General features: G+C 43.7%; 7 protein-coding genes across 7 annotated transcripts in view; 1 reads left to right on the forward strand and 6 right to left on the reverse strand.

Moving 5' to 3' along the window:
* The window catches only part of LOC122200458 (olfactory receptor 52D1), a 1,414-nt gene extending 981 nt beyond the window's left edge, over nucleotides 1–433 (forward strand). The window contains exon 1 of the mRNA XM_042906081.1: nucleotides 1–433. This exon is cut by the window's left edge and continues 981 nt beyond it. Coding sequence (XP_042762015.1) covers nucleotides 1–19 — 19 coding nt within the window. The 3' untranslated portion in view covers nucleotides 20–433.
* A 3,339-nt stretch (nucleotides 434–3,772) lies between these two features.
* On the reverse strand, nucleotides 3,773–5,685 carry LOC122200457 (ubiquilin-3-like). The gene is made up of 2 exons (XM_042906080.1): nucleotides 5,600–5,685; nucleotides 3,773–5,518 (listed from the first exon to the last, which is right to left on the reverse strand). Exon 2 carries the CDS (start codon nucleotides 5,487–5,489, stop codon nucleotides 3,870–3,872), a length of 1,620 nt encoding a protein of 539 aa, XP_042762014.1. The 5' UTR covers nucleotides 5,490–5,518; nucleotides 5,600–5,685; the 3' UTR covers nucleotides 3,773–3,869.
* Nucleotides 5,686–16,909: 11,224 nt separating this feature from the next.
* LOC122201008 (ubiquilin-3-like) lies at nucleotides 16,910–19,577 on the reverse strand. Its single transcript, XM_042906837.1, has 2 exons — nucleotides 19,466–19,577; nucleotides 16,910–19,204 (listed from the first exon to the last, which is right to left on the reverse strand). The coding sequence occupies exon 2, from the start codon at nucleotides 19,165–19,167 to the stop codon at nucleotides 17,200–17,202; it is 1,968 nt and encodes a 655-aa protein (XP_042762771.1). The 5' UTR covers nucleotides 19,168–19,204; nucleotides 19,466–19,577; the 3' UTR covers nucleotides 16,910–17,199.
* A 3,245-nt stretch (nucleotides 19,578–22,822) lies between these two features.
* On the reverse strand, nucleotides 22,823–25,070 carry UBQLNL (ubiquilin like). The gene has a single exon (XM_042905180.1). It carries the CDS (start codon nucleotides 24,816–24,818, stop codon nucleotides 22,974–22,976), a length of 1,845 nt encoding a protein of 614 aa, XP_042761114.1. The 5' UTR covers nucleotides 24,819–25,070; the 3' UTR covers nucleotides 22,823–22,973.
* Nucleotides 25,071–27,241: 2,171 nt separating this feature from the next.
* LOC122201230 (olfactomedin-4-like) lies at nucleotides 27,242–47,821 on the reverse strand. The gene is made up of 5 exons (XM_042907147.1): nucleotides 47,685–47,821; nucleotides 46,411–46,554; nucleotides 36,709–36,871; nucleotides 36,151–36,310; nucleotides 27,242–27,965 (listed from the first exon to the last, which is right to left on the reverse strand). The coding sequence occupies exons 1-5, from the start codon at nucleotides 47,751–47,753 to the stop codon at nucleotides 27,242–27,244; spliced, it is 1,260 nt and encodes a 419-aa protein (XP_042763081.1). The 5' UTR covers nucleotides 47,754–47,821.
* Nucleotides 47,822–49,897: 2,076 nt separating this feature from the next.
* Nucleotides 49,898–50,917, reverse strand: LOC122201231 (olfactory receptor 52D1-like). The gene has a single exon (XM_042907148.1). It carries the CDS (start codon nucleotides 50,915–50,917, stop codon nucleotides 49,898–49,900), a length of 1,020 nt encoding a protein of 339 aa, XP_042763082.1.
* Nucleotides 50,918–61,790: 10,873 nt separating this feature from the next.
* LOC122199820 (olfactory receptor 52H1-like) lies at nucleotides 61,791–62,836 on the reverse strand. Its single transcript, XM_042905159.1, has one exon. It carries the CDS (start codon nucleotides 62,751–62,753, stop codon nucleotides 61,791–61,793), a length of 963 nt encoding a protein of 320 aa, XP_042761093.1. The 5' UTR covers nucleotides 62,754–62,836.
* Between the last annotated feature and the right edge of the window lie 8,172 nt (nucleotides 62,837–71,008).

The raw sequence follows: 71,008 nt of genomic DNA on the forward strand, positions 1-71,008 counted from the left end.
GGGGAAAATTTCAACATGAAATTTGAGTACAGGCTAGGGATAAGGAAAGTAAATGGGTTCTGAGCTTTCTAGGTACATTTACATGGATGGAGACCTCTAATATGACATAAGCGTGTTTTTAGGAGAGGAAGTAGTGGAAGCAAAGAGAGGGTCAGACGAATTGGAAATACCAAAAATCACATTGAACACACCACATTCTTGAGGCTCTTTGGGCAACGCTGAATAACTCAGAGAGATGATAATATTTTTACTCTTGGGGAAATTTTACAATTAGGAATAAGCACACCTTGGAGATATCTCAGTAGCTATGATAGTGCCAGTGCAGAATGCTCCTGATTTTTTTTTCTTTTCCTGCAAATGTTTCCATGACTTACTAAAGATCAAGTCAATTCTTTTTCTTAAATGAGTCTGTGTTTCATAGTGGAAATATGCTTCTGTGAGTCCAAGTTTAAAAAAATGATCATTTTAGGTAAATTTGTCTGATTTCAATGTTTTGGATAGTGATGAAGAGCAAAAAGTCTAAGGTCAGAGTTTCTGGGTGTGAATCCTGGTTCCTCTGCTTACTGTTTTTGTGGTCTTGAGCCTGATGCTAAATCTCTCTATGCCTTGGTTTGTCCAACTGTCAAATGAGTAAATGTTAATATCTAACTGTTAATGCTGTGGTGAGGAATAAGTAAGTTAATGAATGCAGAAAACTTAAGACAGTGCCTGACATGTAAAATGGTCAACCAATAAATATGAGAACGTTATGTACACTCTGAACTTTATTAGTAAACTTATAACTTATTTAGGATGGTTTTATATTATATCATTTTACAGGATTATTATGATACCTATATCAAATAACAACTCTAAAATATTTAGACAGGTCTTGGGATATGAATAGTGCCTGTTAAAACTGTATTTTCTCCCATTCCTCCTCTGGTCTTCTGTTTTGAAATCCCTTTCCTTTTAGCCATAAAATTATCCCTCATTAAGAATTCAGAGAGGCCTTCTCAAAATCCAAGTGCCTTTTTTAATAACCCTCCTTTGCCCTAGTAACCTCAGTTCTAAAATACACAAATAAATCACCGGTTGCTCCTTCCCATAATTCAAAACATGGTTACTATCAGCATCTTTCATTAAGAGCCTATGATTCAGAGAAGCTAAAAGTGCCAAGATTATGCATCTATATGGACAGTATCTCATACCTTCTTCAGTATGAGTTACATGTGAGGATGCCAAGCTGCACAAACACATAGTAGTGGAAGTGAAGACCTGTTATCTTTTGAGGCAGTAAATGGTAAAGAGACCCAGTGATGTAATGATCTCAGGAACAGAGAACAATATATACAAAGGAGCGGAAGGTGGGAATGTGGAGGGGAAGTGCTGTTCTGTTCCTGAAATGCTCCTTTGTGGGCCATATGCCTGCTCCCCTAAGATGCTGGCTTCATCTGATCAAAAGGTCTACCTCACAAGGTAACGCTCACCATCACGCTAATTACCTGCCGTGAACCTCACATTTTTCCTGGAAGAGAAAGAGAGTCAGTAACCCAGGAAGTTACTATCAAAGCCAGGGCCAGGATTCAGGACTTTGGACTCCCATAGTAATATTGAAAATGCATCCATCTGGGGGCTAGACTTACAGTACCACAGAGCTACAGGAGACTGAGGTATTGGTAAGTAAATTTAAGTTCAGGAGTGGACAAATGATGTGTCCGACATAGTTTGCAGGCTAGTGTTTACTCGTCTCCCCCAACAAATTCGTCAACAATTCTCCCCTTCCATGTCTGAGGCCTCAAGGAAGCTTCGAGGAGAAAGCTTACAGGGGTAGAGTGGAAAATAGAAGAGGAGGGGGAATGCAGGATCACCCAGCTGCTAACACCTTGGTACCGCGGTCGGTCTCGCTACAGCCTATACTCTGGATGGATACCCTGTGGCTACAGAACTGGGCGCGTCTTCCCCAGGGTTTCCCATTACTGACTGAAGTCCAAGTTTCACACACGATAGATAATAGACAGATGGAGGATTCTACAGCCCTGGCAGCAAGCTCCACTCCTTAAAGTTCTGTTTTTGGCCCTTTTATCATCCTGAAGCTAAAATGTAATAGTTCCCTAGATGGGGAAGGGGATTTGTAGAAGTCCATAGGCTTCTATAAAACTGGAGGTAGCAGGGTCCAGTCCACAGGAAGACTATTAACATTATTGTCAAGATTTCCCAGCTCACTCAGGTGTCTGACCATGGGACTCCACATGATAAAAGAGGAAACATGCTTCCAGAAGCTCGGGATACTGCCTTGCCCATCACTCACACTTCACCCCAGACTCTCACTCTTCCCTGGGACCAAATGTGCATCCCTGATCTCAGAAATTCAGACTAACATCCTGGTGCCACAGGAAAGTGAAGTGAAGTGAAGTGAGGAATAGAGTGAAGTGTATCAGGACCGTTGGTGGGTCATGTGGTCCCAAAAGTATTTTATCCACAGTCCCTGATGGCCACAACCTTCAGATCTCTAGGTTCATGGGGTGTCACAAAACAATGAAGTCACAGTGTGTAGCTCAGAGATGTCCCTCCTCTCTAGCCCCCAGGAAGCACGAGATTCAGCTGTTTTTTAGCCCAGGGTCAGTTGACCCCTGGAGCTGGCTCTGAATCTATAGTCCCTGGTTTCCCCAAAGTAATGCTTCTAATATGCTTCCTACCTCTCTTTCATCAGCTGTTATCCTGCTGCATGGCTACATATGACCCCTGGCCTTCTGGTCATGCTTCATGTGCCTACACTATGAATCTCCTCACTGACAGATGACAGTTTACAAAGAGAATGAGTGGATTAGGAAAGTATTGGTGACTTTCACTAAGACACAGGGACCCCAGAATTGAGAGTAGGAATGGGGCCCAGGGAAGGATGCTGAGCTCTTTCTGACCATGCCAGCCAGAGGTTCCTCTGTGATACCCAGGGGTAGGCTGGTAAGCTAAGGAAAGTACAAATGGACTAAAATATTAAGGAACCACGAACATGGAAGTAAGAGCCACAGCAAAGGACATGGTCAAATTCTCTGAATGGTGAATGGAGAATCAATCAGTGTAGCATACTCACAGGAATCACCACTCAAAAACAAAAAAAGGATAAGAAACTAGAGTAAATAAAGCAGCTATATGGGTCAGCATATAAGACTCCATACAAAAAAAAATAATGGGAAGAGGAGAAATGACTCACTGGGGGTAAGTGTCTGATTGCAGAGGATGGGGAAACGTGGGCATTGAAAGAGGAGGACTTTCAAGAAATTCAGAGACAAAAGGAGAGAGAAGTTCAGTGTCTGGTAAGGCAGCAGAGTCAAGTATTTTATGACATAAAGGGAAGAAACCTGCCTGCGGTGGGGGGGAGGGAGGGGTTCACCTCCTAAAGCAGGATTCTGACACAGGCAGGAAAGAGCCAGAGCTGAGAGGGAGGTTGAACAGGTTTTCTGTAATACGTATGAAAATAAGATGAAAAGAGAGGGGGCTTCCCGTGGTGGAGTGGGGGGGGAGGGGAGGGGGCAGAGCCGGGATTCATTCAGAGTCACTCTGGCGTTGGACGAAAGGTGGCTTGTGACGATGATGGTAATGTTGATGGGGAACTAGGTTGCTGGAAACACTCAGGATTTCTCCACCTCACGTTCAAATTTAGAAAAAGCTCTGAGATTAGGGGTATGAGAGTAGGTGCAGCCCAGACCCAAGACCCGATAGCATGATCAATCTCTCCCTCAAACAATATTTTCTTTGCCTACATACCCCCAAATTGACACCACACATGAGATCCAAGCAATGTTTTTAATGTAGAACAGGCTTGGGCAGTGAGGGAGGGGAGTTGTTCAAGTGTGCACACGATCTAAGTAGGAAGAATTCAAAATAGGCTACTTCCTCTCCCCTCCCTTCCCCCTTCCCTTCCCTCCCTCTCCATGAGGTGGTGCGCTGGGGGCATCAGCTGGAGGCACCTGGGCTTCCGGTACCCCCAGCATCCTGTCAATGGCAGCATGACTATCTCCGCCTGTGGCCATAAGGGCCTGTAGATTGGCATCCCGATTAGTAAAACCCATGGCCCTCAGATGTTCCAGTTCTCGCTGGTAGAGGCCTTGAGTGAGGGGGGATGAGGGTAGTGAGGATTGAGTGGACTGGAAGCAGGCATTGTCCAGTGTGTGGAGAAGCTGAAGAACAGCCAAGGTGGGTTGTATGGAGTCTGCTCTCTGGCCCTGCCCTCCAGCCCTAGCTTCAGGGCACTGTCTAGTCCCGTGTGGCCTACCCTGGCCCCATAAGTAAGGTCCCAGCCCAGCCACCTCCTTGGACAGTATCTGCAGGCCCTTTTCTATCTGTATCAATGCCTGCAGTGCTCGTGGATTGGTCAGGATGGAGAGCAGTGGCATGTGATGTCTCAGGGGGCTTCCAGTTGCCAACTGGTGGAGAAGAGCTGGATTCTGCTGCAGGACATGCAAGGTTCTATGCAAGGCAGAGGGTGAGGGTCTAAGCTGACCGGTTAAAGTGGTTTTCCCTGTGGGCTGCTGACCATCCTGAAAGAGAAGATCCTGGCCCAAACTTACATCTGGCATACCAGTCCCGTATCCTGAATTGGCCTGATTTGAGGCCACGCTCCTGGCCTGGGTAACCTCTTCTGCACTGACCTTTTGTGCAAATGACCTGGCAGGTGCTGAGGCTGTGGGGATGTTGGTAGTAGTGTCAGCACTGCTGTGAGCATTGGCTTCCTCTTTATAAAGCTCTGAACTTAGGTTGTGGCCTTTGGAGGCAAGTAATGGGGCCAGAGTGAAGAGCATGAGCTGCTGGATATCAGAGCAGACTGGATGCATAGCATTGTCACCACCTGGCACTGCCTTCAAGGCCTCTAGCCCCCGCTTGTCTGCCTGCAGGAGCTGCTGTTGCCGGGCTGGGTTCTGCAAGGTTTCCAGAGCCTTAAGAGCTGGCTCAGATTTCTGTACTGGCCTTGAGGATTCAGGAGCATGGCTGGCATTGGTTGCTTTCTCATTTGCCAGGCCTTGGACCATAGGGTCTTCCGAGAAGACCATTAAGAGTTGAGCCATCTGGCCAAGAAAGTCAGCCAGATCAGGGGACCTCCGGGCCAGCCGGCCCAGCCTGGCCAGCATCCCAGCACTGTCCGAGGTGGACGGTCCAGAGCGATGCACACAGTGGCCAGTGGGGCCTAGCAGAGTTCCAGGACCAGGCGGAGTTCCCTTCAGATGGGTCCTCACCACCAAGTGGACCATAGTGCCATCAAGGATGCCACGCTGGCTCAGTATGTCTTGATCCCGGAGGATCTTTCCAGTGAAAATGAGCACCAACTGGTCAGTGTTATAGTGAAGGCGTTTAGAGATCTGTTTCTTAAAGTGGTGGACACTGCTATTTTCTGCCAGCATAAATTCCTGGCAGTCCTGTGGGGTCTTGACAGACACTCTGATGATGCGTGATGACGGCTCCCTACAAGATACCAGCTGGCTGTCCCCTGCTTCTTCCCTAGCCCGGGCCATATGTCCTCAAGCGTGGAATGCAGGGCCACCTGCGGACATGTAGAAGCCCAGATGCAGCACTAAGCACACCTGGATGCAGGGACCATAGGTGTTCAGGGACGTCCACTCACCCACGAACTCCGGACACCACTTCCTAATGCAGCCCTGCAGCCACCTGGGTCCCATAGGGTGTCAGCAGCCCTTCGCCAGGGCCAGCCTCAGGGAATATGATGTCAGTGATGAGGTCACAGTTGAGAAGTAGACCAGAATGGGGGGAAGGGCAGAGGTCTCTTCTCCCTGTGTGAGGTTGGCTCTGTTTACAATTTGACTTAAATAGCAATAGAAAAAAATTAAACGTTTCTGTCTAGAAACATGTTTTGCACCAGCCTATTTCGCTGTTGAAAATCATACCGCCTGAGTTTTTGGTAAACGAATGTAACTGAGCAGAAAAGGCACTGGCTTAAGAATCTGGCTCAGGAAGTGCTGATTCTAGTCACCTATCATTCACTAAATTACTGTACTGGGACCATGGCCCAGTCAAGGCCATAGGTTCCCTTGTTTCTAAATGAACAGAGTGAAGATAAGTATAACCAGTCCATTTGGCCTCATCCGAGGCTTGTAGGAAGCTTGTATCTCTGAGGCCTACCATGCTGAGTGACTTATTGACATGGTTCTAAGAAAAACAGCATCATGTTCCCCAAGAACTTGTGAACTCAGTTGTTCTTAGAGAGATCAAGTCGGATCTCAACTCTTGAGGATCAGAGCTGAGACAAAATAAATTATGAGAAAGTAATTCTACTCTAGGTCTTGATGACTTAATAATGATTAGATTTAAGATACATTTGAAAAGGAAATTGTCACTTGGGAGGGGACATATTTCAGCTGAAAAAGCAGAAAATGGTGACTCTCTAAGGCACTGTTTTGACCACTCCAGGCAGGTGAGACCCCAGGTAAAGTTGGTCAGATCTCGGAGGTAATTGTATTTTAACTGTGAAGATGTCAGGCTGTCAGTCTTTTGCCATTATATACTTGACCCCTTTTCTGATTCTGTAATTTCCAAGGACTATAAATTTAGAACTTAGCTGTCTACAAGACCACCTTCAGATGGTTCTGCTCGACGTGGGGAACATGAGCATCTAGATCCCTCTACAACTAAATTGTTTATTGGGACACTGATATATGCTCTTAAACTTGGGATAATTGAAAATTTTTAATGTTTATTTATTTATTTTTGAGAGAGAGAGAGAGAGAGTGAGTGAGACTGAGTGGGAGAGGGGCAGAGAGAGAGATGGGGAGAGGGAATCCCAAACTGTCAGTGTGGAGCCCAACGTGGGGCTCGAAACCACAAACCACGAGATCATGACCTGGGCCGAAGTCGGATGCTTAAACGACTGAAGCCACCCAGGGGCCCCAAACGTGGACTAGTTTGAATCAGCATCTTCTGTATTAAACTAATAGCAGGACTCTGATAACTTGTAATTTCTGAGTTTAAAAGAGCTCCTCAGTCCTGGGGAACTTCATACAGTGAGCCTCATGGCTGGCTGGTAGCAAGCAGTCTAGTGGGCCTTTCCTAGGAATGCCCAGACCTCAGAACAACTTCTATCGTATGAATATTATTCGCAAACAATTCCTTGTGGGAATTTTGTTTGAGTTTCATCCAGCAGAATTGGATAGTCAAATTAACTTTTCTGGCTTTTCATTAACTAATAAATTAATCTGTAACAGGAATTAAAGAACATTCCAGGTAACAATTCTCCAGAATTTCCTTCGCTTATCTCATGTTTCCAGGGATTTTTCCTCCCATGTAGCCTGTGAGGTGAACCATTGCCTTGTCTCCTCTCTCACAGGTTCTCTTGTCAGGTGGGTGCTCGGGAAGGAGACATCTCAGATCCTGACAATAGAACCTGTAAGAGAGGAGACAAAGGGACCATTCATACACTTGTGTCTCAATGAGGATGCCTTTCCCACATTGTCCGCTGAGTTATTTAGCACAGCAATCTCACTTCATCCTTCCTGAGAATCTGACACCATTTGAATATTTTACAGTGTACCTATATTCATTTTATCATTAGAAAATAAAACAATCAACTTTCTATTTTATTTAATCAATTAAAACTTACTACCCAGGGGGAAAATGGGGAACATGGGCTCTCTAGAGTAAAGTAGTCCTGGTTTAAATCCCACTCCTACTACTTTATAACCGTCAATAAGTCATTTATCCTCTTTGGAAGCCAGAGTTTTATCGTCTATAAATGGGTAGTTTTTCACAGATTTGTTTCAGAGATTCAAGGAGATAATGCATACAAAGTGCCATCCAAAGTAACTGGCACAGAGAAGACACTTGTCAAATTGAGTATGACTTCAATACGACAGTCAATGCCAAGCTTTGGCACATCCTGCAGTCAGGTCTGTAACTAGACTGGGAGACAAGGAGAATAGGTATGTCTGTTAGAGTTGACCAAGTGTCCAGAGGTATATTCAGCTGCAGATGATGGAAGCAACTCCAAATGGACTGGTGAGGGAAGTGTGGTCTCCTCTTAGGAGTCCAACCAGTTCAATAAAGCACTGACTTTATGCACCTGCCTTAAAGTTTACTGTATCAAGATCTAATTTCCAGAAAACATATTACATTCCCATATTCTTCACAGAGATTGGTTAAGGTTTTTCCATCTCAATAATAGCTTTATCAAATTCTATGAAAAGCTTGTTATTAAATGCAATTTCAGTGTTTTTGTCAGCAATTTGCTCCAGAAAAATCAAATGAGAGTTTAACTTTTTTTTTTAACCAAAAATTGTCACCTGGGAGAAGATGGCTCCCGGATGGCCATGCTAACTGGACATGGACTGCTGTAAGGTGTAAGGATTTCCCTTAAATGAAAAATGCCTAATTCTGACATGCTAGTGAGCTATTTTCCTTTCTATACTCCACTGAGTTTGAGCCAAGTGTGATTTATGATAATCTTATAAATTTAACTAAACCCCAGAAGGGATTACTCCCCTGATGGGAGTAGCAAAGACTACCTCCGTATCACCTTTGCAATAAAATCCAAAGCCTTTGTCTAGCTACAAAGCCTTCCCTGGTTAGACTCCTGCTTATCACCTTGACTTCCTGATGGTGATTTCTCCTTCCTTATGAAACCTGGCCACACTGGCCTCCCTCTTACGTCTGAAACAGGCCAAGTGCCTCCCCATACTTAAAGCCATTGCGATTGCTGTTCCCTAAACCTTTAATGCTTGTCCACCTAATCTTTACAGGTTCATCCTTCTTACCTTTCAAATCATCTCTTCACAAAGCCCTTTCCAACCATTCTGTATCTTATCAGTCTATTTTAATTATCTGCACAGAATTTATTATGTCATATTTCTTCTTTACTATTCATTTTATGTTTCCATTCCCCTTCACTAGAATATAAGCTCCATGAGAACAAGGACCTTATCTTATTTGCTACTGTAGCCCCATTGCCAGCAGGCCCTTAATAAAATACAGGTAGGAAGGAAGAAAGGAAAGGTGGGAGGGAAAGAGGAAGGGAAGGAGGCAGAAAGAGAAATTGAATTAAGGACACAGACAATGATTTATCGTCATGGAAGTTTGTGACGTTTTGCTCACCTAAATAAAATCCAACAACAGAATGAATGTGGAGCAAACATATACAAGAATCCTTTGTTGTCGTGATAAATGGAATCATATAAAACAGTGAATGAATTCTTGACTCTCTCTCCGCAAACTTGTTTCTCCCATAGTCTTCCCTATCCCGGCTAGTTTGACAAACAAGACAGCTAATGTCATAACAGAATCTCAAGTTACTGCTCCCCCTGGCCTCTTCTCCCTTTTCAAAAGATCATCATTCATTTAGTTGTTCAGGCCCGAAACACAGGAATCACCCCTGAGTCCTTTTTTTTCACATTTAATTTATCAGCAAGTATTAGGGCCTTTTTCTTTGACATAAATCCTGACTCTGATCACCTCGACACTTCCAACACTGCCACAGCCTCCTAGCTGGTTTCCCTACTTCCTCTCTTGGCCCATTTGAGTCACTACTTCCCACAGTAGCAGATATAGGTCAATTAACCTCACTTCTGTCTGTTTTTAAAATTTTTATTTTTGAGAGAGTGAGAGAGAGAGACAGAGTGCAAGCGGGGGAAGGGCAGAGAGAGAGGGAGACACAGAATCCGGAGCAGGCTGCAGGCTCTGAGCTGTCAGCACACAGCCCAGTGCAGGGCTTGAACTCATGATCTGTGAGATCATGACTTGAGCCAAAGTCTGACACTTAACTGATTGAGCCACCCAGTTCCCCTTATTTATTTTTGAGAAAGAGAGAGCATGAGTGGGGGAGGAGGAGAGAGAGGGGGATAGAGGATCCTAAGTAGGCTCTATGCTGACAGCAGAGAGCCTGATGTAGGACTTGAACTCACAAATCATGAAATCATGACCTGAGCCAAAGTCAGACACTTAACCGACTGAGGCACCCAGGCGCCCCAAACCTCACCTCTTTATGCAAAACTACCAAAGCTTTTCCTATTCTACTTGGATTAATCTAAATGCCTTACCAAGACTAAAATGCTCTGACAATTTGGCCCCGGGCTGACCGCCTGACTCATCTCCTGAGCACCCTACCCCAGTCACAGTGGCCTTCTTGTATTCCTGGAACATACCCAGCTCATGCCTGCTTTTTAACTGACATCCCATTTGTGTGGGAACTCTTGCTCCTAACTTTCACTTGCTCACTCACATTATTGATCATATCTCTGCTTAAATGCTGTCTTTGGTGATGTTCTTGGTAATTACAAGCTCAAAAAGTCCACCTGTCAATCTCGGTCTCCTTGTTCTGTATTTCTTAGCCTCTTCTTTTGCTTGAAATTACATTACACAGTTAGTCGATGTCTGCCTCCTCTCTGTTGGCTCCATGAAGGCAGGGCTTTGTGATCTAGAACACTTAACATCTCCAGCACCCAGCACAGAACCTGACAGAGATAGAGTGTTCAATTAGTGTTAGCTGAATAAATGAATCTCTAATTCCTCCTTTTCTTTAATCTTGCACTTCCAGTCTTATCAGCACATCAAAAGGGTTTTTTCAATTCCATTTCCAAAATTCTTCAGTTGTCCACTTCTTGCCATATGCCCTTGTAGAGAACCTTAATCTAAGGGCAACACCATCCCTCACCTGGATGATGGCAGGATCTTCTCTCTTGACTTGGTTTCCACCCCTGCCACCTTCTCATTCATGCTCCACAGAGAGGACAATGAAATCCACACTCCATGTGGGGTAACAAAGCCCTGTGCCAACCTGCTCATTGTCTCTCCCACCTCACTTTGAAGTGCTCTCCCTCCTTTTCTCAGTACTCCAGACACACTGGCTTTCATTCCTTTTTCTTCAAACGTGTTGAATTCTATTTTTTTTAATGTGTTTAACTTGGGGGTGGGGGAGAGAGAGAGAGAGAGAGAGAGAGAGAGAGAGAGAGAGAGAGAGAGAATGAATGGGGTAGGGGCAGAGAGAGAGGGAGAGACAGAGAGAGTCCGAAGCAGGTTCTGCACTGTCAGCTCAGGACCCCACATGGGGCTCACAAACCCTGAGATCCTTACTTAAGTGGAAATCAAGAGTCAGACGCTTAACTGACTGAGCCACCCAGGTGCCCTGAACTCTAATTTAACTCAGGGAGCTCCTTTACACTTTCCCCTCTACCTGGAACGCTCTTCCCCCAGCTCTTTGAATGTCTGACTTCCTCTTACCCTTCAAGTCTCTACATAAATACTCCCTCCAGAGAGACACACTCACACCACTCTTCTAAAAATATATTTCTCCTCTCTCTAAATGCAATATATGCATGTATTACATGCAATAGAATAGAGACTAAGAGTGTGGCCTCTGGGGGCATCTGGGTGGCTCAGTGGGTTGAGAATCTGACTTCATTTTCAGCTCAGGTCATGATCTCACGGTTCTGGGGTTCACTGGTTCTGGGGTTCGAGCCCCACATTGGGTTTTGTTCTAACAGTGTGGAGCCTGCTTTGGATACTCTGTCCCCCTCTCACTGCCCCCCTTCCCAAAAATGAATAAACATTTAAAAAAAAAAGTGTGACCTCTACAAACGCTGTTTCAAATCCCAGCTCCTACTCCACTACTTACTAGCTGTGCAACCTTGGATTAGACACTTAACATTTCTATGTCTTTCTTTATCTGTAAAATTGGCTAATGATAGTACCTACATTTTGGGGTTGTTGTAAGAATTAAATGTTAATATGCATAACGCTTATGGAACAATGCCTAGTTTTCAGTGAGTGTTCTGTTAGCTATTCTATTTCTGGTTTGTTTGAAGTGTCTTATCTCCACTATATTGTAAGCTTTATAGGGCAAAAACTTTATCAGTCTTGTTCACCATTGAATTCCTAGCACCAAACACAGTTTCTTGCATTAATAAGCCTTCAGGAAACATTGGTTAAAGTATGAGTTGCAAAAGCTACTTGGCAACTCGGAAAAAATCTTCGTGATATATTATCAAGTTAAAAAGACAGGTTATAAAACATTATGTATAATAGAATCACAGTTTTGTAAAATATGTGGAAGGACAAACATCATGGTAACAGCATCTCTGGTTTTTATATTCTTACTTTGCTTATCTGTATTATCTGATATAGACAGTTAACCCTTGAACAATGCCGAGGTTAGGGGCACTGATCCCATGCAATAAAAAATCTTCTGCATATAACTTTTGATTCCCTAAAAACTGAACTTGATTCCCCAAAAACTTAACTACTACTAGCCTTCTGTTGACCAGAAGCCTTACTGATAATATAAACAGTAGATTAATACATATTTTGTGTATGAATTATATACTGTACTCTTACAATAAAGTAATCTAGAGAAAAGAAAGTGTTATTAAGAAAATCAGAAGAGAAAACAGTATTGTATGTATATTTATTGGAAAATCTGTCTGTAAGTGGTTGGTCACGTAGGGCTGGGGCAGGGGAGGGAGCCATGGGCCTGGCCCGGAGACGGCAGTGTTCTGCAGTGGCCCCTGGGGTGACTGTGGACAGAAACAACAGCCTGGAGCTGTGCCGCCCACCTCTGGCCATCCGCACCTGCCGCTGCAAGTGAGTGTGCTGGCCTTTCTGCGGGGGGAGGGGGGGGTAGGGGACATGGGGTGCAGGACTCCCTGCACAGTGCCATCCCTGCCCTCTGGGCGTCTTCCGCCACTTCGGCCCAGCCTCATGCCCATGAGGCACCTTGGGCACATGGGGTGACCCGCAGCCCAGCCTGGTCCTGGCCTTTGGGGGCCACCCAAGGTACTCAGAGGGCAGCCGTTACGACCTCTGTGCCAGTTGCCTTGTACTGGGTCTCAAAGAGACCAGGGCAGGCAGTTGTAAATAAATGGTTCGTGGCTTTTGCTCTCAACACATAACAAAACTTTAAATTCCACATAGAAGTAGACCCTCATGGTTTGTACCCGTGTTGTTCAAGGATCAACTGTACTTCTATGTTGTTTTTAAACTGAGAAAACAAGTTAAATTACATTTTAGAAAAGAGGCTTAACAGAACCGTAGAGGCTTTATAACTGTTTTTCAAGGATGCATATATTTGTTTGCATGGGAATCAGCAAAAAATCTGTGTAAAATAAGGATTCATAATGTAACCAGTGGCAGCAGTTTCATCAGAACAATATCCATCCTGGAAATATAATGGAAAAAATTTCACTCAAAATAATCAGAAACATATAACATTTAAATAAACCCAAATGTGTGGGACTTACATAAAGAAACTGTAGTTCTTTTGTTACTGTTGTTGAAGTATAATCGACACACAATATCCTCTTAGTTTCTGGTGCACATTACAGTGCTTTGGTATTTTTATACATTATGTCACGAAATGCTATTACAATATGACTACGTTCCCTATGCTGTATATTACATTCTCATGATTTATTTATTCTATGGCTGGAGGTTTATATCCCCCTTAATCCTGTTCATCCATTTTGTCTGCTCCCAACCGCTCCTCCTCAGTTAACCAGCACTTAGAAAAACTACCCTTCTTTATAGAGAAACAAAGGAAACTTGAATGGACACATTCCCTATTCTAAAAGGAAAGAGCGCTATTGTAAAACTCTCAATTCCCTCTAATTCATAATGTAGCGGAAAGCCAATCAAGATCTCATTTGGCCTTTTCTGAAATTTGACATCTACTCGAAGTGTATGAAGAAAAAGAGACAAAAATAGACAATGGTATTTTGCAAAGGAATAAGGAGTCAAGCATTGAAAATTTTGTCATCAAATATTTCAAACTTAAGGGGCACCTGGGTGGCTCAGTTGGTTAAGTGTCCGACTTTGGCTCAAGTCATGATCTCATGGGCCGTGAGTTCAAGCCCTGTGTCAGCCTCTGTGCTGACAGCTCAGAGCCTCGACCCTGCTTTGGATTCTGTGTCTCCCTCTCTCTTTGCCCCTCCCTGGTTGGTACTCTGTCTCTCTCTCAAAAATAACCACTAAAATTTTTTTTAAAAATATTTCAAAGTTAAAACAATTTAAGAACAGTGGCACTAGTAGATTGTTTTAAAAACACCATAAATACACATGTATAAGCATATATAAGATACGGCAAAGGAAATATTCAGTCCAGTGTAGTTATTTGCAGGGAGGCAAAAATTCCAATTAAATACAACAAATCCCTGCCCTTTGCAATTTTTTGGGTAGGGATTAAAGCATGAATTAACTTGACTGAGTACAGTGGACTCTGGAATAGACTAATTTCAAATCCTGCCTCGGCTACGCAGGAGCTACCCAACTTTAAGCAGTGTAATTTCCCCTCTCCCTAAGTCTCAGTTTTTCTCCTCTGAAAGATGGGAATAGTAACACCACCTGCATTAGAGGACTGTTGTGTGGATTCAGATAGGAAGAACTCAGAACAGGGCTGGCATTTGGAAAGCCTCAATAAACATTAACTTTTAAAATTAAGTAGTGAAACCCTAAAATATCTAGAAAAAAATGTGTGCGTATATTTATGACAGAGGTATAAGGGGAGTATCTAAAGGAAAAAAAAAGAACAGGTGCATAAAAACACTTTCTGTTGTTTGAAGAACACCTTCCTTTTAAATTGCTGTCCACCTACCTGGCTGGCTATTTGTGATGCAGCGTTACAGGCTTCAATGCTGTTTTTTTGTTGTTGTTTTGGGGGGGGTTTGGGGTGTTTGTTCTTTTTTATTTCTAGCAAATCACTTGGTCTTGGACTTCTACTAACAGAGGAATCAGAGCAGGGAGAAAGTGGGACATCTCAGGAGGGCTGCCCTTTCAGTAACATCAGCCTGTTGGGATTCCCTCTTCCCAAACTCCAATGGCTGCCATTTTCCCAAGCCCCATCCCGTGGCACCCTCTTTTGATCCCTGTATGCCTCATTTCCCTAAACTCTTTCTCATTTTCTTGCTCATTTCCTCACTCATCACTCTCATTAATTTATTCAATGTTTTTGATTGCTTCCCATGTGCCAGACCCTACATTAGGTGGAGTCCTAGGTGGCTGACAAGGACCTTCCCTGCCCCAGGAACCCCTTTCCTCCTGGACACCACCATGGATCTGGACATGTGTCCATGAGTTCAGTCTCTGATGAGGCTACAGCAAAGACTCCAAACACCCAATCCACTGTCAAGGGTTCTCCTAAGATATGGCCAGGAAACAGTCTATTAAATGAATACTCTCCTCCTTAGCCAGAACTTTTAGACCCAGACTGTCATCCGCTATCTGCCCTGAGACCTACTCCAAATGAGCTCTCGTGCCTCCTTTGGCCCAATGAAAGACAAATGAAAGGCATATATCTTTCCCAGAGGCTTTTTGTCTTACCTATCTAGCCTTCTGGGGATTCCACTTAGAGACTGCCTTGTACACCTTTCCAGGTCAGAAGCAGTCCACAGCACCCACCTTGTTAGTTACAGGGAACAGACAGGCAAAGACTGTCTCCTGCCTACCCCCTAGTACCACTATAAGTAGTAGTTCCTTTGATCAGGACAACTCCTGCCCAACTGAGGGGGAGGGAAGAGGAGGTAGAAAGGAGGCTTGAAGCCTCCTGCTTCACCTAGAGATTGAACCCAAAACCAGGGGGAGGAAGTTGCAAAGTTCATTTCACCGCTGACACCTGCTGGCCGCTAAAAGGTAAGACAGGTTGGTTAGTACAAGCATCCTGGGTCCCAGGCAGAGGTTCTGTTTCTCCAAGTTCCTAAAGAACCCCCAATGCCAGGTCTCTGATGTTAGAGTACATATCACGGCCACTTTTACCCTAGTGGTCCCCTCTGTTAAAGACCCTTTTCCTGCCTTGACAAGAAGGTCACATTAATGTTTGTGTTTACACCTTCATTCTGTGATGAAACTTTAGCAGACTGTTCTGCATGTACGTGTGAGCACATGTACACAGATGTGGCCATGTAGTGATGGATTTAAGTGTGAACACGCACTGTATGTTGGTGCATTTCTCCAGAATGTTCACTCATGTGGGGGAGGTATGGTTTGCTTGTTTGATTCATGAACTGTATCACTCTTCCCCTGGAAGGACACGGGTAATGGGCAGCATTTCTGAGTGCAAACAAGAATTTAGTGTGAGATGCCGAGGGCACCTCCTGTGTGTTGTGCACAGCTCGCCTCAGTACCTTTGTCCACAATGGCTCTGTTGCTGGAATGCTCTCCCTTTTCCCATCACATTTTGGCCTACTTCATTCTTACCACTTTTAAGATGTCAGCTTAGAGCACATACTCATGGAGCCTTCCCTGTCTCCCTATACAAGATCAAACCTGTTTGCTGTTTAACAGCTTCTGGTCCTTACAGCACCTATCATAGTTTGTACTATATATAATAAGTATTCTTCAACTACAGTTTGAACACTCCATGCCACCAGACGATAACCTCGTGAAAGAGGATCGTGACTCTCACGTTGAATTTCAAACTTCGAGCAGAATGCTGAGCGCCGGGTGAATCCTCCATTTCTGAGTTGCCAGGTGCAAGAAAGACAACATCCGGGGTGCCCACCAGGGACAGTACTTTGTGATCTTGGTGGGATTAGGGAATCTTGGAACTTAGCCTGAAATCCTGGGGCTCCCTATCTACTCAGGAATCAGCATCAAATCCAGAAAGTGAGAGCCACCTGTGGGATGCTCTTCAGGGGTGATAGAAATAAGAAACTGTGCCCACTTCCTGGTCAGGCTGGTGGCAGGAATGCTCTAAAGAACAAAGTACATGGTGGCAGCTTCTACAGGACACAAAGTCTGGGGGACCTCTGGAAGGACACCAGGAAAGCTGAAGGCCTCATCTCACGCTCCTTTGTTCTCTATGCCTCTGAATCTTTGAACTTCAAACTTTTGATCTTCCCCTCCAAGCCCCGTTCCCCCCATGCAGAGACAGCTCCTATTACCACCTTTCATCCCATATCCCCCCCTATACCCATAACCCACAAAGAATCAGACTCAGGCAACTGCAGACACTGGAGATTGGATGTAATTGCATCTCCAGATAGGCATAAGCAGAGTGCAGACTGGGGCCCCAAGATGGTACAGTGGCGGGCGTGGTTGGGTCACTCATAGCACCCCCACCCTGTTTCTGGCTCCAATTCTTCCTCATTGACTCTGGAACAACATTGTCTCCACAGTAAAGGGCATCATAGTGGATTTGGTTCATACTGCAGCTGCATTCAAAATCGGGGGAGTTAGGGTAGTGGCATACGGGAAAAGGGCACAGAGGAAAAGACATGGTCTGAACAACCAGGTCTCCTATGCCTGCCTCAGCTTCTCCACAGCAGCGTCCACATCACCCCCAGTGGCTATGAGGGCCTGGAGATTGGCTTCGGGATTCAGGAAACCCATTGCTCGCAGCTGCTCTAGCTGCACCCGGAAGTGAATCTCGGGCTGCATCTGCTGGGGATTGGCACCACTTAGAGCCTGCCACATCTGGAGGAAAGGGGTGGAATGGGGGCCCAGCTCCACAGAGCCCTGTGCTGGGGGTACCTCAGGAGCTGGAGCTAGAGGGGGATCCTCAGGCATAAGGGCACCCCCTCTAGGCTCTGTACCGCCTACCATACTTCCCAGCCCTGTTAGGCAAGGCATGAACCACAGTAGGAGGCGAGGTGCTTCAGTGGCCAGGATCTGCAGACCCTGCTCAATCTGTAGGAGCGCGTGCATGGCACGAGGGTTGGCCATGGCTGCCTGAAGGTGCAGCAGCAGGGGCAGCTGCCGGCGCATCTCGTCCTGCAGCTGTGGGACCTGGTTCACGCTGGTGGGCCTCAGAGATCTTGGATAAACTACCGGTGGCAGCCGGGCATGCTCGGGGATCCCAGGGGTAGCTGGCATAGGGGAAGCTGATGAAGGGACGAATGGGGCCCTATTGGCAGAATGCCCCAGCCCTAAGACAAGATCAGGCATGTTGGTGCCATGGCCAGTGGAGCCATTCCCTGTGCCACCTTGACCTCTATCTTGTCCAGTACTGCTCTCTGGGGGATATCTCAGGAACGATGGGCAAGAGGACTTTCCCTTGATGGCTCCTGATTCCTTAGGGAGAGGCTGGCCCGACTCACGTTCCTGGGAGGAGGATGAAGTTGGGGGGACTCGGTTTCCTGGTGGTGGTGGTTCTTGGGTCGGATTGAGAGTGGATGTAGTCCCTTGCAGATAGGTTCCCAAGGACTGGGGGGTCTCATGTAATTGCTGAAGATAGTCATAGAGCCTTATATTACCCAGAATGGTGGGAACCCTATTTCTAGTCTCGGATACATCCTGGTCCCCAGGATGCCTGCCTCGCCTGCCAACAGAGCTCCCATATGTGGAAGCCCATGGGTTGGGGAGAGGGTCACAATTCTCTGTCCTCGAAGGTTGGCTGCTGCTGCTGGTGGCATTCGCAGTAGTGGCAGTGGCAAAGGGATTGCCACCAAACTGCTCCTGTACTGCATTAAGCATCGGGTCCATAATATCCGTGTACATAGTACGAAGCACATTGTAGCCACCAGGGATGCTTTCCAGGTTACTGAGTGCCCGGTCCTGGCTACGCATCATCTCTTGCATCATGGCTGGGTTGCGGAGAAACTCCAATGTCTGCCGCATGATTTCGGGGTTGTTGAGAATATGCCCGATCTCAGGGTTGTGCTGGATCAGCTGCTGCATATGGGGGTTATCGAGAACCAGCTGGCGCATCAGGCCTGTGTTGGACAGCAGACCTTGGATGAAAGGGTCATCAATGATCTGAGCCACAAACTCAGGCACAGAGACATGCTGCCACATCAGTGAGCTTGGCTGGTCGGGGAAACTACCGGAGGTCAGGCCTAGCCCATTGAGGCCTGTGAGAACACCTAAGCTAAAGGCGGGTGGCCCATCTGCTGGGTATATGGAGCTTGGTTGAGGGAATGATCTAAGGCTGGGGGCTGGGGCAGGGACTGAAGCAGCTGGGCACTCAGTGCCCATGGTGCGGCGTTGCATCTTGATGACCAGGTGGACAGTGAGGCCATCTCGCACTCCACACTGTGCCAGTGAGTCAGGGTCCTTGAGGATTTTGCCAGCAAAGATTAGGACCAGCTGATCAGGGTGGGCCTTAAAGCGCTGAGATATCTCTTCCTTCAGCTGCTGGATGGTGCAAGTATCTGTAACTGAGAAATCCTCCTTGTCCTTGGGTGTCTTCACTGTCACCTTGATGAGGTGGTGGTCCGGGATCGGCGCTGGGTTGCCCTGTGGCAGGGCCTCTCCGCTTTTGGCCATGGTAGGCAGCAGGAGGCCCAGGTCTGTGGGGACACAGCTGGGGGGTGGGGATGGGGTACCAACATCATCCTTTCAAGCAGTGGTGAAAGTAGGAAAGGTGAGCAGGAAGAGGGCTTGGAGTCTCAGGGTAAAAGCACAAGAAGGTCTGCATGGAAGGGTCAATGAGGTCCTCAGGATGGGATGGTTGTGGAGGATTATGGGTCTGACAGGTGATGGGGTTAGGAGAGGAGACCAAAGAGGTCTATTGATGAGTGAAAGGCAAAGTCAGGAAAAAGGGTTTGGGTCGGGGCATACATACCAACCAGCTGTGGCCCCGTCCTTCCTCTTATACAGGGCTCCAAACCGCCCTCATCTTGCTAACAGCCACCCCTGAAGCCTTCTGGGCCGGAACTCACTCCATCAGGTGACCTCTGTGACCTCAGCACTGACATCACAGCCTCACACAATGGATTCTGGAGACCTCTCCAAGGTTCTCTGTATCCCCAGGAACTCCAAACCACCCCCTCCACCTTTACCTCTTCTATTTCCTTTCTCTTGATTGGCTTCTTCATAGGGAGGGGCCTAGGCTGACCCTTACATCTCAGGCCAAGAATCCTACTTCCACACAACCTGTAGGTAGTGTGTGGAGCCTCAGCTTTGGATTAGACAATTAGGAAAGGCTTAGCCCCCATGTCACTGTTAAGACCAAATTCAGCTGCACCCTGAATTGGTTTTCTTGGCATTCGATGTTTCTGTATTCTCTTTGATTCATAAGCCATTAATTTTTTATATATTTTCAGAATGTTGACTTTCTGATGGGCAGGATCTAGAGCATGAGAGAGGGTCCAAAAATGACATGAAGTTTTTATTTTACTTCTAAAAAGATTATTGTTATTCCCTAGAATAACTTAAAGAATGAATTGGCTATTTACCAAGATGTGAAAAAAAAAAAAAAAAAAAGACCAGGGAATAAAGTTGTTAAACAGAAAATCCGGAGTTCTTTGTCACATAAATTCAAGATGTCTTATACCCAAATGGACATGAAGGGAGAGAGTTCGTTATTGTGAGTCCACAGTTATCCAGCACTGACTATTTAGAACCATAAGATTAGTGAGTATAGGAACAAGATAGAAGTAAAAAGACCAAGGCATGGGCACTACATATTTTCAAATATGGAATATTAGATGTGTTCTACAAAAGAAATTGAGAAGAAATAAAACATCAAGTCAGAAAAAGGAGAGAAGGAGAGAAAGCAAATGAAGAAGAGTTTCAAAACGGAGAGAGTGACAGTGTCAGATGATGCCAGTAGGTCAGGAAGATAAAGGAAGAGAACTGACCTCTGGATTTGACCAAAAAAAGGGGGGGACCATGATGAGCCCAGTTTGGAAGAGTGGAGGCGGCACTGACTGGAGGGGGTTTCAAAGCAAGTGGGTTGGAAAGGAAATGGATTAAATAAGAGTATTACAGGTAAGAGAATGGGTATGATGGCTGTGTGGACATGTGGGGATAAAGACATTTTTGTTTTGCTTTTTCTTAAACTGAGAATGTTACAGCATGCTTTTATTCTGGTGGATATAACACAATGAGGGAAAAATGACACAGAAGGAAGACAAGATGATTGAAAAAGTCAGCTGTTGAGTAAATGGATTGGAGAGGTTGGGATCAGTGCCCAAGGGGAGAGCTTGATTTGGGTCCACAGACAATTTATGCATTACAACAGGATGGAGCAGAGAACATGCAGGCTGTCAGTGGAGAGCCAGATCTCAGTCATGGTGAAAAGGTGGGGATCATTTAGAGAAAAGGTTGTAGATACAGTAGGGTTTGCTGTTGCTAAATTATGAGTTCTAAATGTTAGGGTGGAAAAGTGTGGGGAATCGATGACCGGTGGAAAATTGGGTCAGCTGAGGGATTTTCAGAGCATAGTGGGACAAGAATCAGAAAGACGACTCAAACAGCTTGGGTTTTTCATGTAACCTGAGGCAAACAGGGTATAAAGCTTAATCAGACTAATTGATTGGATGGAGCCATCTTAATGGGAAAGTAGAAAATCCATTTTGGTGGTCATGTCTTTCTTGAGACCGATCTTTTTCCTACTTTGAAGGGGAAGAGTGGGATTCTGGTAGTAGATCCACAGGAGTACTTGGAGTTTTGTGGGCTCTCCTTCACTCTCGCTGATGGCAGAGACAGGGCTGGAGGAAGGTGGTCTGTGAGGAGCACACGGAATTCTGTGGTGACCCTTTGCAGACCACAATATGAATACATGTCACCATCTCCACTGCTCCAGACACTACCATCTCCCACCTGCTCCACTGCAAGGGAGCTGCACCAGCTCTCCCACTTCTACTTGGACCTCTACCATGGTCTTTCTGCGCTCGGCAGCCGGAGAATCCACTGAAACACCTCCATCATTTGGTCAAAATCCAGCAGTGATTTTCCGCTGTGTTCATAGTAAAATCCAGAGTCCTTACCAGACCTACAAGGCTCTTCCTGATTTCTCTGATGTCCTGTTTTCCCTCCCACTGTTTTATTCACTCCACTCTAGCTACATCATCTCCTTGTTATTCTTCAAACACATCAAGAATATTCCCACCTCACATTTTTATCCTAAGTCGTCTTCTCTGTCTGGAACATACTTCTCCCAAGGGAGTGCGTGTTCATTTCTCCCAATCCCTTCTGGTTTCTGCTCTACTCTTGCCCTTCCAGAGAGGCCTTCCTGGATTGCCCTCTATGTAGAAGACCTTATCCTGCTTTATTTTTCCTCATAGCACTTATTCATAAGTTAGGTAAAGTACTGTCTTATCCCATAGAAGTAAACCCCATAAATAAAGGAAATTTATTTGGTCACTGCTATTTCTTCAATACCTGAAACAACATTTAACTTATTAAAAGATTGAATAATTGCCACAAGTGTTTACATGCCAATTGGCTAGGATGCTCTTGGTGAGGCCAGGAGAGGGGGAGATAGGACCTTGGCTAACTACAGAGAACTCAAGTTATGAACATTAGATATGCTGAAGGACATGATATTCTTGAAAGTTACCATGTCCCCTTGAGGCTGTGTTTTGGTGATGGCAATATACAGTGAGGGTAAGCAGCTGTATCTCTCTAAGTTAAAGAGACAATGGTAACAGTCCAGAGAAGTCCTATGATTGTGACAATTAGTAATAAATTCCTGGGAGGATGAATACTTACCAAGACCTGGATGAAATGTGGACTTATCCTACTCTGACCTACCAGGCCATTCTTCTCCCACCTTCAGACTTGAACAATTTGACTTGAAAACTTGAGGAAGTCTTTATGACTAAATATCTGTGTCTATCTATAGAATTTTTCCCTTTTTGTTATGACTGTCTTCCTCTACACGTGGGTCTGTGTAGTGTTTTTAGGTATTTGTGTGTTGCTGCACATGCCCATGGCTGTCTGTGCAGTGTGTTGAATGTGTGTGCCTTTATATGTAAATCTTTGGCCATGTGACCTTGTGTATGTGTGCACACCTGTCTGGGGCTACATATACACGTTCTTGGGTATGAGAGTATGGTATGATATCTGTGCTTTATATGCATGGTGTGTGTGTGTGTGTGTGTGTGCGTGTGCTCATGTCTGCATCATGAGACAGGGATATCACACACAGACAGTGGCTTTTCTTGCAAGAGAAACAAAGCCAAACCTCAGATGCGGGCATGTGGGAGTAGCCATTTTACTGACAGATCTTTTACCCATGGCCAATGCTTCCTGGCTGGAAACATTGGAAGAGGTGGAAGGAGCAGATGATGTAGTCAAATGGGTCAGCAGGCAGGTAACAAGAAGCACAGAAGTAGGCATGGTGGTTAGAATCCCTGGGATCTCTTGAGTTTGCGAATAGCAGCACCGGTGTCCCCCTCAGTAGCGATGAGTGCCTGCAGATTGGCATGGTGGTTCCCAAATCCCATGGCCTGGAGAGATTCCATTTGCTGGCTGAAACGAATCTCAGGGGCTTGTGGAAGGTGGGAAGAGTCTCCAGCTAAGGACTGTAGCCTCTGCAGGGCTGCTCCAGATTTGTGGCAGCACTCAGGACCTTTGGGTTCAGCCATATCTGGCACATCCCAGGCCCAGGGCACTGTGTCAGGGTAGCTGCAGCTGGGTGAAGGAAGCCAACCCAGGCCCCATAGATAGGGTGCAACCCAGGGTAGAAGAACAGGAGCCTCTGTGGCCAACAGCTGCAGACCCTGCTCAATATGCAATATTGCTTGTGATGCTTTAGGGTTGGCTAGGGCCAGAAGCATGTCGGAAACCTGTGTCTGCTGCAGGAATGTGGGCAGCTGCTGCCTACACTGTTCACTCAGCTGGGGCATACTTATGAACAACATCATCTGGGCTGCCAAGTAGGGGTTATTCAAAAGCAACTGCACCATGCTTCCTGTGATCTGGGAGCTGCTCTGCTCATCCGACAGCTGGGGATCATCTTTTAATTTCTGGTCAGAGCTATCTCGAGAGGTGGTGGCATCTTTGTCCTCTGCCTGGGGCTGCTGGGTAAGCTTTATGCTAGGTAAGTCTGGTACACCAGCCGGCTGCTGAAAGGCCCAGTTATGACTCCGGTCTTTGGTGGAGATAGTGGTAGTACTGGCCCTGGAAGTATGGTTCACTTTGTCAGGGGCAACATTGGCTGAGGTGATGGAGGATAAACCACAGGAACTAGTATAGATGACTCGGGTTGTAGGGAGCTGTGGGAGCTGGTCCCGCCGTTCCTGGGGTTGTGGTGGAGACAGGGGTGAGGACTGAACTGGTTCTAAAACATGTCCTTCCAGGAGAGCTGTGAAAGGGTTGCCTCCAAAGGGATCTTGCAAGCTGTTGAGCATGTGGTCATTGCAATCAGCATAACTCCGGCCCAGGGGATTGTCCCCACCTGGCATTGTCTCCAAGCCCGGGTATGACTGTGGGTTTAGTGGATGCTCAAGATTCTGTTCAGGTTGCTGGATGTGCATTATCTCCTGAATCATGGCAAGGTTTCTGGCCAGCTCCAGAGTCTGCCATAGGATCTCAGAATTGTCAAGGAGGTTGGAGACTTCTGGGTTCTGCTGCATCAGCTGTTGCACGTCTGGGTGTTCTGAGATGAACTGTCTCATGGGGGCCGTGTTGGACAGGAGCTGCTGGATGCTAGGATTCTGTAGCATCTGTGCTATGCAATCTGGATTACCCACTTCCAGATCCTGGGTATGCACTTTGGGTGCATCAGGCTCCACAGGGAGGGCCGATTCCACCGGGGTGTGACTCACACTGGCAAGTTGGTGTACCCCACTGCTGTTTCCTTTGGTGTTTCTGTCCCGGTGGCAGGGATCTTTGGTCAGCAAGTTCTGGGAGGAATGGGCTAGGGATCTGGACCTATGTTTGGACTTGATGACCAAATGAATGGTGTGGCCGTCTCGGATGCCCCTCTGTCTCAGTGTGTCATGGTCTTTAAGAAGGCGGCCCATGAATACCAGCACTAGTTGGTCCATTTGGCACTCAAAGTGAGCAGATAGCTTCTCCTTGAACTGCCTCACAGAGGTGTCGTCCGCTATCATAAAGTCCTCCCCCTTGCCTGCTGTCTTCACTATCACTCGGGTGACACTAGGAGAGATGTTCTCGTGTGTAGGCAAACCTGAAGGACGCCCACTCTGGGCCATCTTGGGTGTCTGAGAGATGACATGCGGCATGGACCTTAGTGGGAGGACAGATGGTGAGGAGGTGGAAGCTGGGGCAGAAAGGGTGAGGGCAGACAAATGTTTCCACTGGCCTTTGTCTCAGGTGTCTTGTTCTCAGGCCAAAGGCTGGTTTCCTTGATGCCCAAAAAGGGATGAGTGATGAGGCTGGGGCCAGGTATTTTACGATGTTATACCCCCCACCCCAGGTCTCCAGATGTGGCCCAGCTGAGGCCTGTGGTGGCTACTGATTCATACTTAGTACAAGGTGGGCTAAGTAAAGATGACCCCACCCAGGGATGCCCCTCCCTTTTGCCCCACCCACAGATACCACAACCTCTCAAAAAAAAGGGATATTGTGATGTCAACTCTAGTCTCACAGCCTTTCCAAGGACTAGCTGGGGCAATAAGACATATTTGTGGGGTGGGAGACACCGGGTCTCCATAATAAAATTAAAAAGGTCATTTTCCAGACAACAGGGGACAAAGTTCTTAGGGTGGAACTATTAAAAAAAGGAGGGGGGGAGACCAGATTGCTTATGTGGGATATGTTTCTCTGTGGTCCTGTGTGGGGGTTCCTGTTGGGATGATAGGCTTGTTATAATGGAAAGTTGAGTTTATTGAAGCCATAGATAAAACTACATACCTGTAAGAATGGAATCTTTCCTGTAGGAAAGATCTTATCACTTTTGTTAGTGATCTTGAAAAAGTGAGGCCTTACAAAAAAAATGGAGCAAGAACAAAGTTCACAGGGGTAGAGGAGGTCATGTTTTTCTCTGTCTCTAGGCTTAGGGATTCTGCACTTAATTGAGAGTGCTCCCACGTGGGGAAAGATTTCTTCTATTCTAGAAGCAGGAGCGGGGCTCATTGGGGAGGTTTTCTGAGGGCCATTTAAAATTAAAGGTGAGTTAGCCCTTCCTTGCAAAGTATTTTTTATTCATCTCTCACTTGGTCTTTTCTATGGTCTTTTCTATGTCATTATAGCAGAACTTTTAAAAAGATTTGTTTCAATGTCTTAGCCCAATCTTTGGTGCCCACCTTTGTGTCAAAGCATTAGGGGGAGAGATGCCTGTAAATCAAGAGGTGATGGGGGTGGTGATTCATAGTGAAATTCCTAACAGGGCAACTAGAACAGATTCTCAGTTCCATGCAGCTGTAGGGGATGGTGCTTGATCTTTATTTGGGTAGCACATGAATTTTCTAATAGATATGTTAAAATATACATTTATGTCTATGTAGATGGAATATTGTATACATGTCTGATTGGATGTATATTTGCGAATGTATATACATATGGGGAAGTATAAGCATGAGACTGGGTGTATAAAGTATTCTGGTATCCTTCATGTGACTGTGAAGACTTTGGGGTCTGAAATCTTGAACATTCCATCCCATTGCATGGAAAGGAAGTGAACCATGCAGATAGATAAGTAATAGGTGGAGTGTCTGATGCTCAGCCATTAGTTGCTCACTTCCTAGAATGGAACTCAAGCCTAAACCCCTCTCCTAGTTGCACTCAGAGTGAGTTTGATTCAGGACAGTGAAACATTGATTTTCACACCAACATGCTGCACTTTTCTCCCCAGCTACCCTGCAAGAGGTTGAGGATAAGAAAGGGGGCCTCTTTTGTAGCAACATGGATGGAACTGGAGAGTGTTATTCTTAGTGGAATAAGTCATATAAAGAAAGACAGATACCATATGTTTTCACTCTTATGTGTATCCTGAGAAACTTAACAGAAGACCATGGGAGAGGGGAAGGGGGAAAAAGTTACAGAGAGGGAAAGAGGTAAACTATAAGAGATTCTTAAAAACTGAGAATAAACTGAGGGTTGATGGGGGTGGGAGGGAGGGGAAAGTGGCTGATGGGCATTGAGGAGAGCACCTGTTGGGATGAGCACTGGGTGTTGTATGGAAACCAATTTGACAACAAATTTCATATTTAAAAAATCTTAAAAAAAAAAGAAAGGGGGCGTCTACATACTATTCTAATGACAAGCTGTTTGGGGTCTTCTGCACTGGTACCAGATGCTCTCAACCTAAGACTTACCATTCTAAGCCTAATTCACAGAAGTTTATAATTGTAGCAGTTGGATTCACAGTTTTCAAAGCACAGAATAGGAGATTTGTTTTACAAATTAGAGTGCAGCTCTTAGAATTGTAGATTTCTAGAAAAGAGGTGTCTTGTTAGGGTTGGTGCTTGTTTCCCAATCAAACCCCAATCAAATCCACCTAGACCATTACTAAAAAGAACTTTAATGTGATAGTCATTAGTCATACAGAATTGTCAACTATAAAGAATGATCAATCATAAAAATATAATCAACACTTCTCAATCAGTAGGACTGATGGCCATTTGTGGGGGGGGTGTGGGGAGTGATCCATCTGGAGGGTGAGGAGGAGGATATATGCTTCTCCCAATACTCTGCCCCAGGGGTCTCAGGGACTAGATGTTTTGTTGGGTTTGACAGACTTTGGTGCAATAGGAAACCAAGAGAACTTTTCAGCTGGCAGTTTTGATGGCTTATGCTTCAGCATCTGGAAGCCGAGATCATAATTGATCAGATAGCCATCATTGTAGACATAGAGCTTGTGATCCAAGGGGGAGTAATTGATGCCATGCAGTGTTTCCAGCATCTTATCCAGCAGGATGCTGAGATGGCGCTCCCGCCCAGTGTTGGTATCAAAAGCATAGAAGATCTCTTCCTGGTGGGTGCTCCGTGGGCGTAGGGCATACAGCACTCCACAGGCCATGAAGGCTCCTGACATGGCTGGCTTGTACTGGTTGGTTTGCCAGGTTTTCTCCACTTCTAAGGTGCTGGTATTGAGGCGGCTTACAAGCAGGTTTCCCTTGCTCTCCTCGGTGGCATAGAGCACCCACAGTCCCTTCTCATCACCAGCAAAATCTAAATCTTTCCAGGGCACACCAACATAGGAGAAGCGGTTGTTGTAGGTGGCGCTGGGCAATGGGCGTCGTAGCACCAGGGTGTTGGAGGAAAGATTCAGCTTGGCAATGTCACGTGTGCCATAGTAGTTGAAGTACATGAAGTTTTTGTACACGGTGTTACCACTGCCATCACCATAGCCAAATGACCTCTTCTCATAGTTCTTCATCAATACCAGGTCATCATAGGACTTGTACATCTGGTAGTAGTCAAAGTACCTAGGCCAAGCCCCACACCAGAATTATCAGGGTTCACAATGCTAATAAAAATGAGCAGGCTAGTGTTAAAATTAATAGTTGGAACTTTGGAATCATACAAAACTGATTGGTAATCTCTCTTCTGCTTATAACATACTGTGACAAAAAATAACTGTAAAAAATCAGTAACAGCAATAACATTAACATCAAATGCACCAATGTCTCATGGACACTGTGCGTGCATTACCTCATTTAATTATAGTGAAAGTACCATAAAGTAGGTTTTATCCCCACAGATTTGAAGACTGGGTCTCAGAAAGACTAATTTGCTCAAAGTCCCTCAGCTCATAATTAAAATCCATTAAAAGAAAAACAAAAGAGGTTCCGGAAGATGGCGGCGTAGGAGGACGCGGGGCTCACAGCGCGTCCGGCCAATCACTTAGATTCCACCTACACCTGCCTAAAGAACCCAGAAAACCTCCAGAGGATTAGCAGAAGGGAGTCTCAGGAGTCAAGCGCAGACTAGAGGCCCACGGAAGAGGGTAGGAAGGGCGGCGAGGCGGTGCGCGCTCCACGGACTGGCGGGAGGGAGCCGGGGTGGAGGGGCGGCTCTCCGGCCAAGCAGAGCCCCCGAGTCTGGCTGGCAAAAGCGGAGGGGCCGGACAGACTGTGTTCCGACAGCAAGCGCGACTTAGCGTCTGGGAGGTCATAAGTTAACAGCTCTGCTCGGAAAGCGGGAAGGCTGGAGGACAAAGGGAGGGAGAGCTGTTGAGCCCCCGACGGCAGAGCTCAGCTTGGCGGGGAACAAAGGCGCCAGCGCCATCTCCCCCGCCCATCCCCCAGCCAAAATCCCAAAGGGAACCAGTTCCTGCCAGGGAACTTGCTCGCTCCGCGCAAACACCCAACTCTGTGCTTCTGCGGAGCCAAACCTCCGGCAGCGGATCTGACTCCCTCCCGCTGCCACAGGGCTCCTCCTGGAGTGGATCACCTAAGGAGAAGCGAGCTAAGCCTGCCCCTCCAGCCCCCATGCACCTTGCCTACCCACCCCAGCTAATACGCCAGATCCCCAGCAACACAAGCCTGGCAGTGTGCAAGTAGCCCAGACGGGACACGCCACCCCACAGTGAATCCCGCCCCTAGGAGAGGGGAAGAGAAGGCACACACCAGTCTGACTGTGGCCCCAGCAGTGGGCTGGGGGCAGACATCGGGTCGGACTGCGGCCCCGCCCACTAACTCCAGTTATACACCACAGCACAGGGGAAGTGCACTGCAGGTCCTCACCACGCCAGGGACTCTCCAAAATGACCAAACGGAAGAATTCCCCTCAGAAGAATCTCCAGGAAATAACAACAGCTAATGAACTGATCAAAAAGGATTTAAATAATATAACAGAAAGTGAATTTAGAATAATAGTCATAAAATTAATCGCTGGGCTTGAAAACAGTATACAGGACAGCAGAGAATCTCTTGCCATAAAGATCGAGGGACTAAGGAACAGTCACGAGGAGTTGAAAAACGCTTTAAACGAAATGCAGAACAAAATGGAAACCACGATGGCTCGGCTTGAAGAGGCAGAGGAGAGAATAGGTGAACTAGAAGATAAAGTTATGGAGAAAGAGGAAGCTGAAAGAAAGAGAGATAAAAAAATCCAGGAGTATGAGGGGAAAATTAGAGAACTAAGTGATACACTAAAAAGAAATAATATACGCATAATTGGTATCCCAGAGGAGGAAGAGAGAGGGAAAGGTGCTGAAGGGGTACTTGAACAAATTATAGCTGAGAACTTCCCTGAACTGGGGAAGGAAAAAGACATTGAAATCCAAGAGGCACAGAGAACTCCCTTCAGACGTAACTTGAATCTATCTTCTGCACGACATATCATAGTGAAACTGGCAAAATACAAGGATAAAGAGAAAATTCTGAAAGCAGCAAGGGATAAACGTGCCCTCACATATAAAGGGAGACCTATAAGACTCATGACTGATCTCTCCTTTGAAACTTGGCAGGCCAGAAAGGCTTGGCACGATATCTACAGTGTGCTAAACAGAAAAAATATGCAGCCGAGAATCCTTTATCCAGCAAGTCTGTCATTTAGAATAGAAGGAGAGATAAAGGTCTTCCCAAACAAACAAAAACTGAAGGAATTTGTCACCACGAAACCAGCCCTACAAGAGATCCTAAGGGGGATCCTGTGAGACAAAATACCAGAGACATCACTACAAGCATAAAACATACAGACATCACAATGACTCTAAACCCTTATCTTTCTATAATAACACTGAATGTAAATGGATTAAATGCGCCAACTAAAAGACATAGGGTATCAGAATGGATAAAAAAACAAGACCCATCTATTTGCTGTCTACAAGAGACTCATTTTAGATCTGAGGACACCTTTAGATTGAGAGTGAGGGGATGGAGAACTATTTATCATGCTCCTGGAAGCCAAAAGAAAGCTGGAGTAGCCATACTTATATCAGACAAACTAGACTTTAAATTAAAGGCTGTAACAAGAGATGAAGAAGGGCATTATATAATAATCACAGGGTCTATCCACCAGGAAGAGCTAACTACTATAAATGTCTATGCGCCAAATACCCGAGCCCCCAGATATATAAAACAATTACTCATAAACATAAGCAACCTTATTGATAAGAATGTGGTCATTGCAGGGGACTTTAACACCCCACTTACAGAAATGGATAGATCATCTAGACACACAGTCAATAAAGAAACAAGGGCCCTGAATGATACATTGGATCAGATGGACTTGACAGATATATTTAGAACTCTGCATCCCAAAGCAACAGAATATACTTTCTTCTCGAGTGCACATGGAACATTCTCCAAGATAGATCATATACTGGGTCACAAAACAGCCCTTCATAAGTTTACAAGAATTGAAATTATACCATGCATACTTTCAGACCACAATGCTATGAAGCTTGAAATCAACCACAGGAAAAAGTCTGGAAAACCTCCAAAAGCATGGAGGTTAAAGAACACCCTACTAACGAATGAGTGGGTCAACCAGGCAATTAGAGAAGAAATTAAAATATATATGGAAACAAACGAAAATGAAAATACAACAATCCAAACGCTTTGGGATGCAGCGAAGGCAGTCCTGAGAGGAAAATACATTGCAATCCAGGCCTATGCCAAGAAACAAGAAAAATCCCAAATACAAAACCTAACAGCACACCTAAAGGAAATAGAAGCAGAACAGCAAAGGCAGCCTAAACCCAGCAGAAGAAGAGAAATAATAAAGATCAGAGCAGAAATAAACAATATAGAATCTAAAAAAACTGTAGAGCAGATCAACGAAACCAAGAGTTGGTTTTTTGAAAAAATAAACAAAATTGACAAACCTCTAGCCAGGCTTCTCAAAAAGAAAAGGGAGATGACCCAAATAGATAAAATCATGAATGAAAATGGAATGATTACAACCAATCCCTCAGAGATACAAACAATTATCAGGGAATACTATGAAAAATTATATGCCAGCAAATTGGACAACCTGGAAGAAATGGACAAATTTCTAAACACCCACACTCTTCGAAACTCAATCAGGAGGAAATAGAAAGCTTGAACAGACCCATAACCAGCGAAGAAATTGAATCGGTTATCAAAAATCTCCCAACAAATAAGAGTCCAGGACCAGATGGCTTCCCAGGGGAGTTCTACCAGACGTTTAAAGCAGAGATAATACCTATCCTTCTCAAGCTATTCCAAGAAATAGAAAGGGAAGGAAAACTTCCAGACTCATTCTATGAAGCCAGTATTACTTTGATTCCTAAACCAGACAGAGACCCAGTAAAAAAAGAGAACTACAGGCCAATATCCCTGATGAATATTGATGCAAAAATTCTTAATAAGATACTAGCAAATCGAATTCAACAGCATATAAAAAGAATTATTCACCATGATCAAGTGGGATTCATTCCTGGGATGCAGGGCTGGTTCAACATTCGCAAATCGATCAACGTGATACATCACATTAACAAAAAAAAAGAGAAGAACCATATGATCCTGTCAATCGATGCAGAAAAGGCCTTTGACAAAATCCAGCACCCTTTCTTAATAAAAACCCTTGAGAAAGTCGGGATAGAAGGAACATACTTAAAGATCATAAAGGCCATTTATGAAAAGCCCACAGCTAACATCATCCTCAACGGGGAAAAACTGAGAGCTTTTTCCCTGAGATCAGGAACACGACAGGGATGCCCACTGTCACCGCTGCTGTTTAATATAGTGCTGGAAGTTCTAGCATCAGCAATCAGACAACAAAAGGAAATCAAAGGCATCCAAATTGGCAAAGATGAAGTCAAGCTTTCGCTTTTTGCAGATGACATGATATTATACATGGAAAATCCGATAGACTCCACCAAAAGTCTGCTAGAACTGATACATGAATTCAGCAAAGTTGCAGGATACAAAATCAATGTGCAGAAATCAGTTGCATTCTTATACACTAACAATGAAGCAACAGAAAGACAAATGAAGAAACTGATCCCATTCACAATTGCACCAAGAAGCATAAAATACCTAGGAATAAATCTAACCAAAGATGTAAAAGATCTGTATGCTGAAAACTATAGAAAGCTTATGCAGGTAATTGAAGAAGATATAAAGAAATGGAAAGACATTCCCTGCTCATGGATTGGAAGAATAAATATTGTCAAAATGTCAATACTACCCAAAGCTATCTACACATTCAATGCAATCCCAATCAAAATGGCACCAGCATTCTTCTCGAAACTAGAACAAGCAATCCTAAAATTCATATGGAACCACAAAAGGCCCCGAATAGCCAAAGTAATTTTGAAGAAGACCAAAGCAGGAGGCATCACAATCCCAGACTTTAGCCTCTACTACAAAGCTGTCATCATCAAGACAGCATGGTATTGGCATAAAAACAGACACATAGACCAATGGAATAGAATAGAAACCCCAGAACTAGACCCACAAACGTATGGCCAACTCATCTTTGACAAAGCAGGAAAGAACATCCAATGGAAAAAAGACAGTCTCTTTCACAAATGGTGCTGGGAGAACTGGACAGCAACATGCAGAAGGTTGAAACTAGACCACTTTCTCACACCATTCACAAAAATAAACTCAAAATGGATAAAGGACCTGAATGTGAGACAGGAAACCATCAAAACCTTAGAGGAGAAAGCAGGAAAAGACCTCTCTGACCTCAGCCGTAGCAATCTCTTACTCGGCACATCCCCAAAGGCAAGGGAATTAAAAGCAAAAGTGAATTACTGGGACCTTATGAAGATAAAAAGCTTCTGCACAGCAAAGGAAACAACCAACAAAACTAAAAGGCAACCAACGGAATGGGAAAAGATATTTGCAAATGACACATCGGACAAAGGGCTAGTATCCAAAATCTATAAAGAGCTCATCAAACTCCACACCCGAAAAACAAATAACCCAGTGAAGAAATGGGCACAAAACATGAATAGACACTTCTCTAAAGAAGACATCCGGATGGCCAACAGGCACATGAAAAGATGTTCAACGTCGCTCCTTATCAGGGAAATACAAATCAAAACCACACTCAGATACCACCTCACGCCAGTCAGAGTGGCCAAAATGAAGAAATCAGGAGACTATAGATGCTGGAGAGGATGTGGAGAAACAGGAACCCTCTTGCACTGTTGGTGGGAATGCAAATTGGTGCAGCCGCTCTGGAAAGCAGTGTGGAGGTTCCTCAGAAAATTAAAAATAGACCTACCCTATGACCCAGCAATAGCACTGCTAGGAATTTACCCAAGGGATACAGGAGTACTGATGCATAGGGGCACCTGTACCCCAATGTTTATAGCGGCACTCTCAACAATAGCCAAATTATGGAAAGAGCCTAAATGTCCATCAACTGATGAATGGATAAAGAAATTGTGGTTTATATACACAATGGAATACTACGTGGCAATGAGAAAAAATGAAATATGGCCTTTTGTAGCAACATGGATGGAACTGGAGAGTGTGATGCTAAGTGAAATAAGCCATACAGAGAAAGACAGATACCATATGGTTTCACTCTTATGTGGATCCTGAGAAACATAACAGAAACCCATGGGGGAGGGGAAGGAAAAAAAAAAAAAAAAAAAAAAAAGAGGTTAGAGTGGGAGAGAGCCAAAGCATTAGAGACTGTTAAAAAACTGAGAACAAACTGAGGGTTGATGGGGGGTGGGAGGGAGGGCAGGGTGGGTGATGGGTATTGAGGAGGGCACCTTTTGGGATGAGCACTGGGTGTTGTATGGAAACCAATTTGACAGTAAATTTCATATATTAAAAAATAAAAAAAATAAAAAATAAAAAAAGAAAAAAGAAAAAAAAAAAGAAAAAAAAAAAAACTGAGAACAAACTGAGGGTTGATGGGGGGTGGGAGGGAGGGCAGGGTGGGTGATGGGTATTGAGGAGGGCACCTTTTGGGATGAGCACTGGGTGTTGTATGGAAACCAATTTGACAGTAAATTTCATATATTAAAAAAAAAAAAAAAAGAAACCCATGGGGGAGGGGAAGGGAAAAAAAAAAAAAAAAAAGAGGTTAGAGTGGGAGAGAGCCAAAGCATAAGAGACTGTTAAAAACTGAGAACAAACTGAGGGTTGATGGTGGGTGGGAGGGAGGGCAGGGTGGGTGATGGGTATTGAGGAGGGCACCTTTTGGGATGAGCACTGGGTGTTGTATGGAAACCAATTTGACAGTAAATTTCATATATTAAAAAAAAAAAAACAAAAACAAAAACAAAAAAAAAAACAAAAGATTCTATCTCATTGATTGTCGGGACTGACCGAAATAATGCAAATAAAACAATTAGTAGAATATTTATCTCAAAGTAAGCAATCAACAAGTGATGGTTATTATTCTTTTCTTCTTTATGAATGCTCTTCCTTATGGATGCCCCCTCCACCCATCCCTGAGACAATGTCCTCTGGTAGGTCATAGTTCTGGAGCTGGATTTGGAGAGATTTATGTTCACTGAGGTCACTTTGGAAACTCCTTTAAATTATCCATGAATGAGGTGCCTGAGTGGGTCAGTCAGTTAAGTGTCTGACTCTTGATCTAAGCTCAGGTCATTTTCTCATGGTTTGTGAGTTTGAGCCCTACATCAGGCTCTGCGTTGACAGCTCAGAGCCTGCTTGGGATTCTCTGTCTCCTTCTCTCTCTGCCCCTTCCCTGCTTGCACACAGTCTCTCTCCATCTCTCAAAATAAATAAATAAACTTTTACAAATAAATAAATAAATAATTCCTGAATGATGAGTGTTGTCACTGCTTGGCCTTGGTCAGTAAGTCTTCCTTTACCACAGAGATTTGGAGAAGATTTAAAAAGCAAAGACACATAAATGTGCTTCATATGCTATAAATGCCTATAGGAATTGGGAGCAATATTATCAGTAACACTAATCTTTCTGAGATGAGCTTCCACTGAGCTCTTCAATGACAGGTTTAAGCCACGTTCATCCTTCCCTCCTGTGGTGTCCCACTCAGTTGGATCTTTGCCATATTCCTATATAGACTACCTTTAAACACCCTGCCTGTGAGTTGCATCTAGCTTCCTAACCAGGCTGCCAGTTTATTTAAGGGCTCATTCATTTACTCCTTGATTCAATTAGCTATCCTTTCATCTAAAACAAACAAACAAACATTTATCAACACCGACAATGCTGTCCACACTTTTTTTAATAAAATCTCATGTGATATTCTCTAATTTAACTATCCTCACTTTCCAGATGGCTAGAATGGGTCTGAGACATTCATGTACTTCTCCAAGTTCACTTATCTTATGTGGCAGTAGTCAGATTCAAACTCAACCCTGTCTGAGTCCAAGTCCCAAGTAAAGTCAAGTTCATCCTCTAAATTTCTTCTGAGAAGAACCTAGGATTCTGAAGCCCAGGTAGAGAACAGTTTGTTCTTGAGATAAGATCAGACTACCAATAGAACCAGTTTGGATTACAATGGGTTTAGAAATTTCAGACAGCAGGTTCAAGAAGGAGCTCACAGCCATCTGTGGCATTCTTAATCATGAGAGGAGCCCTAGAAGGTGACCTGTCAGACCTAGGTTAAGTTTGTCCAGGGGCATACCTAAAACAGAGAGAGGAAGTTGTGCTGGGGCCATAAAGAAACCTGTTAGGGTAGGGTAGCAAACATTTTGAATGAACCTGGGTACAAAAGAGAAACCATCCTGAACTTACCTGCTGTCTGTAGTCATAGGGGCCACCCAGTAGAGGGAAGAGTCTGGACTGGGTGCTGAGTCTCGACCCCAGGTACCTGCCTTGTGTGCAAAGCCTCTCCAATTGAGTTGCACCACAAAGGGTCTGCTGACTTTCTGGAGGCCTCCATGGTCACAAGAGCCTGGAGAAGAGAGCAGGCAAGGTAGAAACTAGGAGTGAAGCACAAAACCCACAGGGAGAGGGCTATGAAAGTGTAATAGCTATGTGTGTGTTTCAGCGTCCGTACATCTGAAGACATGCATAGGTGTATAAGCAGGCTTGACTTTGCACAAATAGAGGTTAGTGTATATGTCTGATTTTAGGTGTATTTATATATATCTATGTTTACTAGGATGCCTATATGTGAGACTATACCTATCTCTGTCTGCATTACTTAATGATGCACCAAACAAGGAAATGAAAGATTTATTCTACATCAAGACATTCACTGCCCACCCCTCAGTACGCCGTAACCAACGCTGCATTCCCAAACCATCTTTGGGGAGAAGAAATTTTCAGAAATTCAGTCTGAGGCCTCACCGGGGGGCAGCGGTGGACCAGAGTGTCCAGAAGCCACTTCTTCCTTCTCCCTCTCACACTCCCTTAGCTGGTCCTTGAGACTATCCACCTCCTGACGAAGAGCACAGAGATCGTGCTGGTCTGAGTCAGCCAGAAGCTTGAGTATGAGGCTGGCATTAGCCACCTGTGGAAATGAGATGCCAAGGATATGGGTCACAGACTGTTCTTAAGAACTGATGTCAGCCTTCCATATTGCTCAACTCTGTGTCTTTTTTTCCCCCAGAAATAAGTGATTTGGTAAATCATCAAATTTATGAAATTAAGTAAGACAGGAGACTATGGAGGCAGAGGTATTCTCTAATCTATCCATGTATATGGCTCTGGAATTAAGAGAGGAGGCTCTCAGCCTCACTAAGTCCTCCCTTGGCCATAAGCCAGGTCACCAACTCCTGTGGTCTCTCCAGCTGCAGGCACAGCAGGTTGTAGATTGGGGCCTCCTAGGAGGAAGCAAGGATAGTGGGAATCCTGGACTTCAGGGCACCGTTCATTTCCAAGACCTGGTTATCCTGACCTTCAGTGGTGCATGTGTACTCACTGACCTGGGTCTGGAGGCATGGACAGGCAGTTCCCCCAAACCTCAACATCCATGACTCTTTTCTTTTATTTGCATGCCCTCAGTGCCACGTAGCCTAAAAAATACTGTCTTGGATCTGTCATTTTATTTTGTTCCATTAACAGCCCTTGAGAGAAGTTAAAATGGTGGAGCAGCATGAAGACCCTGAGCTTATCTCATCCCTGAAACGCAGCTAGATCAGCACCAAACCATTTTGAACACCTAGGAAGTTGATCTGAGGATTAATGCAACCACCTGCATAACTTAAGTCACAGAACTTGCCAGGTACACGGTGTGGAGAGGTGAACTTGGGGAAGAAAAGCCTTGGGGGGTAGGGAGCCATTTTTGCAGAGAGAAGACAGAGAGAAAAAGAGAAAGGGAGAGAGTGCAAAACATTGGCATGGTGCAAGAAAGCATTCCCTGCAAAAGTAGCTGGAGAGAAAGAGAAAGAAAGAGTGAAAACATTTGCAGGGGACTTAACAAGAAACCTGTTCCCCAAAACCATTGATGGGGAGAAAAGAGAGGGTTTCAATACCACCAGGATTCTACAAACAGTGGATTGCTGAGTCTGAAGTTCTGGAGCTCAGTACCTGGTGGCGCTCTGATGAGGAAGCTGGGCAAATTCCCAGGAGCAAGCAGTGGGGTCTGAGGGGTCCATGTGCCACAGGGGGAGAAGCAGTTCCCCTGCTTGGAGAGCATTTGGTAGAGGCCAAATGGCCTCCCCACAGCAAAGGTCCCAGGGGACCCTGGAGAGGAGCCACATTTGAGGGTATTGGGACAAAGACCCCAGAGTATGGTGAAACCTGGAGCCGGCTGTGTGCTGTGATTTGTCACCATCTCTGAACCTCTGCTGCTGCAGGATCACACAAACATTTTCTGGGGCTAGCTGGCACCCAGCCATTGCTCAGCAAGACCCTCCTACAGAGAATCAGTGGGACCAAGTGAAGGGGTCTCTGAAGTGTTGTATTTTGAAACAACCCCATCTGAAGTAAAACTCTGGAGGAAGGTGCCATCTGGCAGGCAGATGGCTTGGACACAGACAGGGTAGAGACAAGAGTGAATGAAGTCCTGAGACAAAGGAGGGATGCTTTATCATGGGTCAGTGAGAGAGGGAATTTCCTGTGCCACAGACTAGGGAGTTGGGTGAAGCCATTTCCACCTATCCTACACATGCACAATGATCCACCCCAGTAAGATAAGCAGCGTCACCTAGTGGATAATGGAGCCATTACACCATGGAGCCACTAGAGTGCTTAGTTTAAGTTCTAAGGGAAACTAGATGTAACTTCATTGGGGTTTCATTGTGTTTGCTGGTTCATTTATTTGTTCACTTTCTTTGCTTCTGTTTTTGCTTAAGTTGTTTTCTTTTTTCTTTCTTTTCTTTGTTGGGTACAGAAAGTGAAAATTTTATTTATAGTTTTTTACTTTATTTTATTTTTATTTAAATTTTTTATTGTATTTCATTTTCTTTATTTTATTTTATTCTATAAATATTTTTTAATTTTTAAATTTTTTTCTTACACTTTTCTTCTCTCTTTTCCCTTTTTTCTCCATTCTTTCAACAATCAGACTGAAACACCCCTAGGATCTAGTTCTTTTATTTGATTTTTTATTGTGTATTTAATTTTTCAATTTTTATTTTTTATTTTATTAATTTTTTCTTCCTCCAAAATGACAAAAATGAAGGAATTCATGCCAAAAGAAAGAACACGAAAAATAACACCAATGGACTTAATCAACACAAATATAAGTAAGATGTCTGAACTAGAATTTAGAAACATGATAATAAAAATACCATCTGGGGTTGAAAGAGCATAGAAGACACCAGAGAATCCCTTTCTGCAGAGATAAAAGAAGTAAAATCTACTCAGGCTGAATTAAACATGCTATAACTGAGATGCAATCTCGAATAGATGTCACAATGGCAAGGATGGATGAAACAAAACAATGAATCAGCGATATAGAAGATAAAATTCTGGAGAATAATGAAGCAGAAAAGAAGAGAAACAAAGGCAAAAGAGCATGACACAAGACTTAGAGAACTCAGTCACCTGTTAAGGAATAAAATCTGAATCACAGGAGTCCCAGAAGATGAATAGACAGAAAAGGAGGAAGAAGGTTAATGTGAGCAAATTATACTGGAAAACTTTCCTAATCTGTGAAAGGACACAGACATCAAAATCCAAGAAACCTAGAGAACTCCCATCAGATTAAATAAAAACTGACCATCAACAAGGCATATCATAGTGAAATTCACAAAACACAGACAAGGAAAGAATTATAAAAGCAGCAAAGGAAAAAAATCCTTAAACTGCAAGGAAAGACAGATAAGTTTCACAGTAGACCTATCCACAGAAACTTGTTAGGCCAGAAAGGAGTGGCAGGATATATTCTACATGCTAAATCAAAAAAATATGAAGCCAAGAATTCTTTATTCTGCAAGGCTGTCATTCAAAATAGAAGGAAATATAGTTTCTGAGACAAACAAACACTAAAGAAATTCGTGGCCACTAAACAGCCCTGCAAGAAATTTTAAGATGGACTCTCTGAGTGGAGAAAAGACAAAACAAAACAAAACAAAAAAGACCCAAAGCAACAAAGACTAGAAAGGACCATTGAACATCACCAACTCTACACATAACACTAAATTCATATCTTTCAGTACTCACTCTAATTGTCACTGGACTAAGTGCTCCAATCAAAAGGCATACGCTATCGGAGCCAAAGCAATCTTGAAAAAGAAAACCAAAGCAGGAGGCATCACAATCCCGGACTTCAAGCTATACTACAAAGCTGTAATCATCAAGACAGTATGGTACTGGCACAAGAACAGATACTCAGATCAATGGAACAAAATAGGGAACCCAGAAATGGACCCACAAACATATGGCCACCTAATCTTTGACAACGCAGGAAAAAATATCCAATGGAATAAAGACAGTCTCTTCAGCAAGTGGTACTGGAAGAATGAACCTGGACCACTTTCTTACACCATACACAAAAATAAACTCAAAATGGATGAAAGACCTCAATATAAGACAGGAAGCCATCCAAATCCTCAAGAAGAAAGCAGGCAAAAACCTCTTTGATCTTGGCCACAGCAACTTCTTACTCAACACATCTCCAGAGGCAAGGGAAACAAAAGCAAAAATGAACTACTGGGACCTCATCAAAATAAAAAGCTTCTGCACATTGAAGGAAACAATCAGAAAAACTAAAAGGCAACCGACAGAATCGGAGAAGATATTTGCAAATGACATATCAGGTAAAGGATTAGTATCCAAAATCTATAAAGAACTTATCAAACTCAACACCCAAAAAACAAAAAATCCAGTGAAGAAATGGGCAAAAGACATGAATAGACACTTCTCCAAAGAAGACATCCAGATGGCCAACCAACACATGAAAAAATGCTCAACATCACTCATCATCAGGGAAATACAAATCAAAACCACAATGAGATACCACCTTACGCGGGTCAGAATGGCTAACATTAACAACTCAGGCAACAACAGACATTGGCGAGGATGCAGAGAAAGAGGATCTCTTTTACATTGTTGTGGGAATGCAAGCTGGTGCAGCCACGCTGGAAAATAGTATGGAAGTTCCTCAGAAAACTAAAAATAGAACTACCCTATGACCCAGCAATTGCACTACTAGGTATTTATTTACAGGATACGGGTGTGCTGTTTCGAAGGGACAATGCATCCCCATGTTTATGGCAGCACTATCAACAATAGCCAAAGTATGGAAAGAGCCCAAATGTCCATCAATGGATGAATGGATTAAAAATTGTGGTATACACACACACACACACACACAATGGGGTATTCCTCGGCAATCAAAAAGAATGAAATCTTGCCATTTGCAACTACATGCATGGAACTGGAGGGTATTATGCTAAGTGAAATTAGTCAGAGAAAGACAAAAATCATATGACTTCAGTCACATGAGGACTTTAAGAGACAAAACAGATGAACACAAGGCAAGGGAAACAAAAATAATATAAAAACAAGGAGGGGGACAAAACAGAAGAGACTCAAAAATATGGAGAACAAACTGAGGGTTACTGGAGGGGCTGTGGGAGGGGGGATGGGCTGAATGGGTAAGAGACACTAAGGAATATACTCCTGAAATCATTATTGCACTGTATGCTGACTAATTTGGATGTAAATTTTTAAAAATTAAAAGTAAAATGTAAAAAAAGACATAGGCTATCAGAATGGATAAGAAAACTAGACCCATCTATATGCTGCTTATGAGAGACTCAATTTAGACCTAAAGACACCTGCAGATTGAAAGTGAGGGGATGGAGAACCATCTGTCATGCTCATGGTCATCAGAAGAAAGCTGGAGTAGCCATACTTATATCCAACAAACTAGATTTTAAAATAAAGACTGTAACAAGTGATGAAGAAGGGCATTATATCATAATTAAGGGGTCTAACCACCAAGAAGATCTAACAATTGTAAATATTTATGGCCCCAATGTAGAACACCCAAATATATAAATCAATTAATTACAAACATAAAGAAACTCATTGATAATAATACTGTAATTGTAGGGGACCTCAACACCTCACTTACAACAATGGACAGATCACATAGGCAGAAAATCAACAAGGAAACAATGGCTTTGAATGACATACTGGACTAAATGGACTTAACAGATATATTCAGAACATTTCATCCTAAAGCAGCAGAATACACATTCTTCTCAAGTGCCCATGGAACATTCTCCAGAATAGATCACATACTGGGTCACAAATCAGCCCTCAAGAAGTAAAAAAGATCAAGATCATACCTTGCATATTTTCAGGCCACAATGATATGAAGCTCAAAATGAACCACAAGAAAAAACTTGGAAAGACCATGAATATTTGGAGATTAAAGAACATCCTACTAAAAAATGAATGGGTCAAGCAGGAATTTAAAGAGGAAATTAAAAAGTTCATGGAAGCCGATGAAAATGTAAACACAACAGTCCATAATCTCTAAGATGCAGCAAAGCTGGTCATAAGAGGGAAGTATGTAGCAATCTAGGCCTTCCTAAAGGAAGAATGGTCTCAAATACATAACCTAACCTTACACCTAAAAAAGCTAGAAAAAGAACAGCAAAAACAGCAGAATAAAGGAAATACTAAAGATTAGAGCAGAAATCAATGATACTAAAATTAAAAAAAAAAAAGTAGAACAGATCAACGAAACCAGGAGCTGAAAGAATTAACAAAAGAATTTAAAAAATTAATAACCTCCTACTCAGATTGATCAAAAAGAAAAAGCACAGGACCCATATAAATAAAATAACAAATGAAAGATGAGAGATCACAACCAACACCACAGAAATACAAACTATAATAAGAGAATATTATGAGCAATTATATGCCAATGAATTGGGCAATCTGGAAGCAATGGACAAATTCCTAGAAACATATACACTACCAAAACTGAAACAGGAAGAAATAGAAAATTTGAACAGACCCATAACAGTAAAAAAATTAAACCAGTAATCAAAAATCTCCCAACAAACAAGAGTCCAGGGCCAGATAGTTTTCCAGGGGAATTCTACCAAACATTGAAGCAAGAGTTAATACCTATTCTTGTGAAGCTGTTCCAAAAAATAGAATGGAAGAAAAACTTCCAAATTCATTTATGAGGCTAACATTACCTTGATTCCAAAACCAGACAAAGACCCACTAAAAAGGAGAACTATAGACCAATTTCCCTGATGAACATGGATGCATAAATTCTCAACAAGATAGTAGCAAACCGAATCCAACAATATGTTAAAAGAACTATTCAACACGATCAAGTGAGATTTATTCCTTGATGTAGGGCTGGCTCAATATCCACAAATCAATCAATATTATACATCACATTATACTTTCACATAGAAGAAAGGATAAGAGCCACATTATCCTTTCAATAGATGCAGAGAAAGCATTTGATAAAATACAACACCCTTTCTTTATAAAAACCCTGAAGAAAGTTGGGGTAAAAAGATCATACCTCAAGATCATAAAGGCCATATATGAAAAACCCACAGTTAATATCATCCTCAATGGGGAAAAACATAGTTTTCCCACTAATGTCAGGAGCACAATAAGGATGTCCACTCTCACCACTGTTATTCAACATAGTGTTAGAAGTCCTAGCCTCAGTAATCAGAAAACACAAAGAAATAAAAGGCATCCAAATCAGCAAGGAGGAAGTCAAACTTACACTGTTCACAAATGACATAATACTCCATATGAAAAACCCAAAAGACTCCACCAAAAAACTACTAGAACTGATCCATTAATTCTGCAAAGTCGCAGGATATAAAATCAATGCACGGAAATCAGTTGCATTTCTATTCACCAATAATGAAGCAGCAGAAAGAGAAATAAATGTATCAATTCCATTTATAATTGCACCAAAAACTATAAAATACCTAGGAATAAACTTAACTAAGGAAGTGAAAATCTACACTGAAAACTATAGAAAGCTTATGAAAGAAATTGAAGAAGACACAAAAAACTGGAAAAACACTCCATGCTCATGGATTGAAAGAACAAATATTGTGAAAATATCGATACTACTCAGAGGAATCTACATATTCAATGCAATCCTTTTCAAAATAACACCAGCAGTCTTCACAGAGCTAGAACAAACAATCCTAAAATTTGTATGGAACCAGAAAAGACCCCAAATAGCCAAAGCAATCCTGAAGAAGAAAACTAAAGCTGGAGACATTACAATTCTGGACTTCAAGTGGTATTATGAAGCTACAATCATCAAGACGTTATGGTACTGGCACAAAAACAGACACATAGATCAATGGAACAGAATAGAGAACCCAGAAATGGATCCACAAACATATGGCCAACTAATCTTTGACAAAGCAGGAAAGAATATCCAATGGAGAAAACACAGTCTCTTCAGCAAATGGTTGGGAAAACTGGACAGCAACATGCAGAAGAATGAACCTGGACCACTTTCTTACACCATACACGAAAACAAACTCAAAATGGATGAAAGACCTAAACTTAAGACAAGGAGCCATCAAAATCCTAGAGAAGAAATCAGGCAACAACTTCTTTGACCTCAGCCACAGCAACTTCTTACTCAGCATGTCTCCAGAGGCCAGGGAAACAAAAGCAAAAATGAACTATTGAGTCCTCATCAAGATAAAAAGCTTTTGCATGGTGAAGGAATCAACAAAACTAGAAGTAACTGACAGAATGGGAGAAGATATTTACAAATGACATATCAGATAAAGGGTTAGCACCCAACATCTACAAAGAACTTACTAAATTCAACACCCCAGAAATAAATAACACAGTGAAGAAATGGGCAAAAGACATGAAAAGACACTTTTCCAAAGAAGACAACCAGATGGCTAACAGACACGTGAAAAGATGCTCAACATCACTCATCAACAGGGAAATATAAATCAAAACCACAATGAGATACTACCTCACACCCGTCAGAATGGCTAAAATTAATAGCTCAGCCAACAATGGATGTTGGCGAGGATGCAGAAAAAGAGGAACCCTTTTGCACTGCTGGTGGGAATGCAAACTGGTGAGGCCACTCTAGAGAACAGTGTGGAGGTTCCTCAAAAAATTAAAAATAGAACTCCCTTACAACCCAGCAATTGCGCTACTAGGTATCTATCCAAAGGATACAGGAGTGCTAATTTGAAGGAGTATATGCACCCCAATGTTTATAGCAGCACTATCGACAATAGCCAAAGTATGGAATGAGCCCAAATGTCCATCAACTGATGAATGGATGAAGAAGATATGGTATATATATACAATGGAATTTTACTTGGTGATCAAAAAGAATGAAATCTCGCCATTTGCAACAGTGTGTATGGAACTAGAATGTATTATGCTAAGTGAAATAAATCAGCAGAGAAAGACAAATATATTATTTCACTCATATGTGAAATTTAAAAAACAAGAGATGAACAAAGAGAAGGGAAGAAAAAAGATAAAAACAGAGAGAGAAACAAACCAAAAAGACTCTTAAATACAGAAAACAAACTGAGGGTTGCTGGAGGGGTTTTGTGTGGGGGGAAAGGCTAAATGGGTGACAGGAATTAGGAGGGCACTTGTTGGGATGAACACTGGGTGTTATATGTAAGTGATGAATCACTAAATTCTATTCCTGAAATCATCATTATTATATTATATGTTAACTAATTTGGATGTAAGTAACTGAGAACAAACTGAGGGTTGATGGGGAGTGGGAGGAAGGGGAGGGTGGGTGATGGGTATTGAGGAGGGAACCTTTTGGGATGAGCACTGGGTGTTGTATGGAAACCAATTTGACAATAAATTTAATATATTGAAAAATAAAATAAATAAATAAATAAATAAAATAATTTGGATGTAAGTAAAAAACAAACAAACAAAAACAACAACAAAAACAAAAACAGCTCTTGAGGTGAGCATTAGTGTTATTTCCATTTCATAGCTGAGGACATTGTGTCCCTCTTTCCTACAGAAAAAAATGACTCTCTCCTCTGTATACCCAGGTTCTCTCTCTCCTTTCCTGGTTACAGCCACATTCTCAGGAGTGTCTTGGTGAGTGAATGAATGGACACAGACAGCTAGCTTTCAGGCCCTCTCTCATCAACCTTCCCCGAGTGCCCATTACAAAAAGCAACTGCCCACATCACATGCTGGATGCCACATTTCCATTCACTCCTCACTCTACTGACAGCATCAATTCCAAGCTCACTAGCCTGGTCCACAAGTCTCTCCAGATATTGCCCCTATTTTAGCTCAATTCAAGCTCTTTTCTGTCTCCTTTCCACTGGCCATTCCACTTCCTTCTTCTTCTCTAACCTCTTCCCATCTCCCACTGCACTTATACCCACAAATTGGCCTGTTAATGTAGGAAAGCACATCCTCCACAAACCTCTCTGTATGGTGATGGCCTCTGAGAATCCCAAGGACAATACCTAATGTTTTCCTTCACACTCAGGATTCATCTCAAAGATAAGGGCTATGCTTTCTCCAGGAATTTCTCTACGGGCCCAGCTCATCCTCATGCTGGATGCAGGAGAGAATGTGTTCATGTAACTCCCAGCCTCAACCCGCAGCTCCAGCACTCACCCTCAAGAGCTCCTGATCATACTTGTCCATGAGCTCCTGGGCTGTACTCTGTAGCTGCTCCAGCTTCTTCAGGGGAATGAGGTCATTGGCCAGGTGAACCACACAATGGCACAGGCCATCCTTGCCCATAGAGCCTGGCACCAGCTGCAAAAGCAAGATCACAGGCAGGTTAAGCATAATGAAATACATTGGATCACAGTGCACGGTTTGGGAACATGAAGCAGAAGAGCTGACCCTACTCTGGAGAGTCTGAGAAGAGCTCTCTTTGCACAGGAGGGTGTTCATGACTGTCTAAGTCTCCTTCTGCCATGAGTTTTACTGACCCTTCCCTTGATTTCCCAGAGCTGAAATATAGTCTCCTTCCAGCTCCTACTGGTGGAACCATCCTCACCCTACCTCATGCACTGACTGGGTCTGGCTGCAGTTCACAGAACTGGGAGTAGACTCTTCTCTGAGGCTCTGTGGAAAAGAGGAAAGATGATCTGAAAAGAAATGTTCAGGGACTAGCTTGGTGGCCGCAGTACCTCTACTCTGGACATAAGTAGATTCCCACAAGTTCACTTTGTCTTGAAGACAGCAGGAACAGAGAGTTCCAAATTGTCAAAGAAGGGAATGAATATTAACAGCACCATGAGGCACCAAAGTCTGGACTGATATTTAGCATTCCCAAGAACACAGGAGGGTATGACTTGAATTCTTTATTTTGTAGTTGAAAAACCAGAGGTTCTCAGAATACATTAAAAAAAAAAAAAAAAAGAACCATCTAGGGTTTCCTTATAGATTTTTCAAGAATCAAGATGTGTGGCCACTGTCCTTCTCTGAATAGTCCCACACATATCTTCTGTGGCTCTGGGAGTTAATTTGGCTGTGTCTTCAGTCTGCAACTCCAGCCCAGTGGTTTAGCTTTTGGGGATCATGACACAAAGGGTGCATGCTTACAATAGCCCAGGTTGTCCTTCCTTAGTTCCAGCGTCCTTCATACAAGAAAAGGGTGGCATATTTCTGCAGGTAATGATGCCTCATAAAAGAGCAGGATGTACAGCCCAGAGTTCATCCTTGTTTTCCCTCTGTCACCCTATGCCTACCCAAGCCCAGCAACAATCAGAGCATATTGGGCATCACATCCTCCTTTCAGACATCCCTGGGTCACTCCACCTTCACTCTCTCTCAGAACCTGGGGCTTCTTGAAATAGATCAGAGCGGTGAGGGAAGCCAGTCCAAAACCCAGAACCATCTCTTCACCCACTTGAGATCCCTCCATCCTCTGCCTGTACCTGAGCCCGTCCTGGGAGTGCCAGAGGCAGCAGTAGGATGGTTATCAGGAGAGCCAAGGAAGACTGCATGTTGCATCTGCTGCAGGAGGGGAGCAAGACCTATGAGTTCCCCTAGGCTTTTATCTCTTGTCCATGTGAATGGTCTCAGTAGGAGAGATAAGGATTTCATCATCTGAAAGGTCTGAGGGTGTGAGGGGGGTTGGAAAGGGACAGGGCGGGGCATGGGAGGAGAGGGCTGTTCTTCCAGAGAAAGGCTGAAAGTGTGTTTGTGCTTCCAGAGAAGGGCTGGAAGTGACTTTTTTACACAAACAAGATCTTTATCGTCGTGTTCTCAAGCTGAGATCTGTCCTCCATCTGCTGGGCCCTCCTGTCCACATAGATTAAGACTAACCTGAGACACACTGAAGGGGCCTTGGGATGGGTCTCTTTCAGGAGGGACTATGGTCTTTCCCTCAACTTTAAGGGAGGAATACTCTAGAGGAAAATGTAACCCTACCTGCTCCATCTCCAGGACAGAAGCCATTTATTTAATTAAGTGACCTTGGATGCAGGCCAAGCTGTGAATCTGGGGGGATTGCTTCAGCAGCACAGTGCTGGCTGCTCTGCTCTGTGCCTTCCCTCACACCTAGAAGTCTGTCCTCCTCACTGTTCTGAGCACTCTATATGTTTCCATCCCACCCAACTAGTATTCAAATGTATCTGCTAATTCAAGCTCCGGATGTCAGCAGCCTCCACTCCCTGTCCTTCAAGAGAGCCCCCTCCCAATATCTTCTTGTCAAGCCTCTGGTCCTCTGGGCCTGGTACCTGGGGTACCCTAAAGAAAAGGAAGAGTTGGTCCTGAGTCATAGCTCAGTGTTCCTAGGGCTGGCCACCAGAAATTACCCCTTTCTCTTCCACTATGTCTACTGAGAACTTCCCAGGCAGTGGTGAGTCTCAAACCCCCAAATACCTAAGAGGATGTCAGATTTCCTATGAAGACTGCATTTTCCCATTGAGAAATTTGTATCCCTTATTATTTTCCTACTTGTCATTGCAACCCCAATTCAGATATCATAGACATTCAGCATAAAGGCCATTTGCTAATGCATCCCGTCCTTTATAGCCCTTTGCCCAGCACATAATACACACAAGAGAAAGGCATATGAAGTCTCTACTTTTCCTCCTAGAGAAAGGATGAGAGAGCTTAAGTGAATGGATGACTCCAGGAAGAAATGCCTTGGACTCTCTTGGGCAACCCTTGATGAGAGACCATACCTTCATCTTGCTTTACAGATTTTCACCTTCTGACTCCCTGCTCACGGCCTGGGATCCATTCTCCATCAGCTCCTGTGGCCTAGCCTCTGTCCCAGAGGAGCCACAGAGGTTAGGGAGGTATGAGAGGAATGAGTTGGGAACCCTAAGCTACCTGGAGCAGAAAACCTATCCCGAATCACTGCGCAGGTGGGTGTTACTAGAACGTTATGGAAAAAGGGATGGAAAGGAGGAAGTATGAAAGAACACAGAGCCTGAATCACGACAACTAGTGCTGGGGTCATCTTCCTATATTCTGCCAATGAAAACTAGTGAGGGGATCTAGCCGGGAGAGCAGAGGAAGGCTCGGCACATGAGCAGACAGGAGAAAGAGCTTAGGTGGGCAGCATGGGGTAGTCCACTGCCTTCCCTCCCAGAACCAGCAGCTCTCTCAAGATTTAGGTGTTAGTCTCCAGGTCAGAAAGCACATCAATTTCCAGAGCTGTGTGCTCTTTTATTCATATTGCGCCATTTCCTCAGGCCCTCCTGTCTTCATTCCTTCAGCAAACATGGAGTTCCTACTTAGCGTCATGCGCTATACAAAAGGCCCCACTCAGAGCAACCTTTCAGTAATCTGGCCCTGGCTGGTCAGAGTGATGGGGAAAGATGAGATCTTGATGACCAGGCTGCATCCTGGGCCTCCCTGTTTGCCACAGTCCAGGCCCAGTCTGTTCTATGTGTGTGAGATGCAACTGTGGAGATCAATACAGAGTTAGAAAGAGCAGGAAAAGTCTATAGACACGGTAGACCCCTGTGGCGAGATGTGTTCAGTTCGCATTCTGTCCACGAGATGGGAACAGGGCTGGGGTGACCATAGCGCCACCTATCGGCAGATGATGAAGATGCCCTGGTCAGAGCTCTGCTCCAAGGATTGCTGTAGCACTACTTGGCCATCTGACGCACAAGCTGCAGAAAACATGTGCTCATTCACTGCTATGGGAGGCCCTCTCAGGGCTCACACCCCTTACGGCTCCGACCCAGCACAATCGAAGCAAGTGCCTGAGCCTCTGAGCGATCTGTTGGGTACGTACTCCATAGACCACAGGGTTCAGGGCAGGGGGCACCACCATATACAGGTTAGCCAGTAGGATGTGGATGTGGCCGGGCACCGTATGGCGGCCGAAAAGGTGGGCCAGGAAAGAGAAGAGAGCGGGTGTGTAGAAGAGAGTGATGACACTGGCATGGGCCCCACACGTACCCAAGGCTTTGCAGCGGGCACCGTGGGACGGCAGGCGACAGACAGCACGGAGAATGAAGGCATAGGAAGTGGCGATGAGCCCGAAGTCCAGTGCTGGGGATAGAAGTGTGGTGGCTAGTCCGTACCAAACGTTGGGGCGCGTGTCACCACATGCCAGCCGAGCCACACCCATGTGTTCACAGTAGGTGTGGGGGAGCTCCCGCTGCCCACAGTAAGGTAGTCTTTGGAGCAGGGCCACAGGGGGTGCCATGACACAGGCACCACGGGTCACGGCAGCCACCGCCACTCCACCCACCACACGCTGTGTCAGCAATGCCCCATAGCGCAGAGGCTGACAGATGGCCACATAGCGGTCCACGGCCTTGGCCAGGAGCACTGAAGATTCAGCAATGAAGGCCACATGGGTAACAAAGAGCTGAGCTAGGCAGGCCGCGAAAGAGATCTCTGCTGACAGGCCCCACAGCACAGCCAGAGCTTTGGGTACCGTGGATGTGGCCAGAACCAAGTCAGCAGCTGCCAGAAGCCCCAGCAGCTGGTACATGGGTGCCTGAAGTGTCTTATCAGCTGCCACCAGCCCCAGTAGAAGGACATTCCCTGCCAAAGCAGCCATGTACAGCAGACATACAGGCACCGCAAGCCAGGCATGCAAGGTCTCCAGTCCTGGCACCCCCAGCAGGACAAAGGGACCGGGCCCAGAGATGAGCACAGTCTGGTTGAGAGCAGCCAGTACAGGATCCATTTCCATCTCCTGGTTCCACCTGGCTCTGTCCCTGCAGGGTATGAATGAGGCCTGTGAGAAGCAATCATCAGTTCCCCAGAGATTTCAGATAGGTGGGGGTGAGGGTCCAGCCTTTGGGTACTAAAGCATTTGCTGACAGCCCTATGCTGGCCTATGGATTTCCTAGCCATCTGTGGGTTTGCTAATGTTTCCATATGATAAATGAAGGAATCCGGCTTCTGACAGGTCAACAGACCTACTCCAGGATACCCATCTGGTTAATAAAACTAGTATTTGAATCAAAACTCATCTGATTACAGACCACACTCTTCTGACAGTCATCTCTGGGAGGAATGTCTCCTCAACATCCCAGGCACATGAAAGCATTGGAATATGCTTTTCCTGATGACCTGTCCCAGAGGAAGTTATTCGTGTCAAACAAGCCCAATCTTGCCAACATTCTCTGTGCCCCCCTCTACCCCAGGGAAGCTATAAGTCAGAAGGAAGCATATATGGAATGGCTCTTTTTCCATTCATTCACCCACAGGTGCTCAGACAAAGCTCCTCTTCCAAAGTCTTTTTCCAGAAGCCACTTTATTAGCTCACTTACCCTCCCAAACAGTATATTCCTTCTAGTTTGTCTAGTATTTTGTCCCAGCTTTCAATGGCTTTGAAATTCTTACCTCCAGCTCTATTCATAATAGTTCAAAATGCCTGGGTTGTGAAAATTAATCCCTGCTTTGACCAGTGTAGAAACTCATCCCTTGACTCAGTTTTGTGGCTCTTTTTTCTTCTGTTCTTTGTCCATGGACAGACCCTTTGGGTTCTGAAGAGCTCAGTCTGGAAAAGTTTTGATCACCCAGAGGACACAGAAGAGCATCACGGTTTGGCTGCAGTGGAAGGGACTGGGTCAGATACCACAATGACAGTGCAGTATGGTGCATCCAATGGTGGATGTGGACAAACTTCACTTACCTGGGTTTAGGTGGATAAGGAACAGCCTAGAAAAAGGATGCAAGCTAAATGTGCTTTCCACGCTCTTCCTAAAGACCACAGTTATGTCCATGAACTTCATGAGATATTGCATTTGGTATTTTAAGCTGTTCCAGGGAATGAAGGGGCAGGTGAGCAGAGAATACAGTGGTCTGGGCATGGGGGCGGGAGGGATGGCTATCAAGCATTTCATGGTCCATGTGTGCTCTAGGCTTCTCTGCAGCAGTGCCTCCTGGGCCTTTTTTCACAGCCCTACATTTTGACTCTTGCAGAGAAGTGTTAGGTAATAAACCAGGATAGACTTTCCAAATAAAAGTCTTATTGGTTTAGAAACCAGAACTTCCTTCTGAAGAATAAGGCTTTGCCAAGTCACGGGGTCTGGTCTACACTCTCTCATGGTGGGGGACCCATGGGTTCCTCTCCTCCTGACGACCCATGGGTGGGGGATGTCATTCTAGGACCAACAAGACAGGGCCAGCCTTTCCAAGGAAAGAAAGATGTCAACACCCTCAGGGCCTGGGAACGTCTCTCCCCAAACCACAGGACAAACATGACCTGTACCAGGCAGGGGCCCCATAAAAAAGTCCTGAACTCAGGGTGTGGGCCCTATCAACACACTTCCTTATGGCAAAATTCCAGGGACAACTGCCCCATATCCCACATTCCCACAGTCCACACTTCTTCTCCTTCCATCTCCTCTCAAAGGCTAAGAGAAAGGGGAGAGGGAGAGGCAAAGACCCTGCTCCCAACCTCCAGCCTCAGCCTCTGCTTTGTGCCTGGCTTTCTATAGACACAGTTGCAGCTTCTCATCTTTCACTGCCTGCTCTGCCCTCTGCCCAGTCTCACATGGTCTCCAGGCCTCACACAGTTCAGCATCTTCTCTGAGTCAGGAGTTGCCAAGGGACATGTCGAGGGGGTGGAAGTAGGATGCCCCTCCTCCTGAGCTCCAGGCAGAGCAACGTCTCTGTGCTAAGGGCTGAAGTCCTGGGGCCTCTCCTGTGTGCTACCGCATGCATAGCATCACCCTGTCTTGGGACCCTTTCCGTGATCAGGACACCAATGCACAGAAAAGCTAAGGTCACACATATCTGGGACATGGAACAAGGACCCCTGCATCCCAGTCCAGGACTGTTTTCTCTCCCAGAAGCCTTGCCATGTTCCTCACTTGACAGCAATTTCCTTTTGGGCAGGAGAGGCCACCTCTGCCACTCACACAGACTCTGCAGATCATCTGGTCCTGGGTCTCACTTCCACGCTGACAGTGTCCTCACTCTGACTCCATTCACACGTGCGCACCTTTGTACTGGCAGGGTCACTGGGGGCGCACAGACCTGCCTGCACCTGCTGCAGACTGAGACCCGTCTACCTCCATTGATGCCTCCACCCCGTGGGTTCCAGGCCAGAGCCCGTGTCCTCCCTTGTCCTTCACTATGGATCCTTCTCAGACAGCCTCCCTGTCCTCAGAGTGGCTCACGTACTGTGTCCTGCCCAAGGGGCTTGAGGGACAAGTTTTCCCTCCAGGGAAGAGCAGAACAAGAACATATTAAATGTGGCTGGCAGCAGTAAGACAAAAAGAAGGCAGAAGGGAAGAGTTCCAGAACTGAACTCTAACAATATGTGCTAAGTCCCAGCTTTCTAATAGGATTTGGGCTGAATTGATTGAGTACTTTGAACTTCATTTCATCAGAATTTGAGATCCCCATCCTGAATGTGGAGAAGGAAGGAGTGAGAGGGAAACCTATCACAAAGGTCCATTTTCCTTGTTCCCGAGTATTCCCAAGTCAGCCCAGTGGTTCAGATCTAGAGCACGCTCCAAGGCCACATTATCTAGGTTCACATCCTACTTCTTCCACATACGAGCTGTTGAGATTCTCAACTTCTCCAAGCCTTTATCTCTTTTACCTATAGTAGGGATAAAGAATAAATGTGTCTCTTTTACAGGTATTTTTTAAGGATAAATAAAATAACATGTAAAGCAATTCTGGGACTTCCGGGAAGATAGCAGACTAGGAGGATCCTGAACTCACCTCATCCCATGAATATGCCAAATAACACTCACATCAGGGTTACGAACCCACAACATGGCCCAAAGACCAGCAGAACGGGCTCTCCACAGATAATCATAGAGAAGAGGCCACATCAAAAACAGTTTTTGATCTAAAGTATATGAATTGAATTGTGAAATGATGTTTTCACCTAAAAAGCAATGAAAAGTTTTAAAAACATGGATAAAACAATTCTGCCTGAAACACAGTGCATCCCCAAAGCATGTTAGATAGAATAATCATTATTACTTTTAGCACTTATAATTTTCCTTGAGCCCATTCCTGTTGCGTTCCTTTCCTCTGCCTTTCTACTTCTCAATTTCAAAACCTGATCAATCATGCATTAATATATGTTACAAAAACAAAAAGATGAGATGGGAACTGAACTAAAGAGTGTTGAAAACACAGGAGTGCTGAACTTGGAAAAAACTATGGCTTGAAGATAGGCTGAGAGTATAAGATTAGAACTGATGAGGGGCACCTGGTTGGCTCAGTCAACCATCCAACTTCACTTCAGGTCATGATCTCATGGTTCGTGAGTTCGAGCCCCATATTGGGTTCTGCTGTGAGCATGGACCCCTGTTTGGGACCCAATCTCCCTCTCTCTCTGCCCCTCCTCTGCTCTCTCTCTCTCAAAAATAAAAAAACAGTTAAAAAAGAATTGATCAGAAAGAGAAAGAACTTCCTTTGCCAATGGAGCCAAGAAAAGAAAGTTGAACACAAGACTGCTTCCACAGAAAATAGAATGTGGTGATGCTGTCCTCTAATCCCTACTCCTGGTCCCCAGCCCACACCTTCCACATTTTTCTGACCCAGAAAGGGTGAGAAGGGGGTGCTGATACCTCACCCTCAGTTCTGAAACTTAACGGCCACGGTGGCCTCTGCCTCATGCTCTCCTTTGCACCCCGAAGTTGTTCTCTGAAAAAGAGTCTGAACCACCTATTTCCGTCAGGACAGAGAGGCTTCTCAGACCATCCCATGGGGATGGGCAATTTAGCAGCACCTTCAGTGCTTGGCTCACTGTGGGATAAATCCAGGTAGGGCACAGGGAGGAGAACTTTTCAGGAGCCCCCACACCCTGTCTAGGGGGTGCCTGATCTCGGCTGATGAATTCCTGCTGCTGAGGGGTTGGGAGCTCTCACCTCTCTGCTGCGGAGGTGCGATTAGAGACGAGGAAGGGCATCCAGCCTCCACGTACCCAGTGCTGCTTCAGTCCCTACTGCTCCAGCTGGTCCATTCAGGTGTCAGTGCACTGGTGACCTGGGAGACTCCACAGGTGCTCCCGGGGCAAACCTGGGGGAGAGCAGGGATGGGTGGGAAGGACTTATGGGTCGCTTCTCGGGGCCCTCGGGAGGGCTTGGACCCTGCATCCCTGGTGGGGGATTGAGAAGCTGCTGGTCACAGCTGTGCACTGTTAATGAGGAATTAGCAGCGGTCTGCAGTCCTGTCTGCCGACTTTCCTGGTCCCAGGTCTCTATACCTGATGGGCTCAGGACCCAGGAGAGGAAGAGACCAGGCAGGACCACTGGAAGGGGCACAGAGAACTCAGATGGAGACGTGCCTCACCACACACAAATAACACACCCGAGTGCCACCCAGACATGGAGAGTCATCGTCACTTGGCATCATTTCTGTCTCCAAGCTCTATAAACAGACAAAGAAGTGTGATGGGAAGAGCCTAGGCTGTTTCAACACTTGCTGACAATCTCAACTATTTCTGAAGTGTTATAAAACTATGAAGGATACAATGTCAACAAATGTAGTTTAGGGTTTATGTGTGGTGTAGAAGTATGTTCTGATTGAAGAGTAATAGGAAAAAATAAACACTGCCGTAGCTAACAAGATTATGGAGTTTACATCAGAGCATAAATCAAAAGACTTGGTATAAAAAATAAGTTAGCTAAGCTGAATAATGTGATTAGTACTATAACAAGAATCTGGAATTGTGTGAAAGTTAATGTGTTAAATTCAAGATGATTCTCTTTGTTGTGTAATACCCCAGAAACTGATCAAAAATAAAAAGTACTGCCTGATGTAGAGTAATAATTATTATGGAGAAAAGTTCTACTGAGATGCTTGAGCTACGGAATGAACTTTTAGAGTTTGTTCAAAATAAGAAACATTGTTTGTCTCAGTTCCTAAGGCTATGAATGGGCCAGCCAGATTTTCTTATTTGACTAACTTAGGAATTGTTAATATGCTGAATGCTTACAAACCATGTATTTTTCACTAGGGAATGAGTTTTAGAGGTAAATATAGAAGTTTGGAAGAACAAAGTTTCTACAGAATGTTATGACATATTTCATAAAATAATCTTCATTAAAATGAGTGAAGGGCTATATTAGACATCAGGAAAAAATTAATCACTGAACAGCATACAAATTTAATAGAATGTGTTGAATTTCATTTTCCATTGAACAAAATCAACATCAAGGAAATTCAAGAATCCTGACTCCATTTCTTTCATTGAAGGATCATTTGAATTTAATGTAAGTGTCTAGCATAAATTGTTGGAAGTGGTTACTAAAGAAGCATAGAAGGTAAATAATGGAAATACAACATTGTTTGCTTAAGTTTAAACAAAAGACAGAAACAAATGTCCTTAAAATAATGAAATGATTTCCTTAAATAGTGGCCCTTAATTTCATGCCTCTTATCATTGTTAATAGACCATTTGGAGACAGGTTTCCTGACTACTAACAGTAAAAAAGCAATACCTAAGCAAACAATACACACAAAAAAATGGTTTAATCATAAATTATTGCCTACACGTAGCATTGACATCAAGCCAAACTATGTTAGAAAAATTAACCAGAAAGATGCAAACTCATTTGATACGGTAACATTTTAAATATGATATGCACAGCATGGCATTGCTTCAAAAGGTATAGATAGGCTTTTAATACAAGGTTTTCAGTATTCTATTCGTAACTTTTTGTTTAACTATAATCACAGAATGACAAAATTTCATGATGTAATATAAGTTCTCTATAGTAAACACCAATATGCACACTTTCAAGATACAGTGTGCACATTTCTGCAGTCTTCCATTTGTTTCCTGAATTTGGTATAGTAATCCTTGTTATAATATATTTTATGGCTTTCAACACAATAACAGAGATGAGACTTCCATGTTCTATGATTATTTAAAATTTTACTTTTCGACAAATTTACTTTATTTTACAAAAACCTTATTCTACAGATTTGGGAATTGGAAAATGTGGTCCTTCCTTATTGATAGTTTGAGAGGAGCTTTTCTAGAGGCCTCTCTCTGTATGTCTACATAAAAGTATGTCCACCTTAGTGATTCAATGGTTTTCTTCAGCAGAAAAATGAGACATGGTAATTGTTTGGTAGATCTTGACTCATCCTAAGGTATGCCCTCCCAAGTTTACACTTGAAAATAACATAGTAGAAAGTAAACCTGAATACACACTCATATCACATTTTTGAATTTGACACAACCAGAAATAATGCTCACATTAGTATGTCAATTTGTCTAACTCCTATGACTATCTCTCAATTAGTTTGCAAGAAGAAATAAAGAATGTGTGGCAAATTATTCACTTTCAATGCCAACAATAGCATCAAGCTATGAGATAGTTCATAAACCTCATCTACTGACATTCCAACCAGCTTCTTACATCCACAGAAGATGAGTTTATTAGTCCCCCTATTCTCACTGACCAACACCTGCAACCTCTCTGAGCAATGCCATCATCACTATGGATGATTCCTCCATTAAACTAGATTTGCAGATTTTTGAAACGCATGAATTCCCACTTAGGCTCATGCGATCCCCTCTAGCTGTCAGGTGCTGTTCCCCTTTTTCTTGAGGTTCAGTATCTTTGTGTTCCTCTAGACCATCACAGAAATGAACTTTGCCAGGAAGCTTTCCTTGCATCATAGGAATGATTGAACATGCTTCCTCTGTGTTTCTTTAACACCCTAGGCCATTCATCACAACACATAAGATCAGCTGAGCAAAGCATCTATGTAGGTTACCTACTCCTTTTGCCAGCCTAGAAGCTTTATGATTGTAAACAGCAGTGGGTAATACTTGCTACATGTCAGTGCTGGCAGTTTGTATGCATTTTATTTCCTACACGGTTAATTCATGAATGTTACCGAACTGAAATTATGACAGAAAAATTCGTTGTACATTTACTTGAATAATATAGGTTCAAAATGGCAGGTACAAGACTTAAACCCCTCCAACTGCCCCCTTACTTCTTTTTTAATGTTCATGTATTTTGGGGAGACAGAGAGACAAAGCACAAGAGCAGGAGGGGCAGAGCAAGAGGGAGACACAGAATTTGAAGCAGGCTCCAAGCCAGCAGCACAGAGCCCGACAGGGGGCTCAAACCCACTAAGGAAGCGTAGGATCATGACCTGGGCTAAAGTCGGGCACCTAACCGACTGAGCTACCCAGGTGCCCCGACTGCCCCCTTACTTCTAAAATAGACATTGTAAATCTGTTCCATTCCTCATTTTTATAAAGCCTACATTATACTTCTGAACACAGTAACTACATTTAGTTGTCATTGGCTTAATATATAAAACATATCTACACAGTCAGGTCTAGGTACACTGTGCAAGTAGCCGGCTAAGGTAAAGCCCAATGGGATAAAATCACAAACACCTAAAGAATGCTGACATGTGGGATGTCTGGAAGAGAGGGTTTAGAGACACATCCATGAACCCATAAATTTGTAGAATACAGCTAGCTCTAAATTCCGAAGATGGGAAAGCAAAACAGTTCAATTCCTTACTGTTATGGTTTTAATCCCATATCTAACACCGGGGATGAGGAATTTACAAAAAGAAAGACATACAGGATAAGACAATTTATGGGTGAGAAAATTACCTGCTGATATTTGTATAATTATTCTCTTTAATTGTTTTTTAATTTGAGAGAGGGAGAACAGAAGAGGGACAAAGGGAGCAAGAGAGAGAACGCTAAGCAGGTTCCACACTCAGCATGGAGCCCAACACAGGGCTCCTTCCCATGACTGCAGGGATCATGACCTGAGCCAAAATTGAGAGGTGGGTGCTCAACTGACTAAGCAACCCACATGCCCCTAATTATTCTCTTTTAAATCAACCAGAACACATAATTTCATTCATGGTCTGACACGGGAACAGAATGTTTTCAGACAGTGCCACCAGTGAGTTATGGGCAGCTGGGACAGCAGATTTGACCTTGAGGCAGACAAACACCAGATTTAACCTGTTTTCTCCTCCCATAAGCAGTACAGTGGAGGGAGGATTTTAAATGGAACTAGAGGGTATTATGCTAAGCAAAATTAGTCAGTCAGAGAAAGACAAGTATCATATAACTCCACTCAAATGAGGACTTTAAGATACAAAACAGATGAACATAAGGGAAGGGAAGCAAAAATAATATAGAAACAGGGAGGGGAACAAAATAAAAAAGACTTTTAAATATGGAGAACAAACAGAGGGTTGCTGGAGGGGTTGCGGGAGGGGGGATTGGCTAAATGGGTAAGGGGCGTTAAGGAATCTACTCCTGAAATCATTGTTACACTATATGCTAACTAACTTGGATGTAAATTTTAAAAATAAATTAAGTTTAACAAATAAAATAAATATATGAAATAAATTTAAAAAATAAATGTCAGTGATGAACTCAGAGTTGAACATGCTGCTGAGATTCCCCTTCCAGATGAGAATGGCAGTGGTAATTAGTGAAATACTAAGCCAGTAGCTAACATTAGATTAGTATTTTACAATCTGCAAAGCATGAGATGTACATTATTTGTTGAATCGTAACACCGAGCCTATGAAGTGGGAAAGCAGACACTGAGATTCCTCAGGAAGATCATGTATGAACACTAGGACACAGAGTTACCAGAAAAGAGACCATAATTCATAAAAATAAATTAACTCTTCTGGGGAAGAATGGTAGAAACATAATAACAGATAACTGGGCCAAAGATAGAGGGTGGGAAGAAAGTACAGGAGGCAGAGCAGGACACAATCTCTTCATTTTCAGGTTTTTCTAGGTCATAAAGCTTTCATGGGAGTGATTTGTGTGTGCTGGTGAATAACCACTGGTGTGAAATCCTACCAGGATGAAATGATTACGTACTTCGAAATTAGCTCAGAATTTCTTTCTTTACTTTTCCTTCAGTAAGCTTTTAGAAATAGCAGCTCTTGGCTAATCCATGTTCTCAGCAGAATGGAAATAATCAGAAGAGAGTAAGAAATCATCTCTTCAGGGCATTTCTAGCAGCTGGCACAGAAAGCAGGCTCCTCCCTTAGAAGGATGTGGCTTAATCTATGACAAGAGGCTTCACAGAAACAAGAAAAATGGGCTCTGATACTCCTACTCATGTTTTCTTTTTTACGAGAGTGAGGTTGTGTCAAGTGGGGAAAACTCTGAACTGGGGGTTGGCAGAGTCTAGTGTAGCTCCACATTGATGACCGCCCCGCTGTGTGCCTTGGAAAAGTCACGTTCACTCTGCTGGCATCAGTTTCCTCCTCCTACAATGAGGTTCCGATGATTCCAGCCCCACAGGACCCGGCCACGCTCCCCCCTCCTCCCTGCTCCTGCATCCCCGCCTCGCTCTGCTCCAGACACGCTGGCCTCTGCTCTGTGCACAGTCATGTCACACTGTGTCCTGCCCCAGGGCCTTTGCCTTTGCGGTCCTCGCTGCCCTGTCCTCCTCGTCCACTTGTAGTGCATCACTGTATTCGCTGCATTTTTCCATCGGTTACATCCCTCTTTGAAGGTGTAGAACTTGTTCTCTCGTTTCTCCTGTGTCACTCTCCTGAGAATATAAGCTCCACAAGATCAGGGCGGAGTCTTTGTATCGTTAACCTTCATTTCCTGAATGCTTAGAACCGTGTTGCAATACAGTGGGTACCCAACAAATAATTCCAAATCGGCGGATAATGGTCAAAAGAAGAAAAAAGATTTATTGTAAGAACTCTAGATCTTTTTTTGAACACGGCAGTGTTGTCTCTAATCTAATCCTGTGGAACTAGATGCATCTTGCCATGTATGCGTCAATTTCTTGTAGATTTTCTCTCCTCATCCCCCTTCACTGCACTGGTGTCTTGTAATTGATTCTCTCTTCCAGTCCAGGAAACACACTCTGTCGATAAAAGTCCCACAGGGACTTAAACATCTACTACGCTATGTCACTGAACTGGCTTGAGGTCTCCTGACACATCTCTGCGGCTCACTTTCTCAGTGTCTCGGAGCCTAGAAGCTCCTCTCTTCTGCCAGCACTGGAGCTAGAATGCAGGTGTTGAGAAATACATGCTCTCTCCTCCCCGTCACAGCACTGCTGGTAGATGGCACTGCTCCTAGCCCTTGTACTAAATGATTTTATGTGTCATGGTGGGACGGGGTGCATTGGTAGAGACCTGCAGAAGCATATCATGGACAATAATATTATTGAATATAACCACCAATGCTCCTAATTCATCTACAAATGCCCTCAATAAGAATTCCTCATTGATATTTTCACTTTTAGTCTCTCTTCTGTTTCTCTGCCTCACTTAACACATTTTTTCTCCCTCCCGCCCAGTTGCAAATCTCAATTTCCAAATTTGTATTGCTTGGTCCATTCACAGTGAGTCAGCTCTCTGTTTTCACCTCTTCTTCCTGATCATATCCTATACAACTTCATATTCCAGAAGCAAACACACCATCAAGGATTTTTTTATATATAGAATAATGAAAGTCCTTTAAAGAGACCACACCATTTTCCTTGTATGCAAAAGCACCTGCAGGCAGTTCTCACTTCAATTAGAAGTAGCCCTTTTCTCAGTCTTGCTACATTAATATCCCCTATACAATGATATCTGCTTTTCCATAGCACATTGAAACATCATTCCGTAGCCTTGGTGGAAAACAAAAGTATGACCTTATCTCTGATCTGCTTGGTCTTCACTCCATAGACAATGGGGTTGAGTGCAGGGGGAATAACTATGTAGAGGTTGGCAAACAGGATGTGGAAAGTGAGGGAGACATTGTGCCCAAAGTGATGCGCAAGGATGGAGAAAAAGGCGGGTGTATAAAACATGAGGATGACACAGACATGGGAACCACACGTGCCAAGGGCTTTGTGGCGGGCATCCCGGGAGGGGAGGCGGAAGACGGCACGGAGGATGAGGCTGTAAGAAACGGCAATGAGAATCACATCTGAGATGACCGTCATGATGGGGACAGCAAAGCCATACCAGATGTTGACGGAGATGTCAGCACAGGCGAGCCGGGCAACACCTATGTGCTCACAGTATGTGTGCGGTATGATGCGTGTCCTGCAGAAAGGCAGGCGTGTGAGCAAGAATACAACTGGCAGGATAATGCAGAAGCTTCGAAAGGAGATGCCCACTGCAATCTTGATGATGGTCCTGGGAGTCAGAATAGTGGTGTATCTCAGGGGAGAGCAGATGGCCACGTAGCGGTCGAATGCCATGGCCAAGAGTATAGCTGAGTCCAGCACAAAGCTGCAGTGCAGAAAGAATAACTGGGTCAGACAACCAGGAAAACTGATTTTCTGGGGACCAAGCCAGAAGATGGTAAGGGTTTTGGGGACACAAGTGGTAGACAGTATCAGATCTGTCATGGCCAGCATGGAAAGGAAAAAGAACATGGGTGCATGAAGACTATGTTCCACAGCAATGAGGTAGAGAAGGATACTATTGCCCACAATGGCCACGAGATAGATAAAGCAGAAGGGGATGCTGATCCAGACGTGGTACTGCCCGAGGCCAGGGATGCCCAAAAGGGTGAAGTCACCTGTGTGGTCGCTACTCAGGTTGTACATGGCCGGTGTGGTCTGATACATAGATTCTGTGTCTGAAACACAAATTTTGTATAATAAACCCGAGAAAATTGTATAATTCTTCCTCCACTCTCTCCTTCAGGCTAGTTCTCTTCTTCCCTACCTGCCAAGAAAGAACCTCCCAGTTCTAGTAAGAGCAATACTCATGTCTTGAAAAAGATTTCCCATTAAAATAAGAAAAGAAGAGGAAAGGAAAGGAAAAGGGAAAGGAAAAGAGAAAAAGGAAAGGAAAGGAAAAGAAAAAAGGAAAGGAAAGGAAAGGAAAGGGAAGAAAAATAAGAAAGGAAAGGAAAGAAAAAAGATTCCCTAGGCATGATACGTCTGGTAGTAATCACTCAGTCACTCTGGAATCTTCCAACTGAACAAAATTGTATTCCTATGTTAATGACCAAGTGTTCCTTGGGTCAAAGTAAATTGTTTCTGTATAGACTTGAGTATAGATAAAAACAATCTAACCACATGCAGAGAAAGAAAGAAGCGAAGAAAGTGGGGAACAACTGGGAAAATAAGGAGACAATTGACAATTATGACTCCTATTACATAATAGAGTCCAGGCTTTACAAAGTATTATCTCATTTAAAACAGTCTTCTGAGATATGTATCTTTTTCCCAACAAAAGCAGTTCAACTTTTTTGCAAGAAAGCTAAGAAGGAGCAGGGCAAGTGAGGGTCTCTGCAGGAACTCCCATTGCTGTGTAGGACTGCCAGGCCAAGGTCTGTCTGCAAGGCAGGAGAGGATCAGCGTCCTGCCCCATTTGGTCCATTTTGTGACCAGGGGTCCAGGCCCTCCCTACCTGGAGCCCAGGTAGGAAAGAACCTTTAGTGTTTTTTCCCAGGGTCTCCAGCAGAGTGTTCGCACTGTGCTCAGAGTTGATACAAACCTTCTTATTGGGCAGGTCAATGTCAAATTCAACTCCTCCCACCATATTGAGTACCCTACTGACTGCTTAGAGCAGCCTTCATAGGTCATGTCCATGGAGGACTTGTGCTTCAGCATGACTATGGATGTGGTCTCAGATATGTGTTTTTATCCACCTATTTTTTTTTTACAGAATCTGAAACCTGAGAGATGATCTTATCTAAGATCTCATCTCTAGTAACTGGCAGAGCTAGCACATCCCAGTCCTCAGTTAATAATCATTTATGCTGTGGTGCCAGTCCAGGTGATTGTCTCAGGTGACACACTACAGGTTGCCAAGGACTGAGAAGAGGCATGGGTTGTAGAGAAAGAAGACAGTACGGAAAAACCTAACACCAAACTGCAGTGTGCCCAGCACACTAACCCTATTCTGACTGCACTTACTCTCCTGATATCCCTTATACTATAGCATCTGGCATTTTCAGACCAGAATGTTCTCTGAGACTGATGTTTGGTACCTCACCATGGAGAACAATATGGAAATAGATATACAGCTCAACCTCCAGTCCCCTCTTAGGATTTACTGAGGAAATTGGTTCAAGTGTGCTTTTTTTTGTCCTTAAATATGTATTTATATTATTGCATTTTAAGATAATATTAATGAATAAATAAATAATATTTTAAGAGGTTAACATATGTAGGAATGTTGTAGTTGACATTTGTCATTTTAGCCCATTTATCATCATTGTTTCTTAGAATTAAAAAAAATAATCTTTATCATGTTTTGAAGGAAAATAAACTATCCACAATAGCAGTATGATATAAGCAACGTTATTTATTTATTTATTTATTTATTTATTTATTTGGGAGAGCTCAAGCAGGGGATGGGGGGAGGGGGGAAGAGAGAATCTTAAGCAGGGTCCAAGATCAGTGTGGAACCCAATGCAGGGTTCGATCCCATGACCATGGGATCATGACCTGAGCTGAAACCAAGAGTCTGACACCGACTGAGCCACCCAGGCACCCCTAAGTAGCATTATACTCCTTTTATAGAGACTAATATAGATGATAAATGGTCTATTTGAGTGAGACCAAAATCCAGATACCTCTGACTTCAAATTGTGTGTTTTAAACTATTCTATCATACTTCTTCCTCAAACTATACACATGTGGTTTGAAAAAAGGAAAGGGGAACAAACTCTTGAAGACATGTATTCAAAGAGAGTGATTGAGGGCCCTCTAGTGAAAGAAATATAGAATTGCTACATTCTGAAAACCAGGTCAAGATAAAAAGCAAGCAAACAACTTCTATAACAAAACTAATATTTTTGGAAACCTCCACAATACTATGCAAGTCTAAAGTCCTTTACGTGAAATAACTTCCATAATCATCTTAAAACCCTATGAGAAAGGAAATAATGTTACCTACAGTTTGAAGGTGCAGAAACTTAGGCACAGAGAAGTTAAGTAACCCGCCAAAGGCCATATGACTAGCAAATGTTAGAGCTCCACATTAAACCTGAGAAGTCTTTACATAAACTGACACGTAATAAAATTCTCTGTAGAGTATATGGCAAATGGCACATGCATGATATCTGCATAGCAGAGGATATAAACTTAAGCCACATGAAGAAAACACAGACAAATATTGTATGATCTCAAAGACAAATGCCGTGTTTGCAAACTAAAGCAACAAACATAACAACAACATGAAAGCACGGAACTCATAGACACAGAGAACAGATTGGTGATTGACAGAGGCGGGTGTAGGACGTGAGTCAAAGGGGTAAAGACCATCAAATGTACAAACTTCTAGTTATAAAATAAATGAGGGGATGGAATGTGCAGTATGGTGGCTCGGGTTAATAATAATAATGTTATGTAAAAACAGATGAACACAAGGGAAGGGAAGCAAAAAGAATATAAAAACAGAGAGGGGGGAGCAAAACATAAGAGACTCTTAAATACAGAGAACATACTGATGGTTGCTTGAGGGGTTGTGGGTGGGGGATGGGCTAAATGGGCAAGGGGCATTAAGGAAGACACTTGTTGGGATGAGCACTGGGTGTTATATTTGGGGATGAATCACAGGATTCTACTCCTGAAATAATTATTGCACTATATAGTAACTAACTTGCCAGTAAATTTATAGAAACAAACGAACAAATAAATAAATAAATGTATTGCATACTTGAAACTTGCTAAGAGAGTAGATCTTCAAAATTGTCATCACAAGAAAAACATTTTTCAACTATGTGCGGTAATATGTGTAACTGGGTGTATTGTGGTGATCATTATACACCAAGTTTAACATCCTTCCCACTCATCTACCCCAAACTTTTCCCTCAATGTAGCATAACATCATCTTAGACAATTTCATTTTGTTACTGTGAAGTCAGGTGTCCAGTTCCACAGGTGTATCTTGAAGCACTAGAACTTGGAATTGACCTGCCCCACAAATCACACTTGCAGACATGCTACTTGTATCTGCTCAGGTATGTGGTTCAGTGATTATCATTTGTTCTTCAACAACCTTGAGCCCTCCAAGGTATTGATGCTTTCCGTACTTTTCGCTCATTATCCTAGTGTCTCTGCATTCCTCCTTTCTAGGTTAAATTCTAATTCATCACATCAAGCACTCTCTTACACATATTTTGCTTGCCCTTGATCCACTGACTTTCCATCACGTATGTAGGCAAAACTCAACTCCTAGATTCACCAATATAATAAGTCCTTCAGATCATTATGGAAAGGCACCTAACTAGACATGTTTGTGTTCCCATAAGTTCGTGATCATCAACCTCCAACTTCACCCCCAACACTGCCCGATGACCCAGCAACATGATCTTATTCAGCTCAGTCTCCCTGGATGACTTTTTTCCCTACTTTTCTTAAGCACGTCCACCAACTCCAACTCCCTCTTTCTCAACAGATAACCTTTCATTTTACTTCACAGAGAAATTCAAAGCCATTGTATGTGAAATCATGTAAGACAGCCTCACATCTGTGTGTGTGTGTGTGTGTGTGTGTGTGTGTGTGTGTGTGAGTTTGTATGCATTTGTCTTCTACCTAGCCTTTCAAGAAGTTTACTCCTTCAACATTTAAACAATTAAAATGTGCTCAAGTATTTTCTGGTCTAAATTACACAGAAACAATTATATTCTCTCATTCATAGCTAGATATGTACTTGTCTACACCACTTACGTTCTTCTCATCTGCTGCTTACCCTTTAACCTATGTTAATCTTACCTCTGTCCTTATCTTTCCACCAAAGCAGCTTTTCCTAAGATCACCAATGAAATCCGCATCCCACACTGAGTCCTTGCTGGACTTAGCAGCAGCATTTGACCCTATTCTCTATCTCCTCAATCTTGAAATATTGTCTTAATGTTTTATTACAACACTTGGAATTTTTCTTCAACCATTCTGACATCTCATCTCATCCTTTGCCTATTCTTCCTATTTTGTGTGTCTTACGTCCTGGGGTGCTTCAAGGCTCTGCTTGAAGCCCCCTTTTTTTCTCTTCACACTTTTCCTAATCTGTATCATCCACTCCCAAGATCCCAATTAATAGCTATACATGACATCTACAAATTCTTTACCTATAATTTACATCTAACAAGACACATACATTCAACTCCATTCTGGATATCCTCTTTTGGATATCTCATAGCACTCAAATTTAATTCTCAAAAATCAAAATGAAAACTCATCATACTCCTTCACAAACCTGATGCCCCCTACTGTGTCTAATATTTCACAGAATACCAATATCATCCACTAAATGACCCGAAGCAAAAATCAGAATTTCACCATTTATACCTTTCCCTTTTTAACCCCCCATGTGCAATCAATTATAGTAATCCAATCTTTTTGGAATCAAAATTAAAGGTCTTTAACATAGCTAACAAGGTCTCTACAATCTGGTCATGTTACCTCTTTAGTCTTCCTGTTACACTCCAGGAATGTTTGCCAGAAAAAGAAGTCCTGCTTTTTCTAAAAATGTATATGTTAAAAGCAATTTCCATGTAAGAAATAACAGTAAGTTCCTCCACCACTTTATTTCCAGGGTTCCAACTATAGTATTTACGTATTTCCTTGAATTTTGACTTGAGTATCTGCTGATACCCAAACTTCTTCTCTGCAGATGAACAGAAATGAGGCCAGAGATGTTGGAAAGCCACGTGATGAAGACAAACGAGACCACTGCTATCCCTACAGGCGAGCAATCGCACTGCAAGGTGTTCAAAGAGGTACCCATGCAGTGAGCTGTCATGCATCGATCCTGCACTTCTCTGAACAATTGCCATTCCAGATAAATAAAAGTCTAAACAGATAACGTGCTATGTGAATACAGGTGAGCTAACACATGTTCCCTCAGTGCCAAAGTCTCCTGACTGTAAGAGTATGCAAATATTTCCTCCTTGACTTTAGAACAAATACCCTCATCCCTCTTCCTATCTCCAAGCAAGGCTAGGTTCTACTTATCATTCAGGTCTCTAAGTCCCCTTTCATTCAATTTAAATATTACTTTCCTGGGTACAGTCTTCCTGATCTCTCCGTGTCAGAAAATTCTGTTTCCAAATTGTATCCCTTCTTTTCTGCAGTTCATCACACTTGCAACCACTTGTTTACTATTTATTTTCTCCCTTAGACTGCAGTCTCTGTAAAGGCAAAGATCATGCAAATCTTGTTCTTCCTGCTTTTGTTGTTATCATGGTTTTAAAAATGCTTTCAACTTCTTCAGGATGGTGGCACTTAAAAAGTGCTCAGTGAATATTTCTGGAACTGAATGTTGCTGTTGAGTCAAGACAAAAAGAATATTCTCTGGAAATACATTTGAAATCATTAAATATCTGTTCATGAATAAATAAAGGAAAATAAACCTATGCAAACTGGCAGCCAATAATATGCCAAACCAGGAGAATGTTAAAGGCATTTCCACTAAAGATCTAAAGATCACGGTTATCATAACAGTTGTATTAACATGGCTCAAGAAGTTTTATCCAGAGAAATAAGGCTGCTTACTTTTGCTCACCCCCCTTTGTCTCAGCTGAGGTGAAAATTCTTCCAGAAAACTTTTTCTTAACCACAAGACTGAGTCCTCATATTTACACACACAGCTGGTATGTAAAGGCATTTTCATAATCACAATTTTATTTCTGTTTAAAAAAATTTTAATGTTTATTTACTTTTGAGAGAGAGAGAAAGACAGAAGACAAGCAGGGAAGGGCAGAGAGAGAGAAGTAGACACAGAATCTGGAAGAGGGTCCAGGCTCTCAGCTGTCAGCACCGAGCCCGATGCGGGGCTTGAACTCATGAACCGCAAGATCATGACCTGAGCTGAAGTCAGACACTCAACCAACTGAGCCATCAAGGCACCCCAAATAATTTTATTTCTGACACTAGTTTAATCTCTATAAACTCTTAAGATTTATTAAATAAATAAATAATGTTTAAATCATTGCACACAAGCTCCTGTTTGATATGGGACCTTTGTACTTTTTTAGCCACGACTCTCCCTACCCCACCTCTGCTTTCCCTTCTATTTATATTCCATTAAAGTACAGTTTAATTAATACGTGGCTAAAATATAATAAATGAACGAGTGAAGTATAACACACACACACACACACACACACAAACACACACACACACATGAAATGCTAGGCAAAGTTTACACAAAGTCACATCATTGCTACTTCTTAAGAACCCAGATTTTAGAGTCAAGTATCAAATTTGCATTGATCAGTGACTGTTTTTTCATTACACCAAACAAGTTATTTGATGTCTCTAAAGGGTCTGTTTCTGCACAGAATTTTCGTGGGCATTAAATGAGAGAAGTCCTCAGCTCAGTGTTAACCTACCAATAAATAGTGACCATCATATGAGGTCATTATTATTACAAACACTTGCAAATATACACGGATGCCAGAAACCCGCACAGTAACAGAAAATTTCAAATCACACAGAAAACACAGAGTTGGAGTCCGCTCTTCCAGACCCAAGCTCCCAGACCATGTGGTCGTGGCTGTTGGATTGTGTCCTGAAGACAGCTCCAGTCCTACTTGTTCCCTTCTGCTCCATTCGTCCATCCTCATGCCAACCCCTGAGACTGTTTAAATCTGGCACCCAGGCCTGCAGACTGTATTTCATGGGGAAAACCGGATTGAGCCCACCCCTGTCTTTTCCTAGCATCTCCTTGCCTCTCTTCTTGGGTCCCGTGTATGTCCCTCAGTTAGCTGTCCCAGGATCCAAACCTGAGCTCTGCCTTTGTTTTCTCCAACACTCACCAAACCCAGACCCTTGAGGAGGACCAAGTATGCGGAGAAATGGCACCTCCGTGCAACCAATCCTCTTATTCCTCTTCCTGGACTTCAGAGGGAACACTCAATACTTGTGGGCCCCTGAGAGGCCACAGCCACGCACCCAATCAGTGAGCCGTGGACTGCACAGGAAGCACTTCCCAGGGGTCTAGCTCCTGACACTCTGACGTCCTGTGGTGGTCTGAGTCCCTGCAGACTCCTGTCTTCTAGGACAGGCAGCATCCTGAGCCAGCAGAGTCCCCCGGGGCTTGCAAGATGGCAAGCCAGTCTCCACCACTGTGTGTGTGTGTGTGTGTGTGTGTGTGTGTGTGTGTGTGTGCAAGAGAGACAGAGAGACAGAGAGGGAGAGGGAGAGAGGACTCATATGTCTCTGTGAGTTACTGTGTTTACATTATAAGCATTCAGTCAGCTGTGTAGGTATATGTAACAGTTATTTTAGTATGAAAATGCAAATACATATTAGTATGCATTTTAAAATGCATTTTAGTATAAAAATGCAAATGGGAGGAGGGGTACAGGTTCTGGTTTCTGATTCAAGCCTAAAAAGAGACTGCCTTCATTATCACAGATCAGTCCTATGGATCAAACACTTGAACCGACATGTAAAACTCCTTACACATATGCTGGCGAGCCCTAGCAACTGACACTTTAAAATATTTCTAGAACCACATTCCTCCTTTGTCACCACTCTTCAGTCCCTTGTCACCTCTGTGACTGGACCCTCCTCATTGATCTAAAGATCTCAGTTCCACCCCACCTATTCATCCTCTCCTTGCAAGCCATAATAATCTTTCTAAAATAGAAATATGATCATCATTCCTGCCAAGTTGATAAAGACTTTGGTATAAAAGAAATCCTCATTGGCATCACATGCAAGATCTAGCGATTTCAGGCCCTTGACTTCCTCTGCAGTGACACCTCTTGCCACTCACCCCTCAAACACTCTAAATTCCATACTAATATATTTGGAGTCCCAAACACACATTAAATTTTTGCAAGCATCATCCCTTTACATACGGTATTCCTTCTTTCCAAAAAACCCTTCCTATTTTGGGGTGTCTGGGAGGCTCAGTC

Source organism: Panthera leo, chromosome D1 (genome assembly GCF_018350215.1).
Source record: "Panthera leo isolate Ple1 chromosome D1, P.leo_Ple1_pat1.1, whole genome shotgun sequence".
In the NCBI taxonomy this organism is placed as follows: domain Eukaryota; kingdom Metazoa; phylum Chordata; class Mammalia; order Carnivora; family Felidae; genus Panthera; species Panthera leo.

Bases quoted from the DNA above. Each gene is read 5' to 3' on its own strand.
- LOC122200457 (XM_042906080.1), bottom strand. From the start codon at position 5,489: ATGGCCCGGGCTAGGGAAGAAGCAGGGGACAGCCAGCTGGTATCTTGT.
- LOC122201231 (XM_042907148.1), bottom strand. From the start codon at position 50,917: ATGGAAATGGATCCTGTACTGGCTGCTCTCAACCAGACTGTGCTCATC.
- LOC122199820 (XM_042905159.1), bottom strand. From the start codon at position 62,753: ATGTATCAGACCACACCGGCCATGTACAACCTGAGTAGCGACCACACA.
- UBQLNL (XM_042905180.1), bottom strand. From the start codon at position 24,818: ATGCCGCATGTCATCTCTCAGACACCCAAGATGGCCCAGAGTGGGCGT.
- LOC122201230 (XM_042907147.1), bottom strand. From the start codon at position 47,753: ATGCAGTCTTCCTTGGCTCTCCTGATAACCATCCTACTGCTGCCTCTG. The intron at 36,872-46,410 runs GTGAGTGCTGGA...TCATTTCCACAG, and splicing joins ATGATCAGGAGCTCTTGAGG to GTGGCTAATGCCAGCCTCAT. The intron at 36,311-36,708 runs GTGAGGCCTCAG...TCTCTTCTCCAG, and splicing joins TGGTCCACCGCTGCCCCCCG to GCTCTTGTGACCATGGAGGC.
- LOC122201008 (XM_042906837.1), bottom strand. From the start codon at position 19,167: ATGGCCAAAAGCGGAGAGGCCCTGCCACAGGGCAACCCAGCGCCGATC.